The sequence below is a fragment of the Arvicola amphibius genome, chromosome 14 (assembly GCF_903992535.2).
Source record: "Arvicola amphibius chromosome 14, mArvAmp1.2, whole genome shotgun sequence".
NCBI lineage: Eukaryota > Metazoa > Chordata > Mammalia > Rodentia > Cricetidae > Arvicola > Arvicola amphibius.
Window position 1 is genome coordinate 24,335,962 of NC_052060.1, and position 72,089 is coordinate 24,408,050.

A 72,089-nucleotide genomic window follows, 5' to 3' on the forward strand; every position below is an offset into this window, starting at 1 on the left:
CAAGCCATAGCATAGCATGGCTGTTTAGGTCAGATGACATGGGTATCAGTCTTCAATGCCCATTTTATTTGAGATGTAATCAACTGTTTATTGCTGTGTACACAAGGTTAACTACCCTGTGAACCTCCAGGAACTGTTGTATGCCTACCACCCATTTTATTCTACAGGAGTGTTAAAATTATAAATACATGCTACCATCTTCAGAATTTTATGAGTTCTGGGCCTCTCGGGTACTTATTTTTGCACCACAAGCACTTCACCCATTGAGCTATCTCTTTAACAAATGATATCTATTTGTTATGCAACTTCTCTCATTGCTATTCAGACAACTCCACTAGGAAATGGTTACCTTCAACATTATATATCCACTATTACCTATGTAATCGTGTGACTAGGTTGTTGAAGTTAGCATGCAGATAATGTTTCATGTGTTTATGGCATAGCAAACAATAATGAAAGATAGAAAATTTTAATTACTTTAAATTCAGATATTGAATAAAATACATTGAATTTATAAACCCCCAAAGAGCAACAAAATATTTTTATTTAAATAACATTGCATCATAAAAGAATGTTTTATTTTAATTTTGCGGATGAATTGCTGAAATTTTATGGAATAATCTAAAGATATGGGATTTTTAAGTAAGTATGGAAGATATGGTTATCTTTTCCAGGACATTATTTTTTTTAGCTATTTTTGTATTTATCATGAGTTTAAAATCATTTCAGTATATGTATATAATATACTGAAATATTATTATTTCTCATCCACTAATTTAATTTTCTATGAGGAAATATGTGAACATTTTCAATATTATTTCAGTACTTAAGCAAAAAGAAGTTAATATAGAAAATAATTGGAGGAACACAGTGAATAAAAGTAATTTTCGCTGTAGCACAAACATGCATGACACACAAGAAAATATAGAGGTTATTTAATTCTGACCTGTAACTTTAATCAGCACATACTAAAAATGTTTGAAAACATGCTGCTTCTGTATTAAACTTCATGGCTTAAGAAAAATCATACACAATTGATGTGAAAGGTGATGTATGCTGTGAATATGTTTTCTTGTCATTGATTAATAAATAAGCTGCTTTCAGCCAATGACTTAACAGAGTAAAGTCATGTTGAAAGAGATCTATAGAGAGAGTAGGCAGAGTCAGAGAGAAACCATAGAGCCACCAGAGGAAATAGACAGTAGCTGCCATTGGGAACCTTGCCGGTAGGCCACGACCCTTCTGATAAAATATAAAATCATAGAAATGTGTTAATTTAAAACATAAGAGCTAGCCAGAAATACATTCAAGTGATTGAGCAAGCAGTGATTTAATTAATATAGTATCTGAGTGATTATTTCAGATCAGAGTGGCTGGGAACAAAAGAATAGCATCTGACAACAAATTGGTGTGCCAACGTGATTGACTATATACAGGTAAAACCCGAGAAAGCTTAAAAAGGAATTCTAGACACAAAAGAACAGAGTTAAGAATGGCTTTTTGGTAGCAACATTTTCTTGGGTGGGCTCTGTTTGCTAGAAGCAAGCAGAGGCACATTCTTTTATGAGAAAATTTCCTGACTCAGCAGTAGCAGCAAAAACTGTGTGGCTCCTTTAAGAGGACTTTGTGGTTGGTGTTAGTTGCACAAATAGCTCTGGCTATTTCAGGATAATAAATATTTAAATGGGGTCTGTGAGCAATGTGTTACAAATTGCTTAATGGTCACACAGACCCACTAAGACCCTGGATCTGGGGCAGACAGAATGGCTCTCAGAGGCAGTGAACAAACATGCTTCCAACATGTTGGACTGGGCAGAGCAAGCAAGCAGTGCCATGGAATTGGTACTAGCCATGCCTGCTTAGCATTTTTTCAAAAGGTGCTTCTGGTTAGAAAATAATTAAAGATATACAATAAACACAGATTTAGATTAAAAAAAGACCTCTAAATGGTTCAGAGTGTTAGATAAATGGATGTAGGCTTGGGAGAGAGAAGAATAAGAATATAGACAGTTAGAAAAGGTAGTAAATGTTTATACAAAAAATAAAACAAAGTCTTTAAAGACACAGAGTACAGATAATTGTGGATGAAAGGAGTAAAAGAAAATAAGCTGCATAAAGATAGAATATACACAGAGAGTCTAGATTTTATATATATATATATATATATATATATATATCCTTGTGTTTTTAAAAATTATTTGATGGTGAAAGAACTAAGTACAGAGAGACATTCCATTGTGTGGGCTGAAAAGCTAAATCAACATATATGTTTCAAAGATTTCTTGACTTCAAAATTTTGGTCTAAGGTTTTTGTTACTTTGGAAAAAAGGTTCTTCTTTTGTTTCCAGAGAGAATGAAAACCTGTGGATTTCTTCCAGACTAAAGTGATTTGATGGACTAAGACCCTATGAAATATTGCTGTGAACACACCAAAAAATTACTTTGCCCAACAGAAAACAGGAAGCAGTTTGGGGAGAACTATGCCCAAATTCCCAAATATTGTTTATAAATGTTTGTTGATGTTTAAAGGGGGATATGCTAAAGAGATGGATAGTTTGCTTTGGTATGAATCTTCATTTATTGATACAAATTTAAGGTCAATTTTGTATACACACACACACACACACACACACACACACACACACACACACATATATGTGCTCTTGATTAAGGCATTGTGTTTGTGTTTGTGAAGCTCATTTAAAATGTAATGTATAATTAAAAATATAGGCTAGGAGATAATCATCTATAGTAGTGAAGCTTGTAGTCACATTAGTTAGGTTTGCCAGGCATATAGATAAATTTCAGTTAGATAGATAACATTCAAACCTTTCAAAGACCTATGGAACATGACAATTAAAATGTTTGAAGAACTTAGGACTTTATATGACAACGAGACATGTACCAATCTACTTCAAGAGGATGATGGACATCAAAAAGGCTCCTTATGGGGTTTGTTAGCCATTTTGGCAAGAAACTGCCTTTGACTGAAATCCTTGATGTTATTCTATATGAACTGGACATGCAGGACCCACAGCAAAATTACTGCTGAACTTGCCTAAAGGAGAAACAGTGCTTTAGGGTTCCTGCTTCATGAAAGAGTCTTCCCGATTTTCAGCAGGACACAGAAAAATGTGACTGACAAACTATCAATATAAGCATAACTGTCTTGAAATTTCCTACTTCATGGAAAAGTTTGCCAGATACTATGGGCTTCAGATGGATGCTCCAACAACACAGAAGGACTTTGGGTGACTGTCCAGGCAGTGAAAAGTCTCTGTCACTTCAGGAGTTTTGGAAGTTGTTTATAATGTACTTCTTATTTACTTAAGTAATATTATTTTCTTCTTGAGTCTTTGATGGATTTGAGGAATAAATAGTTATAGTTTTCCTTAGTTATAATAAAATACACAGTAGATATAAATATTATAACTATAATTCTTGCTGATACCAGTTTTGTTATATGTAATCTTGCTATGTTAAAGTTAAAACCTTCCTTTTTATTTAGACAAAAAGAGTAGGTGATGTGGGAGGTAAGGTATGCTGTGAATATGTTTCATTGCCATTGGTTAATAAAGAAGCTGCCTTCAGCCAATAGCTTAACAGAGTAAAGCCAGATTGAAAGAGATATAGAGAGAAAATAGGTGGAATCTGAGAGAAAACATGGTGCTACCAGGGGAGAAAGACATCAGCTACTTTCAGAACCTTGCCAGTAGGCCACAAACCTCATGGTAAAATATAAAATAATAGAAATAGGTTGCTTTAAGATATAAGAGCTAGCTAGCAATATGCTTAAGTGATTGACTTAAGCAGTGATTTAATTAATATAGTTTCAGAGTTATTAGTTCAGTTCAGAGCAGCTGAGGATGAATGAACAGCCTCCAACAACACACCATTATTTAGTTCATGTGCATGAGTGTCTCTTCCTCATAAAGGACAGGAGAGATAGACTGATTCCTTAGAACTAGTGAAACCTTGCTTGTAAGCATACATATGGGGTTCGGGAACTTAACCTGGGTATTCTGCTAGAACAGAAATTCCTCTTAACCATTGAGACATCTCTCCAGTTTCCAACATTTACTATTTTACTTGTCATAATTCTCTGTACACTATGGCAAAAGCAACTTCTTAGAAGCACTTATATTGTATTAGGTATAATAATAATATAGAGAGTATAACAGTAGTATGTATGTAGGTCGTATGCAAGCATATTGCATTGTATCATTTTATATAAAATAACTGATAGATTTGGCATACTCAAAGGTATTTGGAGTGTGCATGCCGAAGGTCAACAGAATTTACATTCTGCAATCTAATCAATGGGATTAAATCATGCCTTTAGCATTCAAACCTCTTTTTCTTCTTTTCCAAATAATGTGTTAGCCTATCTTTGTCAATAAAAATGTATTTGTATCATAATACTTAATGTTCACACTTGATTGTATTGATCAGCAGAACTATGATTTATTCCACCAGTTCTTATTTTCATTTGTTTAGACTGAATTAATTTAAATTTATTTGCTGATATAGAAATCCTACAATACACATTAATTATAAGTATTCCAGCACAATTATGTAACCTAATCTTGTCATGATGAACTGTAAGACAAATTGAAACTAGAGAGCACTGTCAATATCTGACCTACACTCTAAAAACAAGTCAATATAAATGAAGTTAAAGACAGATTCAGCAAATACACAGTATATAACACTGAAGAGACATGGTAGTGACTAACCCCAACCTGAGATCATGTCTTAAAGTAGGAAGAAACAGCTAAAAAAGACATCATAGTTATATGTGTTATTAATAGAGAATTTTTATTGTAAAAAAGCCATCATTTATGACCTCATGGTTTTGTGCATTTGAGAGAGCTGGCTACATGGTGTATGGATTTGTAGTCACTAAGCATAAGATTAGATGTGTACATATGGGCTTAGTCAGTTCAGACATTTGTAAATGTATCTGTTAAGTGTGTTATGAAAACAGCACTTGATTTCTTACTATTCTGGAAGTTATTAAATCAAAATCAAAATACCAGCAGCATCAGTGTCTGTAGAGGAAACACTCTAGTTCACTGACAGACTACTCATATCTTCACATTGTGGATAGAGTTATGGAGCTAAGTATAAAGTTAATCTAAGGCCTATGTTCCTATGTTTATGAAATCACTTGATACTCAGTGATGATGATACATGCATTGATTTCTTAGGACAGTTATGTTACAACAATGGAGGACAAAATAAGTGGTCTATCATATGCAGAATGGTGTGGTATAAAGAATACCAAGGTACAGGCAAAGTTACTTTATCTGCTGGGTATGGTGAAAAATTTCTTCCATATTTCTTTGTTTCTGCCAACCAAGTATACCCTTGGTACTCCTTGTAGATGAATGATTTTTCCCTTCTGCCTTATCTTTGCATTGCCTTTTCTTTGTGGTAGTGCCTTCATCTCTTAATAAGATTCTGAATATAGCAGTTAATTCCAGCCTGGTATCATTTTCAAATTTTTTAATTGAAGAAACAGCCAAATAATTTTAGTGAAATAATGTTATATTCCCTAGTTTTTAGTGCACATGTGATATATACTATACAACCTTTAACAATACATATCAGTAATACTAACAGTAAAAACAAAGAAAACATAAATACATTGATAAAGTATTATTACAAGAAAATTGAAGTCAAGCAAAAGGTATCTCTATAGCTGAAATTCAAAGATTCTGAGCAACTAATGACAGAGCATACTATGTCACAATCTAAATATATATGAATTATTTCATGATAACATAAATAAATAATTATTAATACCATAAATAAATAATTGAATAATTTAAAAATGGGTTGATAACTCTGTGAAGTTTCTAACTCTTTCAAGTAGATAGGAAGTAAAGTAAAATTCCTCATCATGAGATGCACATAGTAAATTCCTTCTTAAGAATTTACTATGTGTAGAGTGCAAAGTAGACATTATGAGTTAGTATAGAGATTTCTGATAAGCACTGCATCATGGAGTTGACAAAAAGAAACCTGGACATTGATTAATCTAATAGATATATTAGCAAAATAGAATAAAAATAATACCTATCATTTATGGGTTTCCTCCATATAATAGTAACATTATAAAGATGATAAGGAAAAAAATCTCAAGAAATATGTTATGAAGTCATGATTACTTTAACCAAGATTTAGGCTTGGTTGTTTCTTCTAGAAACTCAGTACTACATTAGAAACTGTCACTAGTAATAAGAAATATATTCCTGAGAGAACTCCACAGGAACAGGACTGAGCTTGCGACCCGGGCCAGAGCAGTCCTAGAATGGTGAACTCCACAGGAGCTGGAGTGGATCCAGACCAGGGACATTCGTGGAAGCAGGACTGGGCCAGCGACCTGAGCCGGAGCAACCCAGAGGTGGCAAGCTCCATGGGAAAAGGACTAAACTGGCAACCCTACTGGAACTGGATGAAACAGCAAACTCTGCATGAGTAAGAGCTGACCAAAACTAGAGACATTTGCAGAGGCAGGACTGAGCCAACGACCTGGGCCAGAGCAGACCTGGGATGGCAAACTATTCAGAAACAGGACTGAGCCAGTGACCTATGCCAGAGCTGGCCTGAGACAGTGAACTCTGTGTGAATGGGAGCTGATTCAGACCAAGGGATATTTACTGAAACAGGACTGAGATAGTGACCTTGGTCGGAGCAGACCTGACACAAAACTCCACAGGAGCAGGTGTATTGGGTTTACCGCGAGTTCCCATCAGTGGGCAGTGGGAGCAGCCAGTCCTAGGCAGGGACTGCTCAATGAGACCATGCAGCAGGAAGGTGGCTGGTCCCCTGGGGGTCCCTGGTGGCTAGCCATGTCAGGCAAAAGACAGACAGGCACACCACACAGATTGAAGCTGGACATTTAAGAGGTGGGTTATGGAGGGTAAGGGAAATGGGGAGAAGGGGGAGAGAGAGAGAGAGAGAGAGACAGAGAGAGACAGAAAAGGGAGAAGGGGAGAAGTCGGGAGAGGCAGAAGCTGCTTCTTCCTGAGAGAGAGAGAGACAAAAGATGGGAAGAGAGGACGAAGGCTGCAGCAGAATGGGAGTGGGCATGGCTTGTCTATTAAAGAGACAGAAAATTACAGCAGGTATACGGGAGCAACTGCTGAAGGACTGGGCCAGAACCAGTCCTTCATGAGTCCTGGCATGAGTCTGGAACATAAGAAGGTATAAGCAGGATCCAAAGACATAACATAACATAAGAAGGTATAAGCATGTTCAACGGTTGAGTCTTTGGGGGATCTTTGAGGGAGTAGACCTGAGCCAGGATCCCTGCAGGTGCAAGCATGAGTCTGGGACATCCGAGGAACTAGGCCTGAGCCAAGAACTCTGTGAGTCTGAGTGTGAATCTGGGTCCTCTGAGGGAGTAGGCAGGAACCAGAGACCCCTGCGGGTCTGGGCATGAGTCTGGGACCTCTGGGAAAGTAGGCTTGAGCCAGGACCTCTGCAAGTTTAGGCCTTGGTCTGGGACCTCCAATGGAGTACGCAGGAACCAGAAACCTCCGTGGGTCCAGGTGTGAGTCTGGGAGCTCTGAGGGAGTAGGTCTGAACCAGGTCTTCTGAGGGTTTGAGCAAAACCAAGTCTGGGACCTCCGAGGGTGTAGATTGGATCCAAAGACTTCTGCAGGACCAACCCCAAGCCAGGGACTTATGCAGGAGTGGAACCAGACCAGGTACATTTACAAAAACAGGTCTGAGCTGGAAACCTAGGCCAGAGCAGGCCTGAGACAGTGAAGCCCATAGAACAGGAGCAAACCCAGGGAACAATGAGCTGTCTGCAGGAACAATGAGTGACCAATAGGTTAAATGGAACTGTGGCACTGACTGCAACATGAGGAACAGCCATCCGAGCCTTCCATCCATTGGCACTGGAAGATTGATTACCAGAGTCACAGACAGCCCTTAATATACCAATTAGAGAAAAAGATGGGTTGACAAGGTAAGAACACACACAATACCACAAAAAGTAACACAATACCAATAAAATCTAGTGGCCCAATAACAGCAAGCCTTGAACTACCAAATATAGATGAAGCAGAAGAAAATGACCTAAAAATTAACTTCAGGAGAATCGTTGAGGCCCTTAAAGAGAAAATGAGAAATTACCTCTAAGAAATGAAAGAAAAAAACAAACAAAATATTGGACATCAACAAATTCCTTAAAGAAAACCAAGAAAAAGCAGTCAAAATTATAAAAGACAATATTCAAGACTTGAAAACTGAAATAGAGACAATAAAGAAAACATAAGCTGAGAAAATTATAGAAACAGAAACCATAAGAAAATGATCAAGAACCACAAATACAAGCATAAACAGCAGAATACAAGATAGGGAAGAAAGCATCTCAAGTGCTAAAGATACAATAGAGGAAATAGGCTAATCAGTCAAAGAAAGCATTAATTCTAACAAAAGCTTAACACAAAATATCCAGGAAATATGGGACACCATGAAAATACCTAGGAATAATAGGTATAGAAGAAGAAGAAGAAATTCAACTCAAAAGCACAGGAAATATATTTAACAAAATCATAGAAAACTTTCCCAACATAAAGAAAGACATGCCTATGAAGATACAAGAAGCTTGCAGAACACCAAATAGACTGGATTAAAAAAAAAATCCCCTCATCATCATAATCAAAACACTAAACATAGGGAATAAAGAAAGATTAATAAGAATTGCAAAGGAAAAATGCCAAGTAACATATAAAGGCAGACCTATCAAAATTACAGCTGACTTCTCCAGGAAGACAAAGAAAGCCAGTAGGTCCTGGTTAAGCATTATGCACACATTAAGAGACCATGGATGCCAACCCAGACAACTATACCCAGAAAATTTTTAAATCATCATTGAAGGACAAAACAAGATATTCCATGACAAAACCAGATTTAACCAATACCTAGCCACAGACCCAACCCTACACAAAGTACTAGAAAGAAAATTCGAACCCAAGGAAATTGGCTACATCAACAAATACACAGATAATTAATTCATGATCTCACAATAGCAAATCCCAAAGAAGGGAAAACACACATATTGATATCACCAACAATGAAAACTAAATTAGCTGGAGATAGCAATCACTTATTATTAATACCCCTTAATATAAATGGACTCAACTCACCTATAAAAAGAAGACACAGGCTAACAGTTTGGATAGGAAAACAGAATATATCCTTCTGCTTTATACAAGAAACTCACCTTACCCTAAAAGACAGACATCGCCTCAGGGTAAAGGGTTGGGAAAAAATTTCAATCAAATGGACCTAAAAAACAAGCTGGTGTAGCTATCCTAATATCTAACAAAATAGACTTCAAACTAAAATCAATCAAAAGAGACAAAAAAGGAAATTTTATATTAGTCACAGGAAAAATCCACCAAGAGGAAATTTCAATACTGAACATCTATGCCCCAAATACAAGGGCACCCTTATATGTCAAAGAAACAATTCTAAGACTTAAATCATACATTAAAGCCCACATACTAGCATTGGGAGACTTGAACACTCCACTCTCACCACTGGACAGGTCAGATAAAAAATGAACAGAGAAATAAGGGAACTAACAGATGTTATGATTCAAATGGACTTGACAGATATCTATAGAATATTCCATCCAAACATAAAAGAATATACCTTCTTCTCAGCACCTCATGGAAACTTCTCAAAAACTGACCACATACTCGGTAACAAAACAAACTTCAACAAATACAAAAAAAAAAATTCCCATGTATCTTATTGGATCAATATGGCTTAAAACTAAAATTCAACAGCAACACTAATTCCAGAAATCCCACAAACACATGGAATTAAACAATGCTCATCTGAATCATTAATGGATCAAGTTAGAAATAAAGGAAGAAATTAAAGACTTCCTAAAATTCAATGAAAATGACCACACAACATACCCAAATTTATGGGACACATGAAAGCAATGTTAAGAGGAAAGTTCATAGCATGAAATGCCTACATAAAGAAGCTGGAAAAATCCAACACTAGTGAATTAACAGATATTTGAAAGCTTTATAACAAAAAGAAGCAAACTCACCCAAGAGAACTAGATGGCAGGAAATAATCAAATTGAGAGCTGAAATCAACAAAATAGAAACAAAGAAAACAATACAAAGAATCAATGAGACAAAGAGTTGGTTCTTTGTAAAAAATGAACAAAATAGACAAATCTTTATCCAAACTAACCAAAAGGCAGATAGATAGAGAATATCCCATTTAACAAAATCAGAAATGAAAAGGGGGACATAACAACAGACACGGAGGAAATTCAGAGAATCATCAGGTCATATTTTGAAAACCTGTACTCCACAAAATTGGAAAACTTAAAGGAAATGGACAACTTTCTAGATGAATATCACTTGCCAAAATTAAATCAAGAGCAATGGAACTGAATTGAAGAGCTGGATATTAATTAATCCACATACCTTCAAACACCTGATTTTTGACAAGGAAGCAAAAAATTTTCAAATGGAAAAAAGAAAACATATTTAACAAATGGTGCTGGCATAACTGGAATCCAATATGTAGAAGAATGAAAATATATTCATATCTATTACCATGCACAAAACTCAAGTCCAAATGGATCAAACACCTCAACATAAACCAGCCACACTGAACCTTATAGAAGAGAAAGTGGGAAGTACACTTGAACCCAATGGCACAGGAAACCACTTCCTAAATATAACTCCAGTAGCATAGACACTGAGAGAAAAAAAGTTAATAAATGGGACTTCCTGAAACTGAAAAGCTTCTGTAAATCAAAGGACATGACAAAACGGCAAAAACAAGACAAAACGGCAGCCTACGGAATAAGAAAAATTCTTCACCAAACCCACATCAGACAGAGGTCTGATCTCCAAAATATACAAAGAACTAGAGAAATTAGTCATCAAAAAATAAATATTCCAATAAAAATGGAGTATAGACCTAAAGAGAGAACCCTCAATAGAGGAATTAAAATGGCTGAAAGACACTTAAGGAAATGCTCAACATTCTTAGTCATCAGAGAAATGCAAATCAAAAGAACTCTGAGATTCCATCTTAAACCTGTTGAATGGCCAAGATCAAAAACACTGATGACAACTTATGCTGGAAAGCTTGTGGGGAAAAATGAACACTCCTGTATTGCTGGTGGGAATGTAAGCTTGTACAGCCCCTTTGGATATCAGTATGGCAATTTCTCAGAAAATTAAGAAACAACCTTCCTCAAGACGCAGTAATACCACTTTTGGGTATATATCCAATGGATGATAAATCATGCCACAAGGACATGGGCTCAACTATATTCTTAACAGCATTGTTTGTCACAGCCAGAACCTGGAAACAACCTCAATGCCCCTCAACTAAATAATGGATAAGGAAAATTTACTTTAACACAATGGAGTAGTAGAAAAAAAATGACATCTTGAAATTTGTAGGCAAATGGATGGAACTAGAAAATTTCATATTGAGTTAAGTAACCCAGACCCAGAAAGACAATTATCATATGTACTCACTCATAAATGGAATTTAAACTTAAAGCAAAGAAAACCAGCCTACAAATCACAGTCCCCGAGAACCTAGACAATAATGAGGACCCTAAGAGAGACATGCATGGATCTAATCTACATGGGAAGTAGAAAAAGACAAGCTCTCTTGAGTAAATTTGGAGCATGGGGATCATGGGTGAGGGTTGAGGGAAGGGGAGAGGCAGGGGGAGCAGAGAAAAATGTTGAGCAGAAAAGATTTTTTTCAAAAGTAATATATTCCTAAAAATAAGAAATGTGTTACAAAGCATTGCTCACAAAGATGAAAGCTATTAAAAATAATGAAAGCATGAGTTTTAAAAATATCACAGCTGTTAGGGACATAAGGTGACTTTGTCAAGACATATAATATGTATCTTAGCTCAGAGCAGGAGAAGTGAAAATTAAAGGAACCTTTCTCAAATATGTACTTTGCTAATGCTGGTTTATTAATTTGTGCACTAATGCAATGTGATGCTAGGCAAACTGGGGTGTTGAGCTTGTGAAAACTCTTACCTCCTAAGATTTCTCTGAAAATCTAAAACTATTTATTGATTATTGGAAAATTAAAAAAGCTGTTTTCTTTTAGTTTCTCTATTTAGTTCCTAATTTTCCCCAGCAAATGCATTTTAATCAATTCAATTTTATCAAATTATATTTTAATAATTTTCAGGGCAATACTTATTTTAACAAGATAACTAGCACCCATATAATATTAAATTATTGGTGCTATATAAGATTTAAACAGATTTATACAGATTTATAAATATATACAGATTTATTTATTCTGCAATGGTAAAAATGTCAGAAAATTCTGTCATTTCCAAACCCTTCAAGAGTGTCTGTGTTGTCTCATACTCCTATCTGGATACAAGGTTCTAAAGGTTGTATGACTGTCATTCTGCATTTAGTTTTACATGTTGTTTTATGATAATTTTTGATACTTTTTGTTGGTATGTCTTCTCAAAGTTGTCTCTCTCATTGTTTGTTGACTTCATTCATTTTTGTGTGATCATGTTTCATTATCCTGTGAATTAATTCACAGTAGAAAAACTTCGAAGTGTTTGTACATTAAAATGCGTTTGGTCTATCCATGTACTTGTTCAGAAATTTGAGCGTTAACTGAGTTAGGTATCATAAGTTAGAATTTTCTCAGAAATTTAAATGGCATGTTTAATTTTTAGGTTGCAATGATATTTTTATGAAGTCTTTTCCCATTATTGTTCATTGCTAATTCATGAAAGATTATACAGATATATATGCATGTATATGTAAGCGTAATATATATATATATATATGTTACATTTTCTTCTCTAATGATTTTATGTTCATTTTTTGCATGTGGTATATTTTGATGATGGAACCCTTTATTTATTTTATTGAAATATTTCTTATTCTTCTACATTGGAAAATTTTTCTTTTAGTATTATTTGCATTTTATAGCTACCCTAACTATAAAATTAGTTTCCTTTACACATTGTGTTTCATCAGAAAATACAATGTTTGTATTATTTTATGATATATATTTGTTTTATTAGACTGTATATATTTTCTTACCTAATAGCAGTAAAATATAAGCTTCATGAATACATAATAATTGAAAAACTGGGCTCTGAATACTCATGAGATAACCTCATAGTAGAAAATGTCAATCTTGAGTATAGAAGAGTGTTCAGTCATTAAGAGTGTTTGATACTTCTCCAAGTATAGTTTGCAGCACCTACAATGGAAACATACATACTATAGCTTCAAGGAATCTAACATCTTAATACAGAGTATTCCTAATTCCTAGGATATAAGTATAAAAACTCTCTTAAATTTTAGTTTTTTACTGAAAAATCCTAGAATATCAATAAATCTGAATAATTTCTTTGGGAAATTACTCTGATACATTTAATGAAGTTCTACATTCTCAAAAATGAAACTTTTCACCCCCCCATTTCTTATCATCTCTAGACTGTCACACAGGAATCTGCATGCTATTAAACTATCTTTCTCCTTGTCTCTCTGCATAGACTTCAGTGTTCCCTACAAATCTTGTCATTTCATCAGGAAATTATGTATCATTGAAATTTTCCTTTATTTTTAAAGAAAAATAAAAAACCATTCATTTAAATGCTTAAATTTACATTAGCTACTTACTTTATTTTAATCCAATGAATGTCAAACATAAGAACTTTATTTCATAATAGAAAAAGTTTAAAGAAAGCAACATTTACAGAATATAGAATTAACAAAATTTTCAATATTATATTTAAAATGAACAATAAGAACTTAAAAGTCCTAATGTACAAGTTTTTGTATAGAAAATCTCATAAGGATTATTCGGGGGGTATTTTGCAATATGGTTCTACTGTCCTTTGCAATTTCTCATGAACTGCTACTTTATTGTTACAGTTTATTTTTAAATAGAATTTTATTCTAATAATAGTGCATGTGTGTTTGTGTGTGGGTGTTGTCAGTGTTATACCTATAGAAGCCAGAAGAAGATGTTAGATTCCTTGAAGCTATAGTATGTATGTTTCCATTGTAGGTGCTGCAAACTATACTTGGAGAAGTATCAAACACTCTTAATGACTGAACACTCTTCTATACTCAAGATTGACATTTTCTACTATGAGGTTATCTCATGAGTATTCAGAGCCCAGTTTTTCAATTATTATGTATTCATGAAGCTTATATTTTACTGCTATTAGGTAAGAAAATATATACAGTCTAATAAAACAAATATATATCATAAAATAATACAAACATTGTATTTTCTGATGAAACACAATGTGTAAAGGAAACTTCTAAAGTTGTGATCTTTATTTACAAGCTATCCAGGAATATGAATTTTACTTCTCTGCCCTCAGGTACCTGAAAAAAATTTGGAGAAATTCTGTCAGAGGAGCTAAAATCATTCTTAGAAACAAGCAGTGCTTAGAATTACAAAACTCTTTATTGTAATAACAATATCTGATAAAATTCATCTTTTAGGGCATTCATTTTTTCTTAAAAGAAGCACAGTGAAATTTGTTTGGAGCCCAATATTTTTAAGATAGATCTATCTCTAAGGCAAAACATTATTATTTCCCACAACTTAATCTATTCAATCAATTAAATTAGTCAGAGTTCCATGAATAAAAAACACTGTACTGATAGCTACTTCAGTGAAAAAATTTTCAGAATATATTTACTATTTTTGAGAGGTTCTTCCAAAAAATACATTGTCTGAGTCTTAACAATTGTAGTGCATTTATATGTCCAACTTTTCACTTGAATAAAATATTCTTTAAGTTTTATCAAGTATCACAAAATGACATGTCTGTTATAGTTATAAGTTGTGTGTTGAAGACTGAGTAATCATTTATGATAATTAAGATCAGAGTAAAAAATATTCATGGTAAATCAAACAAACCACTTTCTAATGTAGTATGAATATGAATCTCTTTCTATCTGGTATATTAAGCCCAGAACAGTCCACTTTATGGCTCCAAGAATTCTACCATATATAAAGAATGGATTCATTTATCTACATACCCTAAAGTGTTAGCACAGCCCAACATCAACTCTAAGTACCAAGTAGCATCTAGATTACAAGTGGAGAAGCTTCATTCTTGCTCTTCATTTCAATCAACCATGAGGGTGATTCCAACTTAAAACTCTTATCATGTTTCTGAAAACCCCAACCTCACATTATTTCTATGAAAAATACAGTAATGGCACAAATACAGAACTGTCATAGTTTAGACATTAAAAAAAACTTTAGTAGTCTTCATAGCTTATAAATGAGACTCTGTTAATTCTTATAGGTCTTGAAGCTACAAAGTTCAGATCATGGCACCAAGATGTTCAGTATGGTTAGACTTGTTTCTTGTGTTATAGATGGCACTTTCCTCATATTATATGTCTCCTCATATTATAAAAGAAGCAAATGAGTTCTCCAAATTGTCTAAATACATGTTCAGTTTTAGAACATAAGTTTAAGCTAGAAGAAAATGGTGACAATGGTTAATATTTTAGGTAAACGTCATAATTACACTGACGTTTCATGTGGTCATACTCCTTTATTTAGAAAGAAATTATTATGAAAAAATGTTGTGATATTTAATTATAATCTACATCTCTAAGCGAACCATAGTCTGATTCCTGGCCATCCTGGCAGGAGGACTTGGGGCTTCTCTTACAGTGTGGGCCTCAAGCTAAATTAGACATTGGCTGTCCACTCCCAGAAGTTCTGCACCACTATTGCCCAGCACGTCTTGCAGGCAGCACAGAATGTAAGTGAAGGGTTTTGTGTCTGGGTTGGTGTCTAGCTTTCTCTTCATATATTTTGGATTAAGTTCTGTATAAAATGTGGAGTTGACAAAAATGTTTTCCCATTCTGTGGGCTGTTGTTTGTCCCATTGACAGTGTATGTGGCCTTACAGAAGCTTTTCAGATTCATGAGGTTTCATTTATTAGTTGTCTGTCTTAGTGACTGAGCAATTTGATGGCAAAATATCCACAAAGCTCTAACCCCACAGAAAGAGTTCTAGGCAACTTAGTAAGCTAGAGATGGGATAGGAACTCTTTCCCAGGAAAGAGCACACCAATTTGTTGTTCAGTGCCAAAGAGTTAAGACTGAAAACATAAATACAAATAATATTAAATGGACTGAACAGGTTATATTTAGGAATATTTATCCATATGTAGTAAACATTGATGAAGAAAAGAGCTCATGAATTTGAAGGAAAGGAAGGAAGAGTATATGGCAATCTTTGGAAGGAAAAAAGGGAAAAGAAAAACATTATAATCATATTGTAATCCATAAATCTAAAATAACTTCAAGGCATGACATTTTGATGGCATCTTTTCAATTTATAAAAATTTAGAAGAAAGTTAAACTTTCTTTTTTTTTTCTTTTTTTTCTTGTTTTTTTTTTTTTTTTTTTTGGTTTTTCGAGACAGGGTTTCTCTGTGGCTTTGGAGCCTGTCCTGGAACTAGCTCTTGTAGACCAGGCTGGTCTCGAACTCACAGAGATCTGCCTGCCTCTGCCTCCCAAGTGCTGGGATTAAAGGCGTGCGCCACCACCGCCCGGCTTTTTTTTTTTCTTTTTCTTTTTTTTTTTTTAAAGTTAAACTTTCTTGCATTGTGTATCTAACCTAACCTATAAACGCTTGCTGAAATTTAGAGACTTGTTCCAGGTATGTTAGCATAGTAGGACTTTCAATAAAGATTATATTAAAAATTTTAAAACTGACAATAAGACATTAACTAGAAAAAGTTATGCATTTTGTCTCACACCGAGTATACAACATTAGCAAGTAGTTCATTAAGTAAAAACACAAATAGATCAGGAACCAGCGAACTTGAGAATTCTGTGATAAAACACTCCCCATGTCCCTTAACTTATACAGAGATACTGCGATGCTTGTTTCTCAATCTGTAAAAGACTTAAGCCATCACTGCCGAACACTTTGGGGGTCCTTTCATATTTCCTCTCACTCACTCATAAGAAACTGCTTTCAGTAGAAAAATACAGATGTTCCCATTCTCCCTTATCCTCTTGTAAAGTATGTACTCTGATCCCCTTCTCCCCTTTAGCCCAAGATTCACATAGACTCACTATCATGCCTCTATTCTGTTTACTTTGTACTACTTTAACATTTGGGTGTCTGCAGTCATGTGTAAAGCATGTTACAGAATTTGGGGTAACAAATAGCATCTACAGACCTTGAAAGATTTTATTAGTTAGAATTAATACTTGTAATTGCATTGATATTTTTTCTTGGAAGAAAGAATATCCATGTGTTTTAGATCCTGTGATTAACTAGTTATTTTTATTACTTTCATTATTAGATTTTCTTTTCAATAACAGAGCTCATGGCATTTTTTACTTTAATGAGGGGGGAAATATGTGTGTAACTTGGTTGAAGAAAATTGTTCATGCATTCTCAATTATCCTCTCTCTGAAGGATAGATGCACATTTAGTCAGGCTTTTATGACTTATAAAACATTGAAAAGATTTATATTCTACAGCACACCATCTCTATTCCACAGGAAGCAGATTAATACACTAATGATCCTGCTGTAACATATTGAATCTTTCAGAAAAATAATTTTGAAAATTATCCCTAAAAGAAATAATTTTCAGCTTAATTTAAATGTTTGTCAGAGTTACTGATTTTATCTCAAAAGACTAAAGATTATATTTGGACCTCAACTTCAAAGTTAATTGATATATATAAACACAGTTGATCGCACTTTATGAACTATGTCTTATTTGTATAATTAGATTGTCATATATACAGTTCTGTATTAAATTACAGATGTAATATATCTAATATACATGAAAACAAGATTAAAGACCACTTGCTTTATTTTTGTTTTAATTTTAGAGACAGGAACGTAAACCCTGAAAACTGAGAATGTAATAAACTTACTGACTGTCCAGGAATGGTCAGAATGCACATGCCCACTGGAGACACTTCAGGAAGACCCAGCTTTTATTGAAAAAAAAAATGGAGGATCTAGAATCAAAGCTTTCAAAAATAACTGGAGGAGAGATTGCTAACATGTTCATGGGTGATAAATAAAATATCCACCATAATATATTATTAAAGGTGCAAATTAACATTATGGTTTTTTTTTTCGGTTTTTCGAGACAGGGTTTCTCTGCAGCTTTTTTAGAGCCTGTCCTGGAACTAGCTCTTGTAGACCAGGCTGGCCTCGAACTCACAGAGATCCGCCTGCCTCTGCCTCCCGAGTGCTGGGATTAAAGGCGTGCGCCACCACCGCCCGGCTTAACATTGTTTCTTAGCCAAAATATCCAGATACTTTGGCTTCTTGGATAATAGAAGACCATAGATTCATCACAGAATTTACTAAAACATAATGTATAAGTCATAGCTTAGATGTGTTTAGCCATTTTTATTAAATGCAGATTTTTAATGCAATATATTCTGATTAGTATTTCTCCACCCTCAACTCCTCTTAGATCCTCTCTACTCCCCACCCACCCAGATAAAACTCTGTTTCTCTCTCAATATGTTACAAAAAGAATAATAAAATAAATATAATGGAAACCAGAAAGCCATAACAAGAGAAAACAAACAAATAGAAGACAAAACCAAAGAAAAATCCTCAAGAAACACACATATAGAAACACGCACGCACACACACAAACGTACATATATACATACACACACACACATCACATAACCTCGACTGGAAACTATAATATATATGCAAAAGAACTGTAAGATTAAAAAAAAGAAACCTACAAATTACTATGAAAAAAAAGAACCTCCAAATGTATTAGTTGATTTTATATTGATCATCTACTACTGGGTATCAGGTATGCACCTAAGAGTGGCTTGTATAACCATTGGAGAAAACTAATTTTTCATTTGTGAGCAGTTATCAATTGGAGATAACTTCTGAGATAGAGACACGGTCTTATTTCCTCTTCCACTCTCAGCATTGGGACCCCTTCCTGTCCATATCTCTAGATGCTTACTGACTGTCTTTGAGTTAATATGTGCATTGGTTCTGCTGTATTTAGAAGACCTTGTTTCCTTGGAGTCCTCCATCCCCTCTGGCTCTTACGATCTTTCTGTGTATTCTGCAGGGTTTCCTGAGTCCTAAGGGATTTTGTGGAGACTTCCCATTTAGGTCTGATTGTTCCAAAGTCATTCATTCTCTGCACATTGTCCAATTGTGGCTGTCTGTATTTGTTCCCATCTACTGCAGGAGGCAGCTTCTCTTATGATGTTTGAGCAAGATTCTGATACTTTTATTTCTATAACCGTTTAGGAGAACAGTAGTATTCTGTTTTCCCTAGGTTCCTGGCTTGTCTAACCTCAGTTGACCAGCTGAGCAGTGTTGGGGTTAGCTTCTATCTCATGAAACAGGCCTTAAGTCCAACTAGATAGTGTTTGCTTAGTTCCACAAGTTTTGTGCCACCATTGCCCTATAATATCTTACACACTGATCATTATTATAGATCAAAGGGTTTGTAGATGGATTTTTCTTTACTTTTCTCCTTTGACAGAGTCCCTTCCTTTACTTTGGACAACAGTCAGTAGGCTCTAGAAAGGTATTAGCGTGACTTCTCCATGTTCAACGATTGGTGTTGGCATTGTCTACATCAACAGAGCCTTGCTATCAGTTTTTCAAAAGCCACCAATATCCTTGTCAATAGCATGAGCTGTTTTGGGATCCCAAGGTGCCCATCTGAGACACAAATCGATTAGGTTCCCAGTAGTGCAAACTTTATTTGGAGATCAGAAATGTCCAGCTGGGACTCTATCTCCCCCATTATTTGACAATTTCATTTAGATTGCCTTCATATATGTATATATTTTTTAGGAGGCTTCTACTATATTAGGTTTCCATTCTACCCCTCAAATTGTGCTTAATTTTAGCTGTCTCCCCCTGCATCGCCTCCCTTGTATTCCTCCCCACTTGATCCTCTCTTTACAGTCCCCTTCCATTTAAAACTACCTTTTTTATTTTCCTTTTCTAATTGGATCAGTCTGTCTGCAGGTGATATGAATTCAGAGAAATAATTTAAACTCTTAGCAAATACCCACTGTAATGATGTATTGAATTTTCACACATTCTAGATAAAGAGAAATTAGAGAAATGTTAACACAATAGAAAGTCCTAAGAGGGTACTGAGAGGAGTGAAGGGAGGGACAGGAAACAGTTTGGGATATATTTTATGAGATAAAAAGAAAAGTAAAAACTAAATAAACAAATCATTTTTTTTAATTCTGAAAAGCAAAATGTGATATTCCTACAAAGCAATTAAGATGTTAATTTTTTAGATCCTTAAAATGTAATGATATAGTTGACACATTGAAAAAATTAAGAAGTTAGAAAAATTATATCAATTTTAAAATTAAATGCTAGCCTCAAATTTATATGTGAGTAGTTCTACAATAAGTAGAATTTTGCAAGCAATAGGAAGTCTTATGCTTTAGAGTTTTAAAAAAGTTTAGAAAAATATGAATCTACTAACCTATAATAAAATGTGTTGAATTGTGGTGGTTGTTGCAGAAACAATTTAGAATGAGCCATAAAGAACATTGCTTGCTGCGAATATATCCCAATGCTTGAAAACCACAGTTTAATAATCCCCACAGGTCCACATGGAGGCACTAAGCTCTCAAGTACCTTGAAAAGGTTATGAAGCTTAAAACAAGAACTTTTTATTTTGACAAGTTCTTATTTGCATATTAGACTCCCATTCATGAGTAGGAGGTTGTAAAGAAAAAAGGAACAGTCAATTCTGGCATCTCAGAGCTGTCCAGAACAAAGATGTAAAAGGGTCTATAAAAAGAAAAAGTGAACTATATTGCCTTGATGTACTGACTTTCATTCTGAAAGATCACACAGCTTTTTTTTTACAGATTTAACAACCTGACATACAAAGATCACTTCAACCTCTGCTGAAATACAATCAGCCTAGGGGTGAAGCTCACCTGTTATTAAAGTGCCTCCGGCAGCACTGCAAAACAGTTTAGTGCAGAAGATAAAAGAGAAGGTCAGACCTCATTAAAACATCCAGGAGAAGTTACCACAGGGCTAGTGAATCTTGGGAAAGAATTGATTCCAACCAAAGTGAAACCTCAGTATTTGATGAAAGAGATGGTATGGGAAGAAAAGGAGAAATTTTTCCATTCTCTCGATGTCAAGAAGGTAGATATCTAAGGAATCAAGCCACTGAATGTATGCATATGCACCTCTTATAAGGCCTGCCCACCCCTTCCCTTCCCATCATAACTAACAACTGTTGGGGAAAGAGAAAGGTTTGCAAAAAGGACCATTTATCAGAAGACACGATGACAACGGGTACATTTTTGTCTTGTGAGATTACATATGCCATTTTTAAATAAGTAAACTCTTTTATTATTCTTGTTCTGTGTATATACCTGGTATATGCATGTGTACAGATGGAGCTATTCATGTGTACGCAGAGAAGAGAAATAAGGAGTCTCAGCCTATCATTTTCTTTATATTTCCTTGAAATGGGGTCTTTTGTTGAATTGCAAGTTCAGTGTATGAGGAAGGCGTCTGGCCAGTAAGATCCCAAATTCTGCTGGTATCTGCTCTGAAAAGCTAGGGTTACACACACGTAAGTTTTTATATCCATGCTGAGGATTTTAAATCATATGCTTATTTCTGATCAGCAGGGTCCTGCTAAGTCATCTTCCTAGGACTATATCATGAACATGAAGGCATTTAGAGTAACTCAGTTTTAAAAAGGCAAAGAAACACCAGGCATTGGGTTTAAATGATGAAAAATCTTGAAAACCTCACTAAGAATCCTTCATATTCCAGCAGTCCTCACTCATCAGCCTGGAAGAAATTACAACACCGAGTCAGTGATGGTTACATACAATACTTAGGATTAAGTATAATTTTGTATTTTTTCATGTTTATTGAAACATCTCACCAAGGGATTTCATTTTTAATATATTAATGTTCAGCAATTATCTGCAAAGAAAATTACTACAAATGACTTGTTTTGTTTCTGATAGAAGTATCTCCCAATAAATTTTGGAAGAAAAATATCCATCTTGGGATGTAAATGATATATTCATATTATCATTGTTTTTAAGAATTACCCAGAAAGTGAAAGCATAGAGACTCATGAGATGTTAGCACCTATGGCTAGCTAAGTGGTCATTCTCATAATTAAGATCACTTCACTTTAGAGACCATAAACAGAACCCTCTAATGAGGAGTTCTTAATGGGTGTTTGCCAGGAAATCAGTCAACCCATCTCCTCCAGTATATCACCCCCTCCTTAGCATGGTGATGAATAAGCCGAGTTATTTCAACTTCATTCCTCAAACGTCTGACCCACTGGAGTGGGGCTTATTGGGCAGATTCTGATATGACATTAATACATTTCAGGTCAGGTACAATAAACTGCTGGAGAGTTTGACACCAATATCTCTGTTTTTTATCAGTATTTTCTAAAGTAAAAATTAAACAAGTAAAATGTAGGGCTACTAGTCAAAATTTGTAGTGAAGACAGTCTTTCCATTGCTCACTGACTTATCTCTTTCAGGACAGATTCTAGATATAGATTCCCAGAGGGACTTAAACTGGTATCTCAGGTTCTGAACAAAGCATGATTCCTTCTGTCTAAATTTCCAGCCATTTCTGTTGTCTCCTGAGCCTGAGCTCTTATGATTGTTCAGACAATCATCTGACCACATGTCTATTCTGAATGAAAACTTGGTTCATCAAAGTATTTAAGAGTTAATAGACCACATTTACTAAACTTCAGATGAAGTTTAACTCACATAGACAAAAGTTACAAAACATGGAGTATGGATATCGCATTATGAAATTACCCAGGAAAATCCTGTCAAAATTGAGAAAGTAGGCATGCTAGGGATGAACAACTGTGGTACTCCAGTTACTTCATCCTTAACTTCATCCCCAGTATGGCCAACAAAGGAAGGTAAGAAGAGAAGAAAAAACAAGTTAACAAGTTATCTTTGTCAAAGCACTGTCACTATGGAAGAAAAAAATTCTCGTGTCTCAAACTGGATTGATTTTGCCTCTTTGAAGTCTGAAATCAAATCACAGATCGTCATGTTCTGCACCTACAGCTTCATTCAATACAACTTTTTGATATCTACTTATAATATTGGCTCTACCAGTTCAGCCCTCTTGCTGTATGGGTTTTAATGAAACCAGCAAGTTCCAATTCCCTTTTCACTATAAAACTGATTTGTTGTTTGAAATTTTACAAAATTTACAAAGATGCCCCTATTAGTATTCCTTCCATGTCCTGTAAATATTTTCTCTGTATTCCATGTATAAGAATTAAATGTCTTGGAGGTATACTGCATTTATGTTTAGCTTTAGTAGAAAGTATGTATTTTCCAAGGTGTTTGAACTATTTTATATGTCTATTGATATAGCGGATAATGTTCACCTCCAACTGTAGCTGAATAATTTGTCTTAGCAATTTGTAATAACGAGGTGGAATTTCGATTTAGTCTATCAATGACAAACAATAGTAACTGTCTTCAAATTTTATAAAAAAATCCATGTTGTCCATATATCACCTTGATCTTCCTTAATCATAGGTGTCTCTAGCCTCTGACTTGTACATTTGATTAACTTTTTAACCATTGCTAAGTCTGCATTGCATTGCATTGCATTTTATATTGATTCAAAATATGTGATTTCTAGAGATTGCTCAAGTACTATTCTTTGTCTACAGAGAAAAAATCAGGACCCTGTATAGCAAATAAAATTTTAAATGACATTTCAACAAAATTTCTATTTTACCTTACTTTATTATATTCATTTTATGTATATGCTTTTATTGTATATGTGCATGCGTATGTATGTATGTATTTACACATGTGTGTGTGTTCTGGACTAAGGACTAATTGCATCATAAACCATTCACACACACACATACACACACACTGAAGTGCTTTACTTTTCAACTGTGTAGATTCTTCTATAGTGCTAGAGAATTTGTGGATGCCATCTTTGTCTTTTTTTCTCCCTTTTCTCTGATAGTTTTTATATGAAAATTAATATTTAAAAGGTTATAGAGATGCTAAAAATCAGAATTTAGACAACAGGATATACATTTACTTGATTATTACACAGTATTTATTTGATAATTTAGCTTGCTAAAATAATCATAGGCCAACTTTTCTGTATTCTGTGATTAACCTGAATATTTGTTTTCTGTATTCATAAAAACCTATTGAAGAATCAATGATTGTGAGGTTTCTTGTCAATCCCTGTTTAAAGAGTATATAGAATTCTTAAAGAACTAAAAAAATATGTTAATTACAGTACTTTCATTTTCTTTCTCAAATTGTGCAGAAATGTTTTACTCTGGGATAGCACCAATCATTGTCTTCAAAATAGAAGCCCTGTACTTACTTTTAAAGTTTTATAGATCCTGCATTTAAAAATACTACATAATACTTTTCTAAAATCGTGGTATATGACTATAGATCAGTATTTATAATTATGATACTTTAATATTTATAATGACAAAACAGAAATATTTCGGTCAACAAATCATTTCCAACAGTCACATAATTACTTGACCTTATAGTCAAGTGACAGTCTACATTATGACAAAATTTGTGAGGAATGTAAGACATGGCTGATCTCACCTCACATCTACTTGTTCTGAAGAAAAGGTAAGGATTTTCTGGAAGAAAATCCACAGATCTCATTATCAGGTGCAGATGAAACATTAATGTCAAGACTGTGAGGTTTTATTAGTATAAAAGGCTGAATTTTCATCTAGGAATGATCAAAGAGAGGGCAGACATAATCCAGAGATCATTTTTTATTTTGGCAAGCAAAGTTATCAGAGAACTCCTTTGAGTCTTACCAAGTTAATGTCAATGTAAATGACACAGTGTAAACTCTATTTCATTCTGTGTGGTGGAACCCATTAAGTTCAAGTGGGCAATAAAATTCTACTTTCAAACTCATCTATCCCTCTGAATAATGACTTTAAATGACCTTCTTGCTCATTCTGTTTCTTCCAAGACAAATGCGCTGAAAGACAAGCAGAGTGCTATAAAAATAATAAATATTTTTCTTTTAGGAGGAAAATGAAGCGCATGAATTCAACGTTCAAAACATTTAGTTATATTATTTTAAGAAAAAAGGCTAAGGATCTATTTTAGTTCATAGGTCAGTTTTACAATATATACCGCAGTGAAAGACGGTGATTCTCTAAATAATACTCAATATAAAAACTTAAAAGCTCATGCAGTATTTAGTTTTGTTTATTATTGTTCTATTAAGCATACAGGCATCAAACGTATGAGACTTTTGATATTTAAGAATTGACACACTTTTAAGAGACAATGTAGAAGGAAATATAGAAAAGTAGAATTATATGAATGTTTATCCCAGATATATTTTGATTATTTGATTGCTTCAGTATGATATAGATATAAAATAATCTCAGAGGTTAATGAGATGAAAGCTTAGTCCCCAGTAGAAAGTGGTAATAATAAGGGATATTTATTGTGAAATAAATAGAGCATAATAAAGCAGGATGGTTTTTTAACGAATTAAACATTTGATGACATCATACCTGGATGAGATATTAAAAATAAGGCATTGTTGGAGGAATTAGGTCATGGGTAGCATTCCTTTCAATGGTGTATTTTGGCTATAGACTCTTCTTTTGTGACCCTTTGTCTATTTCTTCAATAGAATGAGGTAAAGAATTTTCCCCACTGAGGATTTCCTTGGCATGATGTCACTGCCTTAGCTGACATCTAAAACCAATAATGCCAGCTTACAAGGGACTGAAACTTCAACATCTAAGGCCTTAGATACAAGAGCTTTGCTCTAGATGTAGCAATCAGAACTGGCCACCCCAGAATAAGTTGCATTTTGTGTTTTGATCAGTTGTGGTTTTCCTGCACTGACCTCTGTCTGTTGAAAAAAAAAAATGTCTTTGATAATAGTTAAAAGTTACACGTATCTGCGGGTATAAGGGTAAGAACTGAGAATGCAGTTAGGGATTATCTTAAATTAAAGATTACCTTAACCCAATCAGGGTTAGTAGATTCTCCTGTAGGATCTAAAAATAACTAGCCCTGGGGAGTTGGATAGACTTCAAGTACTAGGAACGGTTTCACCTCCTTTTGAGCTTACCTCATTATACAGATATTGGTTACCACCAAAATATGAGTGCCACTGTCTCATCGTTAGAGATATCTTGCCATGATGCACACTGGTGTGGTTCATAGGCTTCACACGTGAGTAGGACTGTGTGTGCTTCCCTCTCTTTGCAATATTCATAGCACTTTCTGGTTCTATGAAAACTGTTCCTCAGGGAGGACACTTTCAGATCAGATTCAGTACTTCTGAATCCTACATCCAAAGTGAATGGTGTCTTAAGCAATAAAAGTTCATTTTCATCCTCTGAGAGGCAACTAGGAACAGTCTATATTTTGGGGAAGTCTTTTTTACTCTCCTGACCAAAATATCAAAAAGGAGTTTATTGTATACCTTTTACTAAGGTTTTTCTTATAGTATTTTTTTTTATAGTGGGAACATCCTCAGCCCAAGTGGCTGACATATAATTCATGTAAACATTAAACACACGCACACACACATCCTGATTTTTAATTAGCCATAGTATTTCAGTTGAAATATTTCACTATTCAGGAAGAATTGGGTTGTAGTAGTTTTATGGTGCTGCTTGTGTCGCCTGAATTGATACAGAAACTCTATAGCTAAAGCTTTAGACCACATGCTCAGGGTGTAAAGCACAATATTCAGGACTGCATACTATATAATATTAATTATGAAAGCAAGCACTTGATAGAAAGGACCATGATGAAAATACAGTATAAGTCAATTGACAATATTCATCTCTTTAATAATAATAATATGGAAAAGGAACAGTATGGGGAATAAAATAGAATGTACTTGGAAAGAGAATAAACACACAACCTGATTAAATGACATAAAAGCCCATTTATGTCATAAAAATGCCTTTTTATCCATCCCATCTCCCAAGTTCTTCTATATCCTGTCCCTCTCCCTACCAACCTAACTTTAAGTTCTTTCTTCAAAAACAAACAAAAACTGAATACAACAACAACCCGTCCCTGAAACCAAGAAAACAAAATAAAAACAACACCCCAAATACAAACAAACAACAACAGAAACCACCAAATTATAACCAAATAAAGGCACTCAAAAATTGTATAGCCTATGTTGATTAACTACTCCTGAACATGAGGTCTGCCTTGGAGTGGCTTACATACACAGTGTGACTCTGTTGGAGAAAACTGATTTTCCCTCTGCCAGCAAATGTAAGTGATAGTTCATGGATAACCTTACTCTAGTGGGTAGGTTTCATCCATTCATTCATTTTTTAAAAAATATGTCAAAATAAAATATAATAAAACAGAAAGTAGCACATCAAAGTTGGGCAAGACAAACCAATGGAAACAAAAGGGGCACAAGAGAAGGCACAAGAGTCAGTGACTGCATACTCTGGAATCTTCTAAAAACACTAAATTGGAATCCATAATATAAATGCAGAGGACCTGTTGCAGATCCTTGCAGCATCTGTGCATGGTGCTTCCATTTTTGTGAGGTCTCATGTATATTGCTCATGTTGAGCTAGAGGGCCTTGTTTACTTGATGTGCTCCATCCCCTCTGGCTCTTAACACTCTTTCTACCTCCTCTTCTGCAGGGTTCCCTGAGCTCTGATGGGAGGGATTTGATCGAGACCTCCCATTTAGGGCTTATTGTTCTAAGTGCTCTTACTCTCTGTGTAATATCTGTGGGTCTCTGTATTTATTCCCATACGCTGCAGGAAGAGACTTCTTTGGTGACAGCTGAAAAAGACCACTGGTAAACCAGATATCAACACAGGTGATTTTTTTTTACCAATATGTTCTTTTCTTCTTTTATGCTAGTATTATTTGATTTTACCCTAAGACCCTGGGCTATTTAATCTGAGGTTATCAAGCAGTGTTGGTTATGGGTTGCATCTCTTGGAGTGTGGCTTAAGTCAAATCTACTATTGTTTAGTTACTTTCACAGGCTTTGTGCCATAAGTGTCATGGCATACCTCGCAGGCAGTACAGGCCTGTTGATCAAAGGGTTTGTGGTTGGCTTGGTTTTTGTCTTTCTCTTTAAAAAGGGTACATAGCACATTCCTCTCCCAACCAAAGATGCTGGAATGTACGTAGGAGTGAACGCTCTATGTAGGCTCCACATTTCCATGTTTATTAAGTTGTGTGGGTGCAGAACAGCTGCTTTTGTGGTACACACTATTAGGATATGCTTGAGAGGTAGAAGCAGGAGGATCATGAGTTTGAGGCTACCCTGAGCTACTACTTTGTTGCTAAGGAAACAACTAAGCAGTTAAGAAGTTGTTCTGCTCTTTTAGAGGACCTAAGATCAGGTTCCAGCACCCATGATAGGTAGTTTATAACCCATTATATCCAAAAGTATTATGTGTTTTTTACTGGGTTTTGTTAACTTAAGAGTATTTTATCAATTTTTACTTAAACTACCTTGAAGACAGCAGTGTAAGACATTAGGCTGGAGGTGTTCTATTCCCTGGGAATTTCATGACAAAGTAATTCCTATAGCATTCTACCACATGCTTCTTGATTTAAGATTTGAAAATAGGAGAGGTTTTTGCAGGTCCTTAAAAACTGCCATTAATTTTCTTATCAAGTGAGATGAAATAAATGTTTTAAATATATCCTACTTTAAAACAATTACATATATCTAGGACACTTCCAGAAAAAATTAAATGCTTTAAAAATTGTCAGAAGATTTTAGTTCTGAAAATGATAATGATTATTCAAATAACTCAGAAATTATTGAGGTCTTTCTACATAGGGCCACAGCTTTCATTTACAAGGAACTGTGGCTTTTATTTTTGCTTAATTAAGTATGTTAAAAACAAGAAAATCTGGCTGACTTCTGTCTGGTAATATGTACGGATCCAGAAATGGTATGGAGTCATCAAGATCTGAACTTGACGGTTGTTTAAATACTAATTTTTATAAGACTGTCAGTGCATGCATTAGTTAGTGCCAGATATGAGATTTTTTAGGGGTTTTCATTTGTGTGTATACCCTGAGTGCTGACAGATAACAGAAACATTTCAGAAGATTTCAATTACTTCCTAGAGGATGTAGGCTCTCTGTGTCCTAAAATATATACAGCAGTGTGCCATTTGGCTCAGAAAAAAATTGAGAACTGTGCCATTGCTCTGAACCTGAACTTGTCTGAAGATTACATACAATTGAGTATCTCTAAGAGAGATTCTATGACACATTGTGAAGGCAAGCCATGAGATAGATACAGTCATCACTGATTTATTATTGATACACACTGCTCACTTGGAATTAGGCAGAGCTGGAAAATAAGTGACAGATAAGGAAGAGAAATGAAATTGAGATTTGCTTTCATTGCTTTGATCCGCTCAGTGCTGGAGATCACACTAGTGCGTGCCAGCTAAGTGTTTTCCACTGAGCTACGTTCTTTATGTAAAAAAGTAACTTTCAAGGATCTAATATCAAAACTTTCTAAAATGAATGACAATTTGCTTATTTTATTTGAGAAGTTGTTCATAATCACCTTTTTTTAATTGACAAATTCAACACTATGGGAAGATAACTTAGCTGATAAAGTTCTTGATGCCCACCAAATATCAGGATCTACATTTTGAATCTCAGAACCTATGTAAAATCTGGGCACAGTAGGGAATGCCTGTAATTCCAGAGCTGGGGACATGGAGAAAGGAGTTTCTCTGGGGTTTGCTGGAAAGCTACTTTGACATGCTACAAGTTCCAGGTCCAATGACAGACTCTCTAAATTATGAAGAATGTTGGAGGAAAGTGTTCACTGTAGACTTCTGGCTTCTACAGGCCTCTCCATACATGTACACATACATTGATATACCTACGTGAACAGACATACTTAAGCACCACACATGCACAAACACACACTTACACACATATGAATTATCTACTTTAAATTGATTGTTTATTTTCTATGTGTAACCTCAGTATTTACCTATTCTATGTTGTGTACAGAAGGCTAGGATAGATAAAGAGACCAAAAAAGACAAGGAGCAAACGTAGATTGTTCCTGCAGAATATACGCATTCTATTATAATAGTTTTACAGTTTCATAGGGAAAATAAGATCATCAAAGTAGCATAATACAAGTTTGCTATTGCTAATCTTGAATATTCCCCAAAGACTTGGATAACAGTGACTGGTCCCCAGCTCATGATGGAAAAAGGAGGTGGAAGAACCTTCAGTAGTTGTATCAGTAGTAGAATAAGGTAGATAGTTGCTGCCTCAGTGGGCAAAAAGGAATTGGAACAGTGCCTACTTGCAATGTTCTCTAAATGACTTGAGAGGAACACACCACAGATGTCCTCTGTCATACATATGATCCCCATAGGGTGTGTTGTGTCACCGCAGATCTAAACAGTGGAGGCAAAATGACCAACGACTGAGGCCATCAGGCAAAATAAACTTTTTCCTCCATTAAGCTTGAGCATTTCCAGAACTCAGGCTGAGTAATATTAAGCACACATCAAGGAAAATTGAATAAAGTCATCAATCAGTTTTAGAGGATGTCCCATGAATCCAACTTAGTCTTTTATTCACTGCTGTATACGCTTCTGGTTAGAAAGTACCTCCTCATCCCCTCCTCCTTAGCAATTTACTGATCAATATTCATGTTGAGAGATTTTTGGTGCACTAGATGGATCTTATGATTATAATGTGATACACAATTAAAACCATGCTGAGAGATAAAAAGTTCTTCATATGCAAATGATTTCTTATCATTTTAAGGTCTTCCAGCATACACAATCTCTTTTAAGAAGTCTGCTATTTGGGTAAACCTGTCACCACCCAAACTCATAGTGATGTCAGATTTAGTGCTCAATACTTTTTATTTTTCTAATTTTATTTTATTTCATATTTATTTCCAATGTGATATATAACTATATAACTATAACTATAACTATATATATAACATATATATATATATATATGTTATACTCAGATCCACAAAGTTCCCCAAAAACCGACAAGAAAACCGAGTCCTGTATGTAAAAGCAACAAGCCTTTACTTTATGCAAGTTTGCAAACTCGGTCTCTCCACATGTCCAGCATATTGGAATAAACAGAGAGTCCCAAGCTCAGTTATAGTAGGGTTTTTATAGTAATACAGGTGGGGGTGAGAGGTTTCTGAGGTTCGAGACACCTGATTGGCTGACATTTGTCTATGGGTTTCCTGGTTAATGTGCTGGCAGGTGATCCTATCTACAATGGTTGGAACATTAGGCATTTTCTTTGGATAGTCTATTCTTGGGTGGTGCTCGGGTAATCTCAGTTTGTGGTTCTCCTGCAACCAGGTATTGCTTTAGGGTGAACTACTGAGTCTCCGGCCTCCATTAAACTTATTGATGGCTGAGTGATAATCCATGGCAGGTGATAATAGTTGGAAGTAAAGAACTTCCTTTGGGTGATCTGTTTCTATTTAGCTTATCATGGCTGGCTTCTATATATATGTCATTTATTATAAAATACATATTATATAGACAAATATAACTGTACTGCACCTCAGAGTTATTTGAATGTATGTGTATAATATTTTTTAACAACTCAACATATATGCTACATATTCTAAGAGATCTGGTCTTCCTCAAGACTGGATTAAATGACAGCCTTTGTTAAAATAATGTTTTAAATGTGTCTAAATAATACTGTTTATTATATTTACAGCAGTGAGTCATTCACTTATCTGAACTGTATCACATTACAAGCTTGGGCTAGTTTCTGCTCATCTTAGGAAACAGCACGCAGCAGAAATCCTGACAAAGGTGTTTAATAAATAGTCACTGAATTAAAAGAAATTCCTAGTTGTTTATGTGCATAACTATGTCATGCATACAAATATTGAATATTCAAATATTCATACATAATACACTACCTAATATCCACTGTACATAATTCCTAAGGGGACAATTCTCTGCTTACAGACTTGGACATTAAGTGGGTGTCTTAGTTACTAGTCTATTGCTGTAGAAGGACCTCATGATCAAGGCAACTTATAGAATAAAGCATTTAATTAAGACTTGATTGCAGTTTTAGAAGATCATGCCATGATCATCATAACCAGAAGCAAACAGGCATGGTACTGGTGAAGTAGTTGAAAGCTTTACATCCTGGTCTACAGGCAGCAGGCAGAGAGAGAGAGAGAGAGAGAGAGAGAGAGAGAGAGAGAGAGAGAGAGAGAGAGACAGAGACACAGAGACACACAGAGAGACACACAGAGAGAGACAGACAAAGAGAAAGAAAGAGAGAGAGAGAGAGAGAGAGAGAGAGAGAGAGAGAGCGAGAGCGAGAGAGAGAGACTCTACCTGCTGTTTCTCAAAGTCTCCACCCAGCAACACATCACTCCCAACAAGGTCACACCTACTCTAACAAAGCCACATCTCCCAATCTTCTCAACCAATTTTACTCCATGGTGACTAAGCATGCAAATATAGCAATTTCAAGTCTATTCTTATTGAAACCAGCACAGTAAGAATAGCACACTTACAAATTTTAATATCAGTCTGTGGTATTGTGAGATACTTTCAATATTTTTCTTAAAAATTAAGGAAATAAAAAAAATATTTGGGTCTTGTGGGCAATATTATTTTAGAAACAAATACTTTAAAAATAGTAGCTATCATTTTCTCCATCCAATGCCAGGTGAAGGTTCTATGGTGATATGCAAGATATTCATGAGTATGGCAATAGGATTTGTACATTTCTGGCACCCTCTCCTCAGCTGCCCAAGGACCTAGCTGAACCCTGATGGCTCTTTGTCTTGGAGAGGGGTGGAGAGGGGGTATGGGTGGAAGGGAGGGGAGGGAAGGGGGAGGAGGAGGGAAGGAGATGGAAATCTTTAATAAAAAAAAAAAAAGAAAAAAAATAGTAGCTAATAGATTTTTCTAGAGATTACCTGCCTATGGCTTTTTTGCACACATTTCAGAAAGAAGCACTGATGCATGGGTCAGGTACAGAAAAGCAGAACAGCTGGATGTACTGAACACATGTTCTGGATCATCTGGATCTCCCAGGCAAAAGAGAGGCGTGGAGGACACAAACAGAAGATGTAGATCTTTAAGAACATTTTACAAATGCCTGAGAGCTCACACTAATAAGAATTTCCTGGGTGGGGGAAAGTAAAAAATTTTGACTACAAGGGATTTTAGAATCACAAGCTTGTTGAATTATTAACGAGCCAAACTGTTTTACTTTTTCATTTTCTGTTCTAACCCACGAAGTCTTTAAATTAACTTCTTCTGCTTTAGGTAAATTTCCTTTAAAATATCATCTCAGATATCACCCAATCAAATGAACAAGGTCGTTCAGACACTAAATTAAACGTCTGATACACGTGCACTGTTGTCGCCTCAGCTCGTTCTGATGGGGCTGTTCAAGCCCTTGCTTGAGTGCCATTTCCGCTGCTCTCTAATGGCTCCTCTGCTGCTTGTCACACTGCAGATTTCAGAGCCCTGCAGGCTGAACGGGGAGCTGTCTTCCCCAAAATGTTTGCCTTTCACACCATATTAGTTCTTTCAGATGGTGTATCAAAGACTCATTTTAAAATAGTGCTGTAATTAGTATAATAGTGCTTGGGTTGCACAATCAAAATCAAATGCTATACTGTTTTATTTCCTGGAGACAAAGCTCAGGCAGGGATTATACTAAAGCAGACTTTACCCTCTGCATATGTAAATTAGGATGGCAGAGCCTGGTTTAAATGTCTGTACAAACAGAAAGCCACATCTGTGGGAAAGACTTTTGGGAGAGCAATGATACAGAAGTCACTATAAGTCTTATGTAGATACAAAGGGCAGCCTGCACAAAGTCCAGAAATAGTATTATTTTTCTCTTTACAGATAAGGATAATTTGGAATCATTCCCTAATTTTGAATGAGGCATTCATGATGATTAATGATTTTAAGTTTGAACAACTTTGATTTAATTTCTTGCTTCTCTTTCCACATCTTTCTGGAAAACGTTGTCAAAGCAATGGAATAGGGAAAAAAAATCAATACTTTAATAAGACACCATAAAAGAGAATGTAGCTATATAATTCATAGCTTACTTTGAAATAAAAATTGTGATATGATTTTTGCAATCATGAGATGTCATTTTGAAAAGCATTCTCTTCAACTGAAAAAAATTTCAAACTGAGCATAAATGCTTCTTTTAGTAAAATATACACGTTCTCAAATTGAATAGAATTAATCACAAGGTTTAGCACTAAATCAATTATATGAGCAAATGAATCACAGAAATTGTCAACAATGAAAGAGAACTCTTCTGTGCCTTTTTTTTCACAAATTAACTTATAGGGCCTCTTCAAAAGCTGTCTTTATTACAAAGTGAGATCCATCATTCAGTTTCTTAGGATTTTCTTCTTATGTTGGTGGGTTATCACATTATAAAGCAGGGTTTTTTCTTTAGGATTAAGAAGTTGTAAGTGCTAATGGGCATTTGGAAAGCAATTGTTTGTACAGTAAGTATTTAAACATTGCTCACATTCTTCAAAGCCTTGTGTTTTTTTCATTTTATTAAACTTTATTCTACCCATATGTAACCATTATCCTAAAAATATATCTTCTTTAGTCATGGGGTTATATGATACGTAATATAAGAGCCTAATGTTATTTATTTTTTCATACTTTGTGAATATTTTATAAATTGTAACTATGGATCTATTCTACTCTTAGCATTTTCTGTGAAATCCACATTATTTATAACTGCTTTTACAGCTCAATCATTTCTATTATGTGAAATTATAGGAAAATGAAATGTTTAAATTGCTTAATCATATCTCAGTAATTTTCAATATTAGGTCTTGGTGACATGAAATAAGTAAAAATTATAAAGTGTATTCAAAACTCACTCATTATTGAAATGCAAATCTGTGTTCATTGCCCAACACTCCTTTAACTTGTGTTACCTGATAAAGTCCTGCTAGTGTTGTATTAACACTATCAGGAGCAGGGCTTTCTGGCTTTCCTCTGAGTTTAAGAATTTTTCACCTGTGTTTTCAAGATCAGGTAAAAAATATGACTTAATATGTTGTCTTTTTTATTCTCTCTTATTCCTTCTTAAACTCATTTCCTCTCACTTTGTAATTATAATTGTCACAAATACGTATGTAAGCTTATAATGCAATCTACTGATGTCCTTTAACATTGCTTATATATGTTGAGGCCCTTTTAGGTTGGCTAATTCTTGAGAAGACTGAGTCTCCATATCTCAGGAAATATAAATTACCTTCTTCTTCTTCTAGGGACGAAGTCTTGTGATAATTACTTAACAAGGTCTGCAGGTCAACTGATACTGATTTTTAGGCCATTTCAGGCAAATATATCTTAAGATTCCTTAGGTATAGCCTCCCTGTCATATTTAGAGGAAACCCTCTCACAGAAGACATTCTGGTTCCTTGAGAGTAACACATAGAGTTTTAATTTACTTCACATGTATTAGATATACTATGTATTTACTATATATTTTTATTTCTGTATATGGTATACATTCTTTTAAAAAATAATGAATTTGTTTCAAAATGGTAGTAGACCTGATGATTCAGTATTCTTTTCAATTTTCCAAAGGTTTTTGAGATGGACTGAAAATAGTATTTGTGAATACTTCTAAAGAGGAACACTTATCAGATGGTTACTTAATTTATTTCCATTCAAAATTATAGAGTGAATGTGAAAAATGCTTTGGCAATCATACTATCCTGTATAATGAGCACTCTTAATTCTAATGGAATTAACAAGGGCAAGAAGCTATTTCACAGTGTGCTTCTCAGTAACACATGAGACAAATATTTTATCAAATCAGGCAAATCATGTTTCAGGCGGTATTGTTATTCCAATTATTCACTACTTTTTTCTTATTTTCTTAAAGGAATTTGCAATCAGTACACACAAGTGTGACTGTGTATTGAGATGGGGGGGCATATGGAAAGGGGGAAGGGGTCAGGGATTGACATCACCTCAGTAACTGTGAAAGTAGACACAATTATTTTCAATTGCTCTGAAAAACCGCATTTTTCATTAACTATGTTTAGAGAGGGGTATTGTACCTGTGCATTTGTTCTAATATAATTAACAACCCACTTTTAAATTTTATTGAAACAGGAAAGGGAGAAGGAGAAGCGCACAAGCTTACCAAGGAATTAGGAGTGAATAAAAGGTGCTGCAGGCAGCTATTGTACATAAAGAGATGGGTCCAGATCAGAATTAGCAAACAACAGCTGAGTGGAAGCCAGGATAAACCCGAATCTGGCTTCCAGATGTCCCATCCCAATAGAGGATACAGTGGCCTGCCAGCAACGATGTAAAACTTTTATGGAAGGTGGTCAATTTGAAAGCTCACTGAACCTTGGTGTCGTCCTGGGTAAATAGATCTACTGTCCTTTATCTGTTCGGATTCCAGCCCAACGCAGCTCCCCCAAGCAAAAAAGACATTCATAGTACATTCTACTGTAGATAAAAGTTATCTGATCATATAGGTCAAACCTGGCCATGGTCACAGACCTCGGGCAGAATAAAACAGTCTCAGGCAGAGAACTCAGAGCTCACAGGTCCCATACAGCAGATGGCCAGGCCTGAGGCAAATGTTTTACCAATACTCATCTTCTGAGTTGTATTTCTCTGCTATGACCAGTCCCTGGCCCTTGCCTTTTTCTCTCATAGAAAATTATTTGTTTCTGCCTGACCTTAATTTAGTATTTATGTAAGAGACAACAATAATGACAGCATGAATTGCCTAAATTGGGAATTCTGGGCTAAAGATGGAATTAAAGATACGAATAACCCTCTCTTTAAATTCATTATATGCCAGTTCATATTTTGTTACTTATTTACTATCTATTTTGACACTCAATCGAGAATCATTTATACTTGGTAATAAATTTGGATTTATCATTTAGTATAGAAATTGGATAATTTTTGCCTTACTCCAGGTTTTTATCAGGATAATTAATCTCCACTAGCAATATTTTGTAAAGTAGTTTTATTTAATGTCTAGATATCATTTCAGCATCAACGTTATTGTGATATAATTATATAAGTTAGTTCAGTTATATTTTGAGAGTAAAATAAGGGAGTTTAATTGCAAAAGATGTTTGTAGGATTCAGTGGTATTTTCTGTGCACTCACACAGAATTGATTCTAATTCATATAATATATTTTGAGCATCTTATTTTGTTTTAAATTATGTGTGTGCATATGTCTTTGCGATAATATGTACACACGAGTGCAGTTACCTGTGAAAACCAGAAGATGAAGTCAGATATCCTGAAGCAGGAGTTACAGGTGGTTCTGAGCTGCCTAATGTGGGTGCTGGTGATTAAACGTGTGTCTTCTGGAAGAGGAGTATGCCCACTTGACCCCTCAGAAATGTCTCCAGCCCCAGCATGTAGTTTTTTTTTTTTTTTTTTTTTTTTTTTTTTTTTTTTTTTTTTTCTCATGGTTTATTTTTTTTTATATTTAAAAATTTCCATCTCCTTCCCTCCTCCCCCCCCCCTCCCTCCCCTCCTCCCCCCCTTGCGCTCCCCTCCTTGTCCCCCGTCCCTCCCCTCCCCTCCACCCAGACCTCCCCTCCCTCCCTCTCAAGGCCAAGGAGCCATCAGGGTTCCCCACTCTATGCTAAGACCAAGGTCCTCCCAACCAGCATGTAGTTTTATGTATAGAAATCACTTCAACGAAGTATAACTTGCTATTTCTATGTTCCAGGTTTACTGTAGACAAGAGCAGTATGGTACTTAGAAAGAAAATGGCCCCCAAAAGGAGTGGTACTATTAGGAGGTGTGGCTTTGTTGGAGTAGGTGTGACCTGATAGGAGGAAGTCTATCAATGTGGGAGTGGGATTTGAGGTTTCCTTTGCTGGAGCTACTCCGCGAGTGGGACAGTTCACTTGCTGTTGCCTTTGGATCAAGATGTAGAATTCTCAAGTACCGTTTCTGCCTATATGCTGCCATACCCCCAGCCTCCACACTGATGATCATGGACTAAACCTCTGAAAATAAGAGATGCTACCTCAATTAAATGTTTTCCTTTAGAAGTGTTCCCGTGATCATTGTGTTTCTTCACAATAATATTAGCTCTAAGGCAGCCATTCATTCTCTCACAGTCTTGTTCAGTCACTGGTTTCTATTGAGTGCTGGGAGGGCATTCCAGTGATTACTGAAACCCTGAAATCACATGCTCGTTATTCTTTCACAGCTTTTATATACATTGTAATGGAAGGTGGGGGAAGGTAACAAAAGACATTATTAACATGATACAAAGGATAACTCACACAGTCAATTGCTTTATTACTCTGATCATCAGCATTCTGCTATCTAGGTAGAGAAGCTGCTCTAGATCAGGGATGCTGAAGGCTGCCCTTCCCAAGGTGTCCTCATAGTTACAAAAAAAAAAAAGGAGCAGCAGTACATTTGCATGTCCTGATCACCTGTCATCGTGGCGTGGACCTTCTTGAATAAGCTATTTTAATGTTAAAAGAACTAAGCTGTCACATCCTAAGTTGGGACAAGCAATAAACATTTGAGCAACTTCCAAACTCCTCTGACAATCAGAAAAGGTGGAAATGGGCCCACATTTCTCAGCCTCCACAGGCAGAAATGCATAAAATATATTGTATGGAAATTTGAAATAAAAAAGTCAAAAACCACCTAAATCTTTGCCAGCAACGTTTTTTCTCTAAATGTTTGTTGAATCTGTTTTATTAACTTTATAAATTTCTATCAGTTTCCTTAGCCAGACGTCCAGCTCTTGATTTCCTCTTCTAAAACAACTCATTCAAATTCACCAATTCTGTTGAATAAATCTTTTGATGCTCGAATTGTCAAATTTTCATTAAAATAAATCCATTGTTTTCCTCGTTAACTTGTTTGCTTTCTATAACCTCTAAATTTTTATTGTCTTCTAGGATGATGTTTAAAACACTCAGCACCATTCAGGACTAACGGTTTCCATGCAGTTAAAACTTATGTTTTGATCCAAAAAAAATGTTGTATGTTGTTTTGTAAACTAGAGTTACAAGTTCTCGTCACACTGGAATTTAATTTAGTTTAAGAATGCTGTTAAGTGTTTCATGATCTTCTTCATCTCAGTGTGTGGACTTCATTCTATATTGTTAAGCACTTTTCCTGGCCAACACACCTCTCAGCTGATGCAAACAATCCCAATCAGACCAAATCAGCCCAAATTAAAAGACACCCAGGTTTAATGGATGGCAATACTCGCAGGTAGCCTCGAGACAACATGGAGAGGGAAAGAGGAAAAAGATGAGACCACGTGTTCATTCTCTGGCGGGCAGTTTAAATAGCCTGTGGGAGTGGTCTTGACCTTTCCTGTGGAGGGGTCACTGTTTGGTGGGCTTTCTTGATCCTCCCTTGGGAGGGAGTCACCTTTGTTGGGCTTTCTCAGATGTGGAGTTTGTACTGAGGGAACCCCCAGGGGAGAGAACTTGGAATGGAGTTTTCCACCCAGCCTTCCAAAAATGGATATCAGGGGGCTGGGGTAAAGCCCCCAATAAATATATATGTGTTGCTAAGACAAAATGCCTGAGGCTGTTTTGGCAAATTTATAAGGACAAACGTTTTGTTATAGTTGTTGTTGTTGTTGTTGTTTTGTTTTGGTTTGCTTTGGTTTGGTTTGGTTTGGTTTTGGCTCACAGCTAGAACTATATTGGCTGGCTGCATACAGTAAGGGCATTTTAATATGATACACAGTATCTTTAAGTACATCATGAGGGAACTCATTTGAAGGAAAGACACCACAGGGCAAGATAAGAATCATGAAAACAGGAAGACCAGAGTCTATAATACAAATAATTATCCTAGTCTTGCAAGAATGCTCGGAATTCTTCCTGAAGGTGTATTCTTCAAGGGATAATCTTTCTTTGGGGCAAGAAAGTAGACAGCAAGGAGACTCAAGAATCCCTAAACTGTGCTGGATAGGTGTGGCTATGCTGTGATGCTGTTAATGACACCATGGTTCTCCTCTGAGGACTTTGTAGAGCCATTAAGCAGACCATGAACCTTCTGTGATTAGCTGACTGAGAATGCACCTGGCAGCTGTTACTAGCAGAGACAAGGTTTACCTATGGCTTCAGGAAGCTAAAACTTTTAAAGTAACTCTGTGACAAATATAATACTTTTATTTTGTTCTGTTTCATTTGTTCCCTAATGAGGAATACCCACCAAAATTTTTAACTGATCTTCAGCTTTTCATAACATTACTTCCCTATAATGACTTTTGTGTAGTTAAACAACTGTGTTCATTTTAGTAATGTTTTCATAATCTCAAGCTGTTAAATTGTTTATGAAATATTTATTAAAGTTTTAAATAATAATAGGCATATTAGATATATTGTTAGAAAAAGTGGACAAGTGGTTTAGAGGGTAGTTTTAGCATGAATGTTGGCTAATAAAATATTTCAGTAATATGATAAAACTATACAATAAAAATGTTATAGACCTTCATTTTTGTTAATTATAGGAGAAATAATTATTGGATCAGGAAAAAATGTTAACAAGTTTGGGACACTTTAAATTTAATCAGTAATATGAATAGTTTTTCAAGGCTTAAGTTTGTATAAGACAACAGACAAAATCATAAGTCATTTGATTCATTATATTTTTAAATTCTGTGTTGGTATATATATATATGTATATATATTCACGCATAATCTATTTTAAACTTTGACTATTACATCATTTAATCTGGGGTTTGTGTTATAAACAACTGCTATATTTCCATTGTTTCAATGTAATCTACCATACTAATTTCAGAGACACAGAAATAGAGAAAACGTATGGAAATAATTATTATCTGGTGATTTGTATTTATCTTTGATTTAGTATAACTTTAATATGGTCTGTGCAGTTGCCGGTGTAATTTTTTGTATTTTAATAAGCCTCCTTTCAAACGACATTATATAAAATTTCTCCAAATCTAATTATTAGCCTTCTGCCAAATATAAGCTCCTTCAGAAGATCCCCACATCTATATTTTTAGTATTTATGCTCCTCCTTTTACTCCATTCCTGGCTACTGGACAGACATTTTGCTGTGCTCTTTTCATGTTTTCTGTTGTGCCATTTTCCTCTAACAAACTATTAGCTTGAATTCCCTATGGACTCATTAGTGTATTTCCTTATTAAAATATGCCCTTACTCTACACTTTGCAGATTCAATTTTATGTGAACTTTTAAAATATGGTAAACTTGACATTTTACTCACAGGACAAAAAGGCTTTTCATGGGATACCCATTTGTTCTTTATACATTTTAAAGATATAAAGTTCACTCTTAAAAATATAAAGCATTTTGAGATAAAAGTGTATATTACTGTTCAATTTTCTTTAGCATAAACAGCAATTGCTTTTATTATGTTAAGTATATTTGTGTGTCGATGTTTTTATTATATTTTATTACATATATTAAACTTGTTTCCTCCTCTTTCAGTACCCTCTCCCATCACCCTACCTCCATGCCAACTTGTTCCCTTTCTGTCCATAGCAGCCTCTTCTCTGCTTCATGTCACATATTCTGTGACTCTCTTTCCTTTTATGGGACATTTTCTTCTTTCTTGATTTACCACATCTCCATGCTTTATATACTTTTGTGTAATTTATTTGGTGGTTTACTACAAATAATAGCTCTCAAGTTTAGTGACCTCTAGTGCTGCTAGGCATGAGAGCATCGAGATGTTCAAGTGAGTCAACAGCACATGCCAAGCTATCTTAAAGCAGAAATGAGTGCACAGCAGTGATGTGTGGATCAGTTGGAGAAAACACCATGAGCACGGGAAACAAACACTGTCCTTGTCAGAGATGGGCATTCTTTCAGTATTCTTTAAGGCAGTATTTGTGGAGACTTCAAAATATATTGCTGTGTTTTGAACTACACGAGAATTAGTTGTAGTAACTTTGGTACTTTGTAGTCAGATTCTGAATATGTTTTAATGGTGTAATCAACTCATTTTGCAAAGCTGAAATCATAGTATGAATAAAACAAAGCAAAACCAGAAATACAACTATTCTCTGGGTGAGGAAGACTGGAAAGATGGAAATATCCTTCACTGAGCAGAAAATATAAGCAAGAAACAGGTTTGCTCAAAGGTATTACCGGTTGGCATTGAGACTATTACATTACTAAGACATTTAAATATCCAGAGGAATGTGCTTCATATGTGTCCACATAGATAAAGAAATCTGAAATTCATGCAGGGCGTGGGCTTACTTACAACCATAAATTCATTTCTTGTGGTCTAAGCTTTTCATTATCATGTTATTTGTCTAGACCAAGTACTCTATCTAGCAGAATAAAATATTTTTTAACATCTGTCTTTATCATGTACTTGATGGGCAATCAATACTCCTGAAAACCACTTATCCAAACAAATGCACATTTTTTTCTTCTGGGAATTGGTTACAACAAATTTACTGTTGCAATATGAAAACAATGCATTGTGCTCCCATCCTATAAACTTGTGGTTCTCAAATGACATTAGAAAGCCACAACTAATGTGGTTAGTAATAAGTTATGAAATTTTCTATGTGCTATAGCTCTAGTCATCCAAAGATAGGTGAATCAAAATGATATTGAAGACTTTAAAGGATGTATAAAGGGCATAATAGGCTCCTGTTTATTTTAGATGTCACAAAGCATAAATCTATGCTCTCAAGGTCTAAATGAAGTGTTTTTCTCTCTCTGAAACAAAAATAGATAGCAGACCACATAAGTCAGTAAATATACTTAATCCAGGTATTAAGTCTTAATTTCTTTAGATCTATAGTCTGTTTATTCTTCTAAGAATCTGATGAACCTTTAATCAATTAAACATCTTTACAAACATGGATTCAAGTTTCATCTCTGTGAGAAATTACTTAGGAATTGTTCTAAATGCTTTAAGAATCTCATCACCCTGCTGGTTTACCCTTCATGGCTATTTATGGCTGCATGCTTTAAAACATTAACTATGGAACCCCTGCAAGACTTCAAATTTCTTAACAAGTCTCCAGGGGCAACATAGCATTATATAGTAGGCACTAAATCCATTAGTATGCACACTAAAGAATCCCATGGAGGAACCTGTCTTCACATCTTACAGTGAGCAAGTTCAGATGAAACAAACCTCTAAATCTCTAAATAACCACATGAACAGTTCACTAAGAACAGGCATTTTCTGTGAATGTGTTTCAGGTGTGAATTGTTGAGCAAAAAAAAAAAAACTCTTGAAAAACTCAGTGTCTTGAACTAGTAATGAGGTAACTGTTGGTTTGTCACCAACTACCTGTGGCTTATGAAGCTCAAGCTGAGGGATTTCTTCCCAGCTATTAACTAGCAGAGGTAGATTCAGTCACAGGGGAAGGGACTCAGGAAAGGGTAAAAACCAAATGAATGTAAATAAACTCTTCCTCCAGGTTTCTGCATAGTAGCTCCTACTTAAAATCAAATGGGAAACTTTTATTTTAAACAATGCTGTGGGCTTCTAGAGGAAGCTTGGCAAGATGGTTATCCTCTATGGATATTTATCTAAAATTCTGCTTTCATATATGTTCATGTCTCCTTAGCCTAACTAATCCCTTGGTCACAGTCAAGATCAGTACAATAAGAACTACATAAAGAATGAATGTTGGGAGGTGCTGTTCATAGTGGACTACCAAAGACAATGAATGGTCTCATTTCACACACACACACAAACACACACACACACACACACACACACACACACCCTTGGTCAGCCTGCAACTCACTTAGTATACCATAATGGCCTAAAAAATCACAGGAATTAGACTGTCTCCACCTCTGGAGTGCAAGAATTAAAATTGTGTGCCACCTGTTTTAATGCTTTTATATCGTTATATCAACTGTGCCCAAACAAGCAATTTTTGTTCTATAATAAAGACTTTTCACATACATAAATAAACTTATTATGTTGATCAATGTATTTAAATAAGGGATTTAAATAGGAAAAATGCCATAATTTTATGATAATTGAAAGAGTAGGCTAATAATAAAGGTTCCTTGACTGATAAATGATATCTAAACCAAGCAAACAGTTGTAATAGATGCAAAGTCACTCATTTTATTTCCACAGTGAATTAATTTGTATTATTGAATTTGTATTTCTTTTACACTTGCTATTCCCTTAGCAGAAACTTATACTTCAATTACACTTTCAATATACCAACATTTTCATGATGACCCAAAATTAAATGAATTAGTTAATATGTGTTAAAGTGAATAGTTCACAAAACCAATAAGCAGTTTTCTATATAGTTATATAAGATAATTATGCAACATCAAACTTTAATTTAAATTTGGTCATTGACATTTGTTTATTATTTGAAATTAATATTTAATTTCTAATTGTGTAGTTGTGTCTGAGTTTGTGCATTTGTCTGTGTGTGTGTCAGTGTTTTACGTTAAGTTCTAGCACGTGCACAACTTGTTTCAGATGTTGAGGCTGGGGACAGATTTTGGGAGTCAGTTCTCTGCTTCTGCTGTGGGTCGCAGAGATTGAATTCATATTGTTAGGCTTGTGTGACAGTTTTCCATTTAGTCATATAGCTAGAACTAATTTTTAAAAATGCATTTGTTTATTTTGTTCAGTGCATGTGTGTTTGCTTGAGTATATAAATGTTAACCATGACCTGCACTGCTCAAGGAAGTCAAAAGAGGAAGATGGGTCCCCTGAAACTACAGACCATTTTGAGTCTCCTGATGTAAGTTCTGGGAACTGAGCCCAGTTCTTCTGGAAGAGCAAGTACTCTTAACCACTGAGCTATCACCCGAGTCCCTAATTTTTGTATTTAAACACTAATTTCTTCTTTGGGTTGAAATATAAATTCAGATCTGTAATTTAGTGTGTTTCTCTAGAATGGCAGAGAAGACTCATTTAGATGAGTTGATCTGTATCTGAATATAGCGAGTGATAAGAACAGAATAATATCTGGATTTTGAATAATTTTATATTTTAGAGAACACAAGAAGAATCAGAAAAGGAGAAAATGTCTCAACTACATTTGTTTCAGTAAAATGAAGCACTTATGTTTATGGCTGAACATTTAACTTGTACTTTCAGGTCAGCTGTAATAGAATTTCTTAAGGGAAACATCAAAGATTAAAAACATGTGAACTAATTTAATTAGACAAATTTTATAACAAAAAAGTTTGCCTCATAAACTGTTAAATATATTGTGATTGAAAATCATCCATCCATTAAACCATTTTGTTTTCTCAAAGAATATTACAAGGAAGAAACTGTCTAGAATATATTTTATATATATAATACACATTTGTATTATATATATACATCATTGTAACACATGCATTGTATATGTAATATATAACACAAATATTTACATAAAGATAGATACTAATTACCTATTGTATCTCTAATAATTTCACATTAATTCTATATCAAACCTTTACTGAGGATGGAAGATATGAATGCTCGACACCAGAGGTTACATGACTAACTACACACATAATGTGTTTAAATAAGAACACAGAAACTAAATGCAAAATATGTCTGTGGCATTTATATTTAAAATAAAGGCATAAAAGCTAAGACTGATGTTGCTACACTAAGCCAGTTTTAAGTGTATAATATTCCTGGCTCTAATTTTTTGTAAGGTGATAGTACATGATGCTTTAACATACTCACTACTTCTGAAAAATCAAGGATTGATACAAAGAACTTAGTGTCATTTAATAAAAATAAGATGTAAAATTATGTCTCAAGCTGTTATTAAAATGATTGCTTGCTGGGCGATAGTGGTGCATGTCTTTAATCCCAGCACTCGGGAGGCAGAGGCAGGCGGATCTCTGTAAGTTCAAGGCCAGTCTGGTCTATAAGAGCTAGTTCCAGGACAGGCTCCAAAGCTACAGAGAAACCCTGTCTTGAAACATTCTCCTCTCCCCTCAAAAAGATAGTTTAAACATTCTGAGTGCAAGTCAATTTTTTTTATTATTTCATACTTAATAAGCATATATTGTAATATATTAAAAACCTATAAGTATTAATTCTTGCAAAGCCACAAAACAATTTCCATTTAATTTTTTTTTCCTGGAGAAGGTTATCCTAATTTGCATAAGGGACCTGTGTAAGTTTTTGACAGTGATGGAAGTAACATACACAGATCTTTCTCAATGGATGACTAAATAGTGACCTGTTAATGTAACATAAGTTGAAAACACTGCCAAAAATGCATATAACAGACCGAATTTACTGAATATTGTAAAATCATTACAGTCTAATGTAACCATTTCCGAACACTTTCATTAAACCACAGCTGAGGCAAATTATGCTAAGGAAAGCCTGTTTTATATTAGTCTTAATTATCTCATGTGCACACAGATTGTCATTTCATATACATGATGGTATTAACATCAGCAAAATATCCAAAAACCATTTGGTAACACAATATATTGCAAGTCTGTACTAATGATTCCCTCCTGGAGTCACTTGGCTGCCTGGGAGTTCTGCCATTGAGACAGAGGGCACTGAAATGCATAGCTTTAGTGTGGGTGATGATTCAAACTCAAAGATGGAAACAATACACAATATGTATCATTTTCACAAAATGCTGCAGTGTAAAAATTATAAATGTTCATGTTCTAAGGAGTAAGGGATGGCTGGACTGTGGTGGTACACACCTTTAATCCCAGCACTCAGAAGGCAGAGGCAGGTGGATCTCTGTGGGTGTGAGGCCAGACTGGTCTACACAGTGAGTTCTAGGACAGGCTCCGAAGCTACACAGAGAAATATTGCCTCTCTCTCATAGTTTAGGCTTCAAAGGCCAGTCATTAGTTAGCCACTCACATAAGTTCTGTGCCACCTTTGTCCCTACATGTCTTGCTGTCAGTGTGAATTGTTGGTTAGTGGTTATGGGGCTGGGTGACAGTTACATTCCGTCTGCTGGAAGTCTTACAGGAGATGACCGGTTCAGGCTCCCTATTTCTTCTTGCTAGGAGTCTTAGATAGGATCACCCTCATAGATTCCTGGGAGTTTCCATTGTATTACTGTTTTCTTCACAGAGAAATCACCTCTGATTCCAGTTGTCGTTTCCAGCATTCTTTCTCTCCACCCTCCCCACTACCTAATCCCTCCCGTTCCCATGCCCATCCTGATTTTTTTTTATCTCATTATTATTCATTAGATGCCTGTTTATTTTCTAACACAAGATTGAAGGGAATGAATCTGGATGGAAGGCAAGGTAGCAAGAGATTGAGAACAGCAGGGGAAGGGAAACTGTAATCAGAAATACATTGTATAAAAAAATCTATTTTTTTAAAAAAGAAAACATTCTAAAGTAAAACTAATTCAGAAACTTTAAATCATAGAAATAAAAATAAAAGTTCACAGTAGAACAAACTCATAAAAAAGCAGATTGCAGGGAGAAGGGGGCTGCCTGGGTTCCAGGCGCGTGTGGCCTTGTTTGTGAGAGGGACTATGAAACGTGGTTGGATGCTGGCTATGGAATCCGCAGAAGCACTGTGTATGTACTAAACACTCAAAAGCTGCAGCAATACACTCTGCAGTGTATCCCGATGTCAGAGGAGCTGTGGTTTCGTCATTATACCAGTGCTTGGAATCATTTCAATAGATTTGCTTTTGATCTGTGTCCTAGAAACTTGAGTTAGAGCTACCTTTCTAGTAATTTAATTGTATCTACATAAAAGGTGGTACTGATTTTGTTGCTCTTGAGGGGAGAAAAGCTTAAATAAAAACAAAACTGATGTCAGAAAAGATTGCGAGTCGGGCGGTGGTGGCGCACGCCTTTAATCCCAGCACTCGGGAGGCAGAGGCAGGCGGATCTCTGAGTTCGAGGTCAGCCTGGTCTACAAGAGCTAGTTCCAGGACAGGCTCTAGAAACTACAGGGAAACCCTGTCTCGAAAAACCAAAAAACAGAAAAAAAAAAAAAGAAAGAAAGAAAAGAAAAGATTGCGAGTGGCTGCAACTAAGGCTGGAATGCAACGTACTGGTAGCAGACCATGGAGCTGCCGTCAGACTCAGGTGATGGGTTCTAAATGTGAAAACAATTAACAGATAACGCCATTTCTTGGCTGTGTGCTAGGAAACAGTTATTTAACTAACCAGTGCCTTAATTTACTCATTGTTAAATAAAAATAACAGCCAATTCAAGAGGCAAATGAGTTGCAGATGGACATAACGTATAACAATAGCTGCCCAAGAACGAATACTATCAAATACTGTTGCTATATTAATAGCTATCAAACTTTTACCTATGATTAAATTAGGTGCCCACTGAAGGTGACATTTGCTATACAAATGTGTGTGTAGCATAATGATGCTGGTACTGCAAAAGATAGATTGAAGAAAAAATAGATGCAAAAACTCAGTGTAGGCTGAAATCTAACTTCTTCCAATAGTTTTGTTTAAAAAAATGCTCTTTTTATGTTGTCTTATATTTATTTATTTCCTTATATTTTGTAGTCCGGAAGTGCCCGAATTTCAAAGTCTGTGGAATTAATTGTTTGACAATGACATTAATGTATATTTGGACAACTGGAAAATAATGTTACCCTGAAAATCATATAGATTATTTATAAAAATAAATCAGTTTCTCATAGATTGCATCTCTGTAGTTTCTCTTACACATTTAAGCAGGTTCTTTCCCCATGCATTATAAGCCTGTTCAAAATGGCATACAGACCCTATGAGTAACTTGTACAAATGTGTTTCTTTGCAAGGACTGCAATATTATCTACTTTCATACACTCTACTTTCTTCTTTTCATTTGACCACAGTCCAAATTCAGGCAATAACAGAAGCAGATCATGCACGATGAAATCTTCTGGGGGAGGTACTTAACAGTGACACAGGTCTACTAAATGTATGTAAAGATTATGTGTATAGCTTCTAAGTATGAAGAGAGTGCAACTTAAGCTAGATAATATAAGTATTTATTAAAGCTGCCAAAGACCCAGCAGTCAATTCACCGAATATAGTAATGTAGAAATTTGGGATAATTATTTTATGTATTTTGTTGAAATTTGTTCTTACTTATAACCCGTGAAAACTGAGGATGAGACATAAAACATATTTTCTGACACCATATGAGAAAAAACATGGAGATAAAGTGAATTTATATTGCCAAATATAATTTACCATTCTATGTTAGAAAATAAAACATTAAAGTATGCACTTGTATCTTCCAAAAGATTTATTGTGGATCTTCTTGGCATCATAAGAATAAAAATTTGAGTTTGGTCTGCTGTGGGATAATGCTCTTGTACGGTGTAAAGATTTGTTAGTCATATTGGTTTAATAAAACACTGACTGGCCAGTATTCAGGCAGAAAGTATAGGTGGGACAACCATACTAGGAGAATTCTGGGAAGAGGAAAGAAAGAGATGCAGTCATCATCCAGAAGCATAGGAAGCAAGATGAGAATGATTTACTGAGAAAAGGTACAAAACCACATGGCTAAACATAGATAAGAATTATGGGTTAATTTAAGTTGTAAGAGGTAGTTAGTAATAAACCTGAAAAGAGTCCAAACAGTTTATAATTAATATATGCCTCTCTGTGTTTATTTGGGACTGAACTGCTGTGGGACTGGGCAAGACAGAAACTTCTGTCTACGTTGGTCTAATAGCAGAAATGGGTGTCAAGAATCTAAAGCTTGTATCTGATTATTATACCAGAATTCAAGGAATAAAATAGTTTGAATGATAACATTAGTATTATCTCCGTGGTTGAAAATATAACAGTCAAAATGACAACAATAAAAGTAATCATGGTATTATATAAATAATTTCACCGAGACCAATAATTTATCCATATTTTAAGAAGTTCCCCAGATATAGAGAAACAGGTCTTAGCCTCAGAATAAAGAAGATAGTAGTGACTGAAGGACAACACTCTGTTCACATACAAAGAACTCCTTACCAAAAAATGGACATTTCTCTTTAGGCAAACTCACACAAAGATTTCATGTGTATTGTAACTTGCCCTCTAGCCTGTTTTAAATGTTCCTTCTGAGCCAGGTGGTGGTGGTGCAGGCCTTTAATCCCAGCACTCAGAAGGCAAAGGCATGGAATTGTTACATTGTTACTCAAAATATCTACTCAATAGAAAAAAGAAAGGTAGCAGTTTTTAAATGTTATATGCTCTGGTGCTAAGCTTCTAAGTTTTTGTGGAAAAAAAACATAATAAATTTTATCAAACAAACATAATTACATTTCCATCAATAAAATAAGAATACATGTACAAAATGATAAATATTTGTTTCATACAAATTTATATTCTGTCAGGTTGATGAGCCAGACCTTTTCCAAGTTGCAATATATAGTGGCCGGATAATTATCTTAGTAATTTGCTCCAGAGGAAAGTATTATATTTTGCAAGAAAAGTTCATGAGGTCATTTCTCTTTATTAAAAGGGAACATAAAAACATCTCTGTAAGTAAACATATATCACTGAAAAAATAATCATTGAGTTAACTAAAATCATCTAGGCTTAAAAGATTCAGAATTGGTAATCAATTATCAATTCCCCATTAACTTGACAGTTTTGCAATTATAAACAATAGACTGATTTAACAAAATGACAATTGAGTTATGGAGGCTTTAATTAGAATGTTCTACTCAGTGCAGCTCTATCATAGGTTTGGTTTACTTTAAATGGTAAATTAGCACAGCCTAAGCATTAGGGATGTGATTACCGAAGTGGGAAATGCAATTTTGTTCTAAGTCAATAACAGTAAAGGCCAATAGTTTGTGAAGCAAGAACAGTATGTTTTTATAGTCTTAATACATTGTTGTGTTAGCTCAGTAGCCCTGCACAAAAATTGAGAGCATAGAACCTACTTTCCCTTCTTCTTCAGTCACTATATATCATATACTAATAGTAACCATGGCTATCTCAGATTAGGTTCCAAGTCAGACAAGATCAGGTACATCCAGGGTAGAATGAGTTTAAACCCAGTTGCTGAATTCTCTTTTGCAGAGAACTGGCCAGTGATTATGCTGTTTCTGTTCATTAATACTTAAGTCAAACCATTGTTGCTTCTGTGTATATCTTTCTCTCATATAATTCCTTTACTGTTGGTGGGTAAGAGTTTAGAAAGGATGGATCTCTGAAGCTATGATCTTTGGTATATAGTGGCCATGCTTTTGTTTTCTAAGTGATTCTAGTTCAGCCATATCTTTTTTTTTTTTTACATACAGGGTTAAGATGTATCTAGGAAGTATTTTAAGAAATAGTTGCAGCATGACATGCAGAAGATCAACATAGTACATAATGTGTGACTCCTAGCATAGTGCTGATTATGTGACGAGAAAAGTTAAAAACCACGAAGAATGAAACATAAACAATAATCAGGACAGCATAAATGGAACATATTTTTCAAATGATTTTCTGATCAACACTCAAATTATTACTGTTTGGTAGTCATAAGGGAGGGGAGTGGGAGGAGGGGAGGAAATTAGAATTTGGATTCGTATTGTTTTAAGTAAAATAAAATTAAAAAAGAAAAGGAAAAAAGAAAAAGAAGAAACAAATATATAAATTCTTGATTTTGAGAATTGTCTAATATATTCCAACATAAAGATTAAATGTGTTAAATACAATCTTCCCACTTGTATGAAAAAGAATGGAAGATATGAAGTCCTCAACACTCCATGTTACAAACAAAACTCAATGAAATATTCATTAACTATCCTTAGAATCAGGTGCCATATTATTATAAAAGACAGTTGTAATGGACAGTTATTTTTGAGACTTAATGTTTTTGACTAAAGGTGGAAAAATATATTCCTCTGAATTAAATCCCATAACTGCTGGTATTTGTGATTCCCAGCCAAATGTTCTAATTCTGAGTTTTGTACTGAGAAGTGAGGTGCCATTACAACCAATACCTAAAACATGCAGATATGACTTCAGGATTAAGAGGAAAGTAAAGATTGTATTATATTTGAATCAAATTATAGAATTTTTAGGGATTTCTGTTAAATCCATGGGTAAAATGATACTCTGGTAAGTCTGGAGATGAAAGTAAAAAGCAGTCCATTGAAAACTGTAGGAATTTTAAGCTTTGTTAAGTTTCAAATAAATTATTAAAGAAAGGTAATGGATTCTGTTATAGTGTCTTGTGTAAGAAAAACTTGCAAGAAACAAAGTTACATGCTTTGGGAAAAAATTCTTAGTTCAGCATGCGATGAATGCCTTGGCTGTTGTTTGGAGTATAATAGAAGAGGACAATGGTAAAGGTATAGTTTAACCAGAAAGAAATAGAAGGACAACAATCTCTGAATATATAGTGTTACTGTAAAAAATTACATTCTCTCAACTTGTTCTAAGGCAAGAGTTAGGAAAAATTTCCTTTATTATATTAATATGCCATGTGTCTCATAGTCAGGGTACCACATGTTAAGAAAACAGTTTTGAACTGTTCATAAGAAGTTTTTCAGGTAGAAGTACTTGGTATCAAAATATGTAACTTTGTGTTATAAAAAGCAAATTATTTCCATTATGCATTTGAGGGCAGAATTTCCAAGCCATAACTATTACCAAGACAATCTGAGAATCAAAGCTAAAATACTAAAAATTATCCCTGTAATTGATTGACCATTACCTGCACTTAGCCATCATTTTGCTGTAATTTTGCACAAATTGTGCTTTTATGCAGATTTGTTGACTAGTCTAGATTGTGTTCAAAGTGTTCCTTCTTTCTTTCTTCTTCTTCTAGTTCTTCCTTCTTCTTCCTCTTCCTCCTCTTCTTTTAAAATAAATAAATTAAATGCTTAAGTATAGCACCTTTTCATAAAAATATAGGAAAAAGAACAAAAACGTTATAGAACTACCAACCTATGTATTTGACAAAATGAAATTTTTTACTATAAGCATGTAGGCTGTGGTATTTTGAAGAAACTGATAAAGCTGATGCCAAAGAAATGTTTTGTGTACAGAGTAGTCTACCAACTACAGACCAAGAATTCTGCTCAGCAAGGTTCAGAATAGAACAGTGTTATATCAGCAAAAGCACTGGTACCCTGGTCTAAATGAAACGGGAAATAGGACAGAATGCTGGAAACACACAAGATCTGTGAAGGAAAAGGAGGTATAACCTCAACAATGACTCAGTGGTCACTGTGACTACTGAAGGGGCAAGACTGCTTCCTCCTTACTTTTCTAGAACAGTGTCCTAGGCTACAGCATGCCAGGCAGCCTTCACAGACATTACCCATATGATTCTGCCATAAAAAGCTGTGAAGGCAAGACTCTCCTGAAGATCTGCTAAGGTGATATTGCTACCTTTGTGGAGCTGGATGGCCACCATTATATAGAGGATTATTCTACGGGCTTGTAATAATTTATCTTGGTCGGTTTAGAACTCACCATGTATTCATTTCTGCTTTTTTTCCTTCCATTATTTTTCCCCTTCAGAAATGAAATGCCAACCCCCTTAAGTCCCCATCTTAGGTCCTCAAGGTCCAATCCTTCTAGTTCTCTGCACAAAGGATAGGGAGTTCTTCCTGTCTCAGGATGAATACTAACTCAAGTACCATTTTTGCTCCCAGTTGAGGCTTACTGATATGGTATAAATCTACTTTCTATGCAAGAGGGACAGAAATCTCAGTAGATCATGAAAGACCATAGTAAAATTATTGTAACCCTGAAATATATATTTTGAGGGTCAGTTACAATCTTCCAAATTCCAGGATATTCAGAAGAAGAGGCTTCAGAGCTTTTCCTTCTGTCTCTGTCTCTTTTACAAATTTCTCCATTCCACCACTCATGTGTATGTGCCACAGAACAGCCATGTTTTGGCACAAGAGGATAGATATCTGCAAGTCAGAAAAAAGAAACTATCTAGAATTTACCAGATTATAATTAGAGACTTTCAGCCTCTAAAATTTTGAAGAAAGTAAATTTGTAGTTTTGAGGCATTATGGTATTTTGTTTTGCCACTCAAACAAGGAAATTCATGTTTTTATTATGCACAGTTTCATACACATTTTAACAGAGACTTCCCAATTCTCTTGAGAAATCAGTATGAGGTTCACGTTTGCATAGCAAACCAAAGCACTTATGAATACAAAAGCTACTCATGTGGTAGTGTAGATGCCACCTCTTCCCCTATCAAGAAGCAAAAGGCAGAGGGTTTCCTAGAGTAGAAATAATTCTGTATAAGGGAAAAGTGCATGGAAAACAAATTTCGAATAAATCCTATTCTCAAAAGAAGCAGGATGTCAATTACTTCCCAAAGGCTAAAAGGTGGCTTTTCTAGCAGTTTTATACTTTATTTATCAATAGTGCTGTGAATGAAAGGAATTAAAATTTGTGAAGGAAGTAGTTCTATTTCTTCAAACCATGTGAATCATGACAACATGCATATCAGATTTTAATTTCAGCAATAAAATGAAGAAGTACAAAATAAAACATTGATCATAAGGCTTATTTGAAATAGGTCATAAATCATATGCTAATAATCATTATGATATATGTTTTATGTTTAAATTTTAAATATACATTAGAAGTATTTATATCTTCCTTGACTAAATAATTGAAAATATACCTTTTTTTTTTTTTTTTTTTTTTTTTTTTGGTTTTTTCGAGACAGGGTTTCTCTGTAGCTTTGGAGCCTGTCCTGGAACTAGCTCTTGTAGACCAGGCTGGCCTCGAACTCACAGAGATCCGCCTGCCTCTGCCTCCCAAGTGCTGGGATTAAAGGCGTGCGCCACCACCGCCCGGCTCTACCCTTTTCTTTTAAATGGTATGGAATTCTATTTATGAGTCCACCCAGTGCTGCTAGAGAGTGCATAGGTACAAGGCCTTCCACAATTCACCAACTGTGCCCTTTGTATTCGTCCTCTTGTGATGTGTATATTGTATCATGAAGCACAAAACAACTCTCTTATGTGTGTTTTATCAATATTATCCTTATGCACAACCATTAAAAGAAGGTCTCTTCCTACAGCTAGGGAGTCTGCCTAGGACCCATGAAGGCTCTTTACATATGTGTGACAATTGTGTAGCTTGGTCTATTTGTGGGACTCCTAGCAGTGAGATGAGGGTATGTCCCTAACGCTTCAGCTGGCTTTGGGAATGTATTCCTCATACTGGGTCTCCTTGCAGTCTTAATACAAAGGACAGAGCTTATCCCTACCTCAACTTTCTATGTCTTCCTTTGTTGACAACCCTGGGAGGTCTGCTGCTTTCTGAACAGAAATAGAGGAGTGTATTGAGGGGTGGGCAGAGGAGAAGTGGGGAAAGGGAACTTGAGGAGAGGATGGAAGGGAAGCTGAAAAGAAATTTCATTAATTAAATAAAAAAGAGGATGGTTCTTTTGTTTCTGCTATGTTTGTAGCTTCTTACTCCCTCATACATACACCAATCCATTGTGATTATTTGTATACTTCTAAGCAACACCACTGTGGGTCAGTCTCTCTTATTTTTCCCTTTTTCTTGTTTAAATATATTCTCATTTTAAGAACTAAAACAAAATCAATATCAGAGAATACAAAGGACTGGTAAAAGCTCATGATCTTAACGTTGAAAGAAATATTTACATTTGAAAGCTTCACAGCCAAAAGTCATACAATGAACTTATAAGGGAACCACTCATTAAGGTTTGAAAAGACATTATATTTCAGAGCAAGCACAAACAGTTCCTCAGGCAGTCCGGAAACGACAGGATTCTTGTAGCAGCCCATGCACTTTTCCTACTAAATTAAAGCAAATCCGAGCTACCCCTTTGGAGGCATCAGTGTGCCAAAGGAAGATCAGCTACACTGAAAAGATGTGAAATGCAGCAAGTGCAGAACGGCCACATACCAATATGAAAGTCAACTACAAAACTAGTGGCTACATTTCATAACACTGGAATATGTTCACTGGCTTCTTCATATTATGCTCATAAAAAAATCCAAACATAGAAACATCTTACAACAGTCTCTAAACTATAGGGCACATCTCCCAGGTCTCTGTAATGGAAAACAGGATGGATATAAAAATGAGTCGCGTAGCACATGACAAACCCAAAAGGCAAGGAGAGCATTAAGAGTTTTCAGTATCCTTTAGCGGATTCTGTCAGGTTTAAAGGCAGTCAAGACTGAAATAGAGATGAGGAAATCACATGGTTCTGCACACAAATTCCAGTAGACACTGATGAAACGAGCTAGTATTTATTGCCTAAATTCATAAAATGATTAGATTTAAAGATTGAGTACAATATACTACAAGGATGAGTGGAGGTCACAATTTAAAATTTTACCTTTATGTCTGTGGAATTAATTTTAGACGCAATATTTGATTACATTGTTTCTTAAAATTTACCTTTGTGTAGAGGTATAGAAATATTAACATTCTTAATTTTTCTGTTGCTAATTTACTAATTCATGGATTGTTTCCCTTAGGCGAGGTAACTCCTCCAACCCAATTTCCACTAATAAGAATAGATGGGCTCTTTCATTGCATTTCAGGGAAAACTTGAGGTGTAAAAGCAACCCCAAAGAATCTTTATATCTTGGCTCTGGCTGAATGACATTGTTTACTGAGAGCAGTAATTCAGAATGCCAGGCAAGAGCTTATTTATACAACTGGTGTGAACTTTTATTTGATGGTAACAATATAAAATTAAACCGAGTTATTTTATACATATATTCAGTGATTCAAATCATATATGTTGTATATGATCTTTGAAATAACAGAAACAAAGGTGTTAAAGGTAGGCATTCCCAATTATATCTATAACACTCTCAATTATCCCACAGCAGTATGACACATGACCGTCTTCACACTGGCAGGCCTCCTCACAGAGGCTTGCTGATGACACATTAACGAGGCCATTATCCCTTTTGACTTGCACTTTTCTGAGATCACATACTGACTGCTTCACCTCCCAATCACTCACAGCAGTACTGCAACAGGAAGATTACAGGAATACTGCTGTATGCTGTCGACGCAGTAATTAAGCCTCTCTTAAAACTGAGTAGTGCATTTTTAATAGTTCCTCTGAAGGTTTCGTGAACAACATATGTTCGTTTTCACGGGAGCTCATCCTTCATCAACACCTAAATTCGCAGGAAGGCTCCGTGGCTCATTCAGTTGGAGGCCTGCACATTACATCATCCATCATCCCGGACCGCCGCAGTGGCAGAGCAGAGGCATTAACCTGCCACACAGTGATTCACTGGTTTTCAAAGGAGCTCAGTTTGGGTACCAGATCAGAGCTATAAAATGTACGGGGTGTGGATTTGTGTGAAAACACAAATATGTGCGAATGGGGCTTTCAAATTCACATCGGCAAAACAAAACCTCAGAGTGTAGGAGAAAACAGCTTGAATCAGACACTATATTTAAACAATGTGAAGCTCAACTAGTGAAACTCTTTCTCTTCTATTTTTTCTATTCTATTTTTGCTTACCACATTTCTATATAGCTGTAATTTATGTGTTGATTTTGAGGCCTATATAAAATTAAGAAAAATCATCTTAAAGCAGGGGATATAACCAGTACAATGTTTGCTGCTCAAGTATGAGCATCTGAGTTCAATTCCCAGAAACCAGGTGAGAAACTGGACACTGTGTTGCATAAGCCATGGTGGATTGTTGTGATCGCTGGTATGGAAAAACTGGTGGATCTCTAGAACTGCCAAGCCAGAACACTATGCCTACATGACTCTTCAGTGCCGTGCTTGACTTATTAAAGATTTCTACACATCAATTTCTTCTTGGATTAACAAATGTAGGACTTATATCTGTAGCTATTGGGAGGATTGAACTGCTTACCCTCCTATGTTCAAGGTCAACAAATGCGAGTACATGCAACTTCTTCATATTATTTCCAGTAATAGTCAATCCCTTTCCACTTTCATTAGAACTCAGTCTTTTGGCTATGAAGAGACTTAAGAGACCCCTGAGATAAACTGTCTAGTGAAACATGTCTCTGATGTGTCTTAGTTTTCTAGTAATAATATATGTAATAGCTGAAAGGATAAAGATCCTAAGAACGGACTGCCTAAAAACAACCCACCTGATGAGTAAGGAAATAAAAAATGGACAATATTTCAAACAAATGGAATCATTACATCAACATGAATAACATTTAGAGAAAAAGAGAACTAGACAAAATAAGATTATTTCATAATCATGGCATCCATGCATTGATAAGATATAATAATTATGTTATTGAGAATCCAGGAATAATCCACCACAAAACACCGGCTTCGAGATGCCAAAAATTTATATAGAAAAGCTGTTATCAGGGAGACAGTAGGGTTTAGGCTTCGGATTGGGTCCTCCGGGTAGGGACAGATGCCAGTTCTAAAGGGGAAAAGCACAAAGAGTCAGCTCCTGAGTGCCATCCAATCAGAAGGTAAATTGGAGAGAAGTGGTTGGGGACTTTCCATGGTGACACACTTTCAGCTTATGTTGGAATTCTGTGGATTGGTTGCCAACTAATCAGAAGGGAGTGGAACTCTTGTGTTACACATCTTTTTAAGGGTTTGGGTAACTATAGCCTAGCTTCAGGAAACTGTGCATAGCAGTTCAGACAGAATAGCAGACTGGGACAAAATGGAGCTTCTGATGCTATCTAGGGTCTAACAATTATAAATCAATGGTGTCTAATAGCAGAATACCCACCTTCAGAAGGCAAGTACTTTATACATAAATTAGGAAACAGGTCTCAGTATAATATTGAGAGAAACAAGTTTCCCACCCCCTCACAAAAATAGCTTATATTAAAAACACAATTAATGATTACAAGAAAAATGAATGGAATTAGGGAATATCATGTTTATAAAAAATAAGTCACACAGAAAAATACATATTTACATATCCACTATGATACCTGGAAAGTAAGCAATAAGATTACCAATGAAAAAACAAATTGGCCAACAAAATAAACAAAAATAAAACTGGGTAACATTAGCTAATGGAGATGGGAGAGAATGCTTCTCAGGGGAATGCAGAGCAAATGAAAAGTGGGGTGAGAAGATCAATAAACAATTGCTGAGGTCTGGCTGTGGTCTCTTCTAAGTCATTTCATGTTGTCTAAAGTGGTAATTTATTAGGTTGTGTTTTACTGTAAGAGACTCCATTTAACAAGTAGTTTCTGAGTTCATTTGGAGAAAGAAGGAGGACTGCAGATCTTGAGGGAACCCGAAACCGCATCATGTGTTGAGCATCACCTGACTAATAAATGACTCATTCCTAGGAGTAGAAATATAGCTGCATTTTTTTTTTTTTTTTTGGTTTTTCGAGACAGGGTTTCTCTGTAGCTTTGAAGCCTATCCTGGAACTAGCTCTTGTAGACCAGGCTGGTCTCGAACTCACAGAGATCCGCCTGCCTCTGCCTCCCGAGTGCTGGGATTAAAGGCGTGTGCCACCACCGCCCGGCTTATAGCTGCCTTATTAATTAAATTTATTGGTGTGAATAAAAAGTGTGAGGAATAACGTTATTGTGCTACAATCATATTAGGAAAACTGGGCACCGGAACTTAGGAAGGGTGCAAGACCAAAGAAATGATTAGTAATTTCCTTACCATGACATCATATAGTAATAGATACTTAACACTGTGATGGTCCCATATCAAGACATCATCTGATACTTTGTGTGTGTGTCATGAAGTAACAAGCAGTGGTCTTATCTTTAGAACTTCAACTTGATTATGTCCCCAGCAGTTGACACAGCTTTCTTACCTGCTGCCCATCTGCTTGTTCACTCACATGGACTTTGCCTGCTCTTTTGACTCCCAACTTACTAAGCCTTATCTCACTGTTCCACACCGCAGCTTTGTCCTGAAACCCTGCTTCTATCCTCTAGCTGGTCTGGCAACAGCTACTTCCATACACTGGTCTGGATCACTACCTTATCAACATACAGTCTCTGCCATATCCTATTTACTTAATATTCACTCTAAACTCTCTCTCTCTCTCTCTCTCTCTCTCTCTCTCTCTCTCTCTCTCTCTCTCTCTCTCTCTCTCTCTCTCTCTCTCTCTCGCTGATACTGAGTGTTATGTGATGCACGGTAAGAGTAAATACCAATAATTAAAATGTGAATAAAGGAACTTTAGCCATGTTATCAAGGCATCAGGATGAAAGGATAAATTTGCTGCTATTGAAACAGCTGAACCTTGTGACTTCATTGTCATTGTCAACAAATACTGACATTGGAAAAGAAACAGATATGTTTGTCTATCTTTCTGGTCTAGTTTACTTGCGACAATTATCCAGGAGCTATGAAGATGATTTATTTAGTAATGTGGTGGGTTACAAGCATGACACTTGAGTTCCTACTCTTGACATCCATGACGATCTGGCCATGGCTGTGTATGTGCGTGTATCATCCTAGGACTAGGGGAGAGACAGAGGAGGATCTCAGAATTTGTCTGCAAGCCAGTGAGGCCAACCAGGTGGCTCAAGTTTTATCCACAGACCCTGTTTCAAAAAACAAGGTGTGAAAAAGAACTTGCAAACGTGACAGGGCAGCCACGTGCTTGATATCCAAAGACCAGGTGAGCAGTTTGAGACACAGCTGGGGTAGAAGCAAGAGGGATGACAGAAGTAGAGTCCAGAGGACTAAGGATCAGGATAGATGGAAGACTGCAAACAGCCAGAGAAGGGAAATTGCAGGCTATGTTTGCTGGATGAGTCCCAGAGTGCTATCTAGTCTAGAACTTCTGCCTCTAACACTTCAGAACTCTGACCTAGTCACTTACAAAGACCAATAATCCCCACTACTTATAAATCCTGGGAGCTACAATATGAGCAGCTGCTACTGGCCTAATGAATTCCAACTTGCTAATCGACATAAGGACTTTAACCCTTGAAGATATGAAGGTCCAAGTGCCTAAGACATCAATAGGGTTCTGAAGCATGAATAATAAAAATCCAGATACAGAAATTGGGATTCTACCCAAAAACTAGAAAAGCAAAGCAGCTAAGGCACTAGAGAAGTCTTACCTTTACCAAGGCTAACGTGGTTACAAGCTAAACACACCAAGCCTCTCTTTCCTCTCATTTTATGTTCCCTCTAGTGTTGGGATTAAGGGTGTGTGACTCCCTAGTACTGAGATTAAAGGTGTAGACCACCACCACCTGGATTTGTTTCTTCATTGATCTTTTGTAGCCCGGGGTAGCCTTGAACTGACAGAGATCCATCCGCCTCCTTGGGATTAAAGGTGTGGGTCACCATTATCTGCCTTCTAATGGCTTCAGCTTTGCCTCTGGTCTTCAGACCAGCTTTGTTTATTAGAACACAAATAATATATACCACTACAGGGTGGGGACACTTTAAGCTCTGTTCTGACACATGAGGCCTGTTTGAAAGCTGTAACACTAGACAATGCCACATTCGGTCAGCATCTCCAACACTTATGTTGCTGCTCGCTACTGTCAAACACTAGAAGCTACAAAAGCTATCCAAAGAGATTCCGTGAGGGAACCTCCACCTGGCGATAGATGAAGAAAATGACTGAGCCCCACATTGGAGCACTGGACTGAGCTCCCAAGGTCCTGATGAGGAGCAGAAGGAGAGAGAACATGAGAAAGAAAGTCAGGAACGTGAGGGGTGCATTCACTCATGGAGACGGTGGGACAGATCTAATGGGAGATCACCAACTCCAGTTGGAATGGGACCGACAGATCATGCGACCAAACCCGTCTCTTGGAATGTGGCCAAAAGTGGGGGCTGACTGAGAAGCAAAGGACAATGGCGCTGGGCTCTGATTCTTCTGCATAGACGGGCTCTGTGGGAGCCTTCTCAGCTTGGTCGATCACCTTCCTGGACCTGGGGGGAGTTGGGAGGACCTTGGTCTTAACATAGAGTAGGGAACCCTGATGGCTCCTTGGCCTTGAGAGGGAGGGAGGGGAGGGATGGGTGGAGGGGAGGGAAGGGAAGGGGAAGAAGGACGGGAGGGAAGGGGGAGGAGGAGGGGAGGAGATGGAAATTTTTAAATATAAAAAAATAAACTATGAAAAAAAAAGAGATTCACCTACCTTTGATTTCCATTTGGTAAAGTAAAAGGGCAGCTGCTAATGCAGCCGTTCTCATCCTACGGGTTGTGACCCCTTTGGAGTCGAATGACCCTTACATAAGGATTGCATTTCAATTATGCTTCATTTTAGGAATTTACATTAATATTCACAAGAGTAACCAAATTACAATTAGGAAATAGCAACAAAAAAAGAATTTTATGGTTGAGGATCACCATAATAAAAGGAACTGTATTAAAAGGTTGCAGCTTTCGGAAGATTGAGAGACACTGTGATAGTGCATTGGTATCACGTGGACTGGAAACATCTCCACTTTTAGAATCCATTCCATACAATGGAGACACTTTATCATCTGTAAACGTTTGACTTGCCCTATGCCTTTCATCATTGTCTAATGCTATGTCTAATTTATTATCTAGTTTGCAGTTATGGGTAATAAAGAAAATTGGAGAGAAAGAATACCATTTTTTGTTTTCTGATTATATCTTAGAATGAACATTCAAGATAATCTAAACTAAGTCAAGCAAAGCTCAAATGCAGATTTAATAGTATGCAATTTGCCAAGTAACTTTGCAAACCTTCTTAGAGTAATATAATAGGATGAGCCTGACACCATTACCACATTTCAAAACTTAGATTCCCAAGAGAAAATTACAAAATAAATACTGGGGATGGGCATTTGATTTCATGAGGTAGTTAGTTAGTGAATGCCAAATGGTCAGAATCTTGAATTCTACCAATCTCATCCAATAAAGAAAATATTTTGCTCATCATCTTTGCCTCAATAAATTTAACAAAGTGCTGGAAGAACAATACACAACTTAGAATATGGATGACTCATTAATTTCTAACTAAAAAAACCCCTTTACTATCAAATGCTTTTCAATAAGATGGTAAAGAGAAAATACGTGTTTACATAGTTCACTTATTTTAGTTAGGATCTGAATTAAAGATAAGTAGTCCTTCTTAAAATATAAATGATGTTACTGAAAAGATAACTTATTATTTTCTTATTTTTCTGTGCCTTTTGTTATGGACAGACTAGTTTGGACTTTAAGAAACCCCGAAAAAATCAGAAATACACTTAGTTCATGTCTAAGGCTTTGCTACTAAATAAGACAAGAGAAATAACCATACATGTAACAATCTTAGGCATTCATGAGTTAGTGACACTGTCCTACAAGTAGGCCTTCTTCAAGATCTATGCTTTGAATATTAAGAGCACTAATATGCTCAAGTATGGATCTACTTCTGTTGAAATGATGTTTCAATGAAAGGTACCGATTTTTTTGATTATAACAATGGGAGCAATGTCAGGCCAGCACTATTCTTCTTACAGTTTAATTAAGTAGTGAATTTTTCCTTTCAAGTTATAATGTGGTAATTCAAACAGACCAATGAATGGAATCTCAGTGTAAGTTCCTACTGATGTTTACTAATTACAAATACATTTTAACTTCACTTGGCCAGGATCCTATACCGAGTTTCCTGAACCAAGCTTCCTATAATGTATAATGCTTTCTGGAGTTAACTGAGTTTAAGTATCCCACAGAGTTTACATCTGTCACATGACACATCTATCATATATGCAAAAAGGAAATGGCAGGTTACCAGTTCAATGGGTATATTTACATGTTTCTAGTTCTTTTTCTCCATGTATTTATTATGTTATAGTGCTTCTGGTACAGGTATATTAATCACAATTAAGTTTGATGTGACATGACTTATATGTGGCTTTTATGGAAGGCAGAGAAAAGTGCCAGATTCTGCCCTTTGATGTACACGTCATCCACTCACCTTGACTGTGGGTTAGATCTGTGACTTTCTCTTAACCACAGGATACAGTAAAGTGATGGGCTGTCACTGACACGATTTTATTACTATGTACATCTAATCAATCTTCCTAGAAAGCTTATAGCCTTCCTTTCCTGACTTTCAGAATGTGACACATGATGAAGTGTCTAGCAATGATTAGATATCCCTATGATGAGAAATTCAAGACAGTCTTTGTGAGCTGGGATTTCCCATGAACCACTCTGGAACACATATACCTGAAGTCACAAGTAAAATATCCCTCCATAATATAAAGCACTCTGAAGTTCATCTTTCCTAAGTGAACATCTGATTACACAGTAGCATTACGTACTAGATTGCAGTGATCGTTATTCTTTGCCACATATACCTCTTATTTCTCAAGCACATTAACCACAATTATTTATTGTTATAGAATAAACTCCACATCAAGATTGCCTGAGATCTTTTGTTTTTTTTTTTTTTTTTTTTTTTTGCTTTGTTTTGTTTTGTTTCTTAGTATAGACTGTTTCCTATGACCCCCCATCTTCCAATGGACAGGGCCGGCTCACCTACACCCCATCTCACAGGGTCAGCTCTACTGTGTTGCTCTGGTGAAGTGCAGTACCCATTTCCTGAGTCCTGCAACTATTGAGATCAGCTCTTCTACCCTCCAAAATAAGGAATGCCATCTCTACTTTTCCCACTCTACCATGTGACAGATGAGATGATGTTTCTAGATCTCTCAATCACAGTCACAGGGCTAGATCACTTGCTACCCCATCAACAGGCTCGGGTCTATTGTGCTGCCCAGGTGAGGTACAAGGCCCACTCTCCCAAGCTCTGCAGCCCATGACCGGCAGGGACAGCTCTCCCACTTTCCTGATCCAGGGACCAGCTTTGCTGCCTGCAGTAGATGGCTAGGGGTGAGGGAGACTAATTCCCTCACACACACCACTCTGTGACAGAGGCCCTGGTGTATGGAGGACAGATATAGCTCTGCCCCAGGATGCTTGCTCTAAGCACCATTATGTTGAGCTAGTATAAGGTGAAGAAATGGGAGAGAAAGGCAGATGTGCTGGGAAGAAAATTGATCTCAAGAGTCAAAGACATTGAGGAACTTGTTGTGTGGGTGGCCTACCTGCCACCTGGAGTTATGGTGATTTCCAGGCCTGGGCTGCTGCAAGGGTCATGTCTGGATCTGTGGCCCTGACACAGCTGTGGTTGTCTATGTGGTTCTCACATATACTTAGGTGCTGATTTTCTACAAGTGGTTTTTCTTGTGACTTGCAAACTCTATTATCCCACTAGTAAGTATATTCTTGAAATCAATGCTTTGTCCACTGTCTAGAATGATGTAATGACAGAAAACAGTTTACATTACTTTTTTACTTAGCTCCACATATTTTCTTGGAGAGGATATGATTTTTTTTTCGGGATATCACCATAATCAATATATTTTAGATTGTTTGACTTACTTTAACTAGGTAGTGTAGGCCAGCACACATTTTTTTAATTACTGAAATACACAGACTCTTTTAATTGTGATAGTAACACTAGTTTTCCAGCTTTCTGTGTTCTCTGTCTTTTCTTTCATATTTCATACTCTCCACTCCTTGAAAATCTCTGTGATTTTTTTCACACAGTTCCAGAACAATACCTGACTTTCTTATTTAAACATAAATCACTTTGAATCCCTTTTATGTGTTTCTTCCATAATTATCTATCATGTTGCTTTAGTCTTCGATTTTTTTCATTTTCTTTGGAATAGATTATATTTACTTATTAATATAACCACGGCTCAAAGGTATAGCATGTGCCCTACAATAGGAGCCGTGTTAGACACTGGGGATAATCTACATATGTTAAAGAATTCTGCATAGCAAGAGAAATCATAAGATGCTTGAGAATAGTCAAACACCTCGAAGTTTTACACTTGGCCAACGTTTTGTGTTTAGCAAGGAAAAATAACACTTATATATTATTTAACTGATTTTGCTTTTAAGGATGAAATGGGTGTCAGCTAAAGCTCTGATGGATAGATGGAAGTGGAATGCACAATCTATACATGTATCAATACATAAGTTCCTTTACATTCTGGAAAAAGAAAACCCTGTGGAGTGTCTCTGTAATTTCTTTCCTTTTTATTGGAAAGAGATGTTTCCTCACATAAAATATTCTAATTATATTTCCTTTTGTTCTACTCCTCCCATTTCCTCCCCACATCTTTTCCCATCTAGATCTACCCTATTTTCCTCTCTTAATGGGAAACAAACAGACTTGTTAGTTTAATAATAAAATATAATATGTAATAGGGTAATCAAAAATTTAATACATCAGAGTAGGGAAAAACAAACATGAAGAAAAGAACCCAAGAAAAGGTGAAAAATATAGATACACTGTCAGAGATTCAATTGTTCACACATTCAGGAATCCCAAATAAACTCTAACCATGAAGTCATAGTATATACACAAAGAACCTGCAAGGTAAAAGAGGAGAAGAAAAAATAAATATGGATAAATTATAATGCAAGTAAAAATAAGGTATTTTTTAAAAATATATTTTAAAAATATTTTTAAAAATAGGGTAAAACTTAAAAGAAGGAAAAAAGCCCTGACATTCTGACATGACATTATGAGACAAGAAGTCTCCAAAAAATATCACTGACTTAAAATCACTTGCAAATTTAGTTTTCATTCTTTATTCTCACCAAAGAACCCAAAACTACTCTTAAGAGCATACTTCCCTGGGCCATGGTGGCGCATGCCTTTAATCCCAGCACTCGGGAGGCAGAGGCAGGCAGATCTCTGTGAGTTCGAGGGCAGCCTGGTCTACAGAAGCTAGTTCCAGGACAGGCCCCAAAGCTACAGAGAAACCCTGTCTCAAAAAACAAGAAAAAAAAAAGAGCAAGCTGCAAGCCTAATAGTAGATAGCTACCAACAGCAATGTAATTTAAATATTTATTGGCAATGTGTGGTGCTTTTTCTGGGCTTCTTCAGGTGAGGGGAATTTTTTCTCTTTCCTAAAAACAATTGCTTCTTTATGACTTTGTACATTTCAATTTAGCTATCTTTGTAGATAAACAACTTTCCCTGACCTACTTCATTGAGTTGTGTCTTTGTGCCTATCTTTTTAGCCTCTCTATATTTTTTCACTAAATTACTACTGAATACATTTTCTAAATTACTGCCATTTAGTACCGAAGTGATCAAAGTGACTTAGTTCTAATTTTTGGAATGATTTTGCCAATCATTGTTTCTTTTAAAAAATAAGTAATCTCCTGTGAAGTGCTTGGTAATGTATAACACAGTAAACAATCCCAGTACCTAAAAAAATGAGAATATATAAAAACAAAATTATGTATTCTATCTATTAACCAAGGGAAACTACCAGAAGAGTAAAGAGATAGCCTATTGGGATAAGATCAATTGACCATCTGTATATCATACATGAAATTGCCATCTAGAATCTGAAAAGCACTAATAAATAAAATGCCAACAAAATTTTCCAATCAGGAAATGAGGTAATGAAAGGAATACAAGTCAGTAGGTATTTGAAAAAGTATTTAAAATACTTAGAAATAAGGAAAATGCAACCTAACACTACATGAGATTCTATCTCACTCTAGTCAGAAATGACATTGTCACGAAAACAAACTGATTCATATGTAACTATGTACACTGTCATCAGACAAACTAAAATCTAAGCGAGATCACCAGAACAACACTGCGCTGTGAAACTGCGTCACTTTCAGGGTGGAATGGATATATAAGTGAATTTTCTGTGGGTATGACTAATTCAACATTTAAATGAACTCCAGTTAGAAAAGGTAGAAAGTTACATTGATATAGAATTCTATGCATCTTAGATAATGATGATGAAGTCTGAATTAAAGTACATTTCACAGCAAAAATTACAATGATAAAATTTTTAAGAAGTCCATATATCTCTAAGGTCTGATAAATAATCTTGATATTTTCAAGATTTCAAAGCATACCTTTATTGAAGCATAGAAGAATCATCATTAAGTGTGTTAGTAATTAATATTTTAATATTAAAGAATATTTTGAGTCTTCTCCAAAGAATCAAAGACAAATATATTAGCAATTAATTCATGGGATATGGTTAAAAAAAACTCCAATAGCCTCCTATGAACTTATATAGGTAGTGTTGTAAGATATTTCAAAGATGTCCAACAGCTCCTCTCATAGGTTAATAGCAATTTCTGGCATGGATTTTATCAATAGATACAACTCATGGTAGCAACCTTGAGCTTCATAGTGTCCAGAAAAATCATGGAAATAGCAGAATCATGATACAAAGATAAATCATAAATTAAACATTATGTAAGACTTTTAAGGATCGATTACCCTTCTGTGTTTAATGATTTTTCCCCTCTTTAATCACCAAAATGATCACTAGTCCTTTATTCATTAGAGCAAAACTAAAATAACAAATTATTAAGACAATCTACTATATAAAATTTTAATATAAAAAGGAAATTTAGATCTGACAAGACACAGGTGGTTACTAATATGTTTTTTATTATATATGGTTTATTTTTTATATTTAAAAATTTCCATCTCCTCCCCTCCTCCTTACCCTTCCCTCCCCTCCTCTCCAGCCATACCCCCCCTCCCTCTCCAGGCCAAGGAGCCATCGGGGTTCCCTACTCTATGTTAAGACCAAGGTCCTCCCAACTCCCCCCAGGTCCAGGAAGGTGATCAACCAAGCTGAGAAGGCTCCACAGAGCCCGTCCATGCAGAAGAATCAAAGCCCAGTGCCATTGTCCTTAGCTTCTCAGTCAGCCTCCACCGTCAGCCACATTCAGAGAGTCCGGTTTGGTCTCATGTTCCATCAGTCCCATTCCAACTGGCGTTGGTGATCTCCTGTTAGTTCTGTCCCACCGTCTCCATGGGTGAACGCACCCCTCACGGTCCTGACTTTCTTTCTCATGTTCTCCCTCCTTCTGCTCCTCATCAGGACCTTGGGAGCTCAGTCCGGTGCTCCAATGTGGGGCTCAGTCATTTTCTTCATCTATCGCCAGGTGGAGGTTCTATGGTGATATGCAAGAAATTCATCAGTATGGCTATAGGATCTGGCCTTTTCAGGCTCCCTCTCCTCAGCTGCCCAAGGAACTATCTGGGGGCATCTCCCTAATATGTTTTTGTAACTGTGGAAGTTTGCTTTGTTACCGAGTATGCGGTTAATTTTGGAGAAGGTTCCATGAGCTGCAGAGAAGAAGGTATATTCTTTCCTATTTGGGTGGAATGTTCTATAGTTGTCTGTTAAGTCCATTTGATTCATTACCTCCATTAAGTTTCTTATTTCTCTGTTAGGTTTCTGTCTGATTGACCTGTCCATTGGTGTGAGAGGAGTGTTGAAGTCTCCTATTATTAGTATGTGTGGTTTGATGTCTGTCTTGAGTTCTAGTAATGTTTCTTTTACATAAGTGGGTGCTTTTATATTAGGGGCATAGATTTTTCAGGATTCAGACTTCAATCTGAAGGATTTTTCCTGTTATGAGTATAAAATGTCCCTTTCCATCTCATCTGCCTGAAATCAATGGTATAAAATGATAGTCATAAGCTCAGTGACATCATTTTGCTGAGCCTCATGAGCTGCCTCTCCAATTCCCAGTTTCTGCATCCTCCTGTAAAACTTGTAAAACTTGAAATCTTTGCATAAGCTCTGCAGCCAGAGGACCTTTAGGATGCCTGTTTTACTGCACTCCACCTCCCATTTTATGCACATCTCTCTAAAGATATGTCCCAGGTTTTTACCTGTGTATCATCTGAGGGGACACTTTGGGATTCCTTCGCTTTTCTAAAATGTTTACCATGAGTCAAAGTATTGGAGGTCCACAAATAGCTTGTGAGTGAAGTGTACACCTTTCTGTTCTGGATTTAGCATTCATTCTAGTCTGTTATATGAACCCCCAGGCAGAAGGAAGATTTGGTGACTTTATTCTAACTGACACCAAGAATGGCACTCATCTCTTTCTCCAGTGCACTGCTGGGTATCCTTCGGTGTTGCTCACTGTGTGCTTTAAATTCAACATCCAGAAGATCCCTGAGTTCTGCCACTCATTGTATATTGTATATCAAATGGGGTTTCAGGTAGATTAGAGCAGTGGATAGCCTGTGGCTCCTCTCTCTTGTCACTGACAACTGAAATGAAAGCAGTCTGTTACAGATTATGTCCTAAGCTTGTGGAGTTGATGCAATCTGGGTAGTCTGTGTAATATGTGTACTGTAACGTTACACTCAATTGGATACATTTATAACTATTAAATTTTACCAAGATTATATCTTTTTTTTCATACCATTTCTATAGATGTATAGTATATATGTATATCCTCATATCTATATCTATATACTTATATGTGAGATATTCACTTAAGATAATTAGATGGTAAAATGCAATTAAAGCCAACTAAATGTGTTTCAGCTAATATACATTAAATATCAGGGTAATTTTAGTTTGTAAATGATTATTAAATGATCACTAAACCTCAGAACATGTGACATATCAGTCCTTGCATTCTTTAGCATCAGTGAAGACTGACAGCATTGATAGATCCATGACAGATCACACTATTTATTTGAAAAGAGCTATGTGTTCAGAATATAGAACTTTGAATTCATTGAAATCTTTCTTTAAGCACCTGTATTCATTATAAAGCTAAATACTTATTCATGTAAGTATTGAAACAAAGATGTGCCCCAGTTTGACAAAATTATTGCAGTTCAAGTTTCTACTAATATGAAGCTTTTAGTATGAAAGAAATGTAGAAAATTTTTAAAAATTATTTAAAAGAGAATAATAGTCACCCTCAGTAAAATCCAACTTCAGTTGTTAGGATCATCACAAAAGTCTAATCACAAGAATAATGCCGGCATTTCTCAGTGGTTTATCCTATGAAGCATTGCAAACCAAATAAAATGGATTGCAAATTACTACTCTGAACTGAAAGGGGACCTTGACAATATTGTACTGTTTACTAACTTAATTTTAATTATTGTCCTGCTAAAATGTCTGCTTCAGAGGAGTGTGAAAGAGTATATGTACAAATTCTGAAGCATGTTCACAACAATGTGAATTTCTAGCATGTTTCAAAAGTAAATAAAACAAAAAATTAAAACAAACCTGTTAATTTCTCTGATCTTGTTTTGGGAAAAGATTATTGTTTCCATTGAGGTAAAAAAGAAACATTTAGGAAAGTTAAAACAGTTACATGTACATTTTGAATGTGATGATAGTAACAAACTATGCTAATATTTAAAAATCTATCAAATTGTACATTTAATCTGATTAAATTTGCATAAAAATTAGGAAATAAAAATCCACCATCTAGTCGTCTAGTCTCAGTGTTTAAGAGTATGTTTTGTTTTGCCAGAGGATCTGTGTTCAATTCTCAGCACACACATCAGGTGACACTATACCATGTATAACTCAAGTACTCTGGGATCTGATTCCCTCTTCTAGCCTACTTAAGCATCCACACACTGAGCATACATGTACACAGGTACACACATAGAACATAAATAAAAATAGAAATTTATCTTATGAAATTTCTGTCTGCATCCATACAAACAAACAGAAAAAATGTTGGTGATGCCTGAAAAATGACAGCTGTGGTTTTCTTTGAGCATCCAACTGCAGACACATAAATATGTATATACGTACATACACACATTTATTGTGTGCTGTGTGTGTGCAACATCCATGGATAAGAAGTTAAGATGGTAATATGTTTTGTTTTGAATAGTACCACAATAAGTCTATAGGTGGAAATAACATACACTATTTTGAATCTTTTGATTTGTAGTTTTCTTTGGACTTCCAACTGCATGCTCTTGAACATGAACATGTATTGTTTTAAAATGCATATGTATTGTTTTAGAATCTGTGAACCTACTTAGTACTTTTCATATTGATTTTTATACATTAGTCATATTTCAGTGTAGTACAACATTCCAACAGAATTCTTATTTCATAAAGCCTAATATTCATTTCATTTTTGCTAAATGTTCATTAAATCTAAAACCACAACTAAAGAAATAACTAGCTAATTTTAATTTGCACAATTTATCTTATTTATACCTATCAGTACACAAGCACAGAGCTGTGATTATCTCATTGTGCCTTCATTATTTGTATAGAAAAG